General features: G+C 40.2%; 2 protein-coding genes and 2 long non-coding RNA genes across 5 annotated transcripts; 3 read left to right on the forward strand and 1 right to left on the reverse strand.

Moving 5' to 3' along the window:
• Nucleotides 1-6,257: 6,257 nt before the first annotated feature.
• LOC124338509 lies at nucleotides 6,258-6,892 on the reverse strand. The gene is made up of 2 exons (XR_006917858.1): nucleotides 6,761-6,892; nucleotides 6,258-6,688 (listed from the first exon to the last, which is right to left on the reverse strand). It is a non-coding gene; the product is annotated as an uncharacterized LOC124338509 (long non-coding RNA).
• Nucleotides 6,893-7,749: 857 nt separating this feature from the next.
• LOC124335741 (lymphoid-specific helicase-like) lies at nucleotides 7,750-12,006 on the forward strand. Of its 2 annotated transcripts, none has more exons than XM_046789173.1 (17): nucleotides 7,750-7,958; nucleotides 8,045-8,104; nucleotides 8,179-8,408; nucleotides 8,482-8,739; nucleotides 8,798-8,938; nucleotides 9,003-9,185; nucleotides 9,275-9,416; nucleotides 9,476-9,563; nucleotides 9,631-9,859; nucleotides 9,928-10,086; nucleotides 10,157-10,359; nucleotides 10,422-10,540; nucleotides 10,594-10,688; nucleotides 10,746-10,982; nucleotides 11,071-11,230; nucleotides 11,380-11,496; nucleotides 11,590-12,006. In XM_046789173.1, exons 2-17 carry the CDS (start codon nucleotides 8,071-8,073, stop codon nucleotides 11,739-11,741), a joined length of 2,547 nt encoding a protein of 848 aa, XP_046645129.1. In that variant the 5' UTR covers nucleotides 7,750-7,958; nucleotides 8,045-8,070; the 3' UTR covers nucleotides 11,742-12,006. The 2 variants fall into 2 exon arrangements, with proteins under 2 accessions (XP_046645129.1, XP_046645130.1); XM_046789174.1 differs by having other exon boundaries at nucleotides 7,750-7,954; nucleotides 8,030-8,104.
• A 7,962-nt stretch (nucleotides 12,007-19,968) lies between these two features.
• On the forward strand, nucleotides 19,969-50,782 carry LOC124335838 (thyrotropin-releasing hormone receptor-like). Its single transcript, XM_046789321.1, has 4 exons — nucleotides 19,969-22,805; nucleotides 41,931-42,111; nucleotides 47,703-48,053; nucleotides 49,286-50,782. The coding sequence occupies exons 1-4, from the start codon at nucleotides 22,256-22,258 to the stop codon at nucleotides 49,701-49,703; spliced, it is 1,500 nt and encodes a 499-aa protein (XP_046645277.1). The 5' UTR covers nucleotides 19,969-22,255; the 3' UTR covers nucleotides 49,704-50,782.
• A 1,831-nt stretch (nucleotides 50,783-52,613) lies between these two features.
• Nucleotides 52,614-54,135, forward strand: LOC124336682. The gene is made up of 3 exons (XR_006917153.1): nucleotides 52,614-53,193; nucleotides 53,448-53,517; nucleotides 53,749-54,135. It is a non-coding gene; the product is annotated as an uncharacterized LOC124336682 (long non-coding RNA).
• Nucleotides 54,136-72,089: the final 17,954 nt, after the last annotated feature.

A 72,089-nucleotide genomic window follows, 5' to 3' on the forward strand; every position in this document is an offset into this window, starting at 1 on the left:
GTTATTTTTCTTATTGTCTTTCTGTCTCCATGTTATGTCGATGTTATGTCCGATAGTATGTTATGCCTTCACGTTATGTCGTGACATAACGTTTTTTTCGTGAAATTTTTTTAGGCCTCTTAGACAGCAAGAAATATCAGCTGATTCAGCTGGTTTGTTGTTCGAGATCGAGGTTCATCTGTTTAAAACGTTTATTTCTAATTATAAATGTTGATGATGAATTGCATTTGTGTATATAATCTGAAGGAATTTGAAAAACAAAATCTTGTGGACTTTCTTTAGCTACATCTATTCTTTTAGCAGACGAGGCTGTCGCAATAAAAGCAGTTGTCGCAGGTAAAGGGGCGTTTGGAAAAGATGGAGGGAAAGGAAAAGGAGATGTTGCAATGAATTTTTAAATGTTTTTTTTTTTATGTTTGCACGTTTTTTTACATTAACAATTCAATCATTTCCGGTCCATTGTTTAATTTTAATCTTTAATGTTCTTAATATTTTTAGGAAGTACTTCCATAACTAGAGGAAATTCCTCAAAAATGGAACGGGAAGACCTACTGGCTTTGAAAGTTGGATTGCGAAGAAAGAGAAGCCAGTGATTGGAAATACTGGAGATGTGAGACCAAGGGAGAAGAGGAAGAAATAAACATGGGGGAGTCCAGCGAGGGAGAAAACGAAAGTTTGGGAGAAGACATGGAAAAAGTTCACATCAAGGAAGAAAAGGAACACAATGCAGAGGGAGGGTAATTCAATATAAAATAATCGATTATTTATTTTTTCTGTCACTCAACATCTGTATGAGAATTATTCAATCAAAATACATTAAATTTCAATACTTATAACTTTTCGTCAGCTTTTTTCCCACAATGACCAAAATAGATTTTAAGGTTGAGTAAAAAAACAAATTTGTTTAATCTAAAAAAATGAGTCATTAGACAGACAATACAAAAGAACAATAGTCACAGAAAACTTACTTTCCTTTTATAAACGAAAGCTTCAATTTTTATGCCACAGAAAAGAAGTTGCATTATTAAAATTTTAATGTTTACACACATTACTGTTTGATTAGGTCACAAAATGTCCGTCTTGGGTGGAAAGAAAGGAGCAGTTCAAAGACAAGCAATGAATCCAGTTTTCGTTACTATCATACAAAGTATTACGGATTTTCTGTTCTGTACATTACAGCTACTTTACTTTAGTTTAATTGACTTACCAGAACAGGTAACGTAATATTGATGTGGAATACCAGATAGTACTGAAGAACAATTAATGGAAATGGAAAATCAGGGATAAAAAAATTTTGCAACAATTATAGTAAAAAATGTAGAACTATAGACATCTAGCTTTAAACATTGCAATGTTGATCACATTTCAATCTTTACTTAATGAGTTTGAAACTTCTCTTTAAATGAAAATAGTTTTGTGGATATTACAATGGCGCTTTGACAAAAGATAATTGGAATTTTGATTAAATAACTTTGAAGAATGGTTGAAAACATTATGGATTTAGAGCTATAATGAATATTTCCATTTTCGTAAATTCAAAAAGAAAGTATGTGACACATGAAAACGAAGAGTCCTAAGAGCTCACTATAGTGAAAATTACGAAATCTAGGTGACATCAATTTAAAAGTGTCAAAAAATATTGCTCCCTTATATAACAGCCTCGTAGCTAGACATCCATCAAGAAAGTGGCAGCCACTAGTACTGATTAGGTGGGTCTTCTTGTTCCTGGTAATCCCTCCTGCGAACAAAAGGAAAAAAAACAGGCATGAACACTGCACAGTGACATCTATAGGTCAAGAATAAAGTACGTTGTTAAATATAGAAATTGCGGGAAGTATAAGTTTCAAAGACTAGTGATGTTGTCTGAGGTATTTTTTCAAATATTTCCTTATAAGAGAAAAGAGGGAAATCAGTACTGGAAAACTGATCTATATCATTTTTTTCCTTCTTAGTACTAGTATTGAGATTTTCAGTTGTTTAAATAATGATTTATGTAGCGGAGAGAGTTTTCATTTTAAGTTCTAAAAGTCCTGTTTCTGGATTTGAATAAAGGTTGCACAAGTAAAAAATGGTAATTTTCAGAAAAAAATGTTGAAACGTAAAAACACGCAAAAAATATAGTAAAAGGGTAATAACCCAAAATAAACTAAGTTAAAACAGCGAATTAGGACAGCGTTTTTCCTAATACGCTTTTTTATGTCGTTTACTTGTATCAGCGAAATGCGATTCATGAGACAAAATGCGAACTCATGGGACAAAAATGGTTTGGCAATAGATGGACATAGAAGGATCAACTATAAAACGGTCCGTAAACCGGATTTACATAAATAAATTATGACGTTAACTTCCTGAAACGAGAACAATGCTAAGTTCGGAAATTATCTTGAGGTTAACCGGAATTTTAGACGAATCTCTAAAACTCGATTCCTCTCTGCTGTAAAGTCGACTACACCAGAGTGCTGCTGACAGTGGCGGGATTAGCAGGCTGAAAGCTAGCGTTAGCCATACTGGTCCGTTTGCGTCCGAGAAATTATAATATTAGAGCGGATCGTTTTGAACTCCACCATTAAGACAGCAATTTCCAAGTCAGTAAAAGGTTGATAAACGGTTTAAAAATTCGTAAACTATCAGGAGTATGCGAGAGAGCTTCCCAAGTCCCGTGCAGGCGTAATACCAATCTCAATGCTCTTGACTGAGCACGGACTATATTTGAAGAAGGTACATTCCACGCAAAAACGCAAAAACCTTGCTACTGCCATATTAACGATTGAATTTTTTAATGATAATTCTTTAATGTAGGTTTAATAAGATTTTTTGTCGAAGGGTTTTGAAAAATAAGGGGAAACAGCTTTGCAAGCAGCGTTTCGGCATCACAATTTTGCGAAGGAACTGGATTCCAGATTGCGAGCGAGAAAACAGAAACCCGATGAGCCGGGCATGTCATACTGTTAGGGCATGATCTATCTTTGCTCTAGAGTCAACCCGGGGATGACCGATGAGCGAAAAATCCAATTCATTTTTCAAAATATGGAACCGGCGTTAGAGCAAAGAGTGTTTCCCCAAATGGATCAGTTTACCACCAACGAGCTATTTCGGCGTCTACAAGCTCATTGCCAGGCTTCGCTGACTAAGGAATGATTAATCCCTGTAAACAAAATCACCCCTGCGCCACCCGTAAACAAAAAGGAGAATCGAGAAACTCGTACGGGATGAGGCATAAAAGAGTCCAATCGTTCGTAAATTGGAGCAAGCAACGCGTGCGATGACAACTGCCGGGGGATCTGGATTCAATCCAAGAATGCGGACACCAGAAAAAGGACAAAATTCACAATGGACAAATCAAGATCGTCCAAGTAGAAGGACAATTGACGGGCATCCTATATGTAACAATTGTGGGAATCCAGGGAACATCGCGCGTAATTGTCGAAAAGGGAAAGGATGTTTCAATTGCGGGGATCCTGAGAATTTCTCGCGCAAATTTCCCAAACGAAAACAGGATGGTGGGTCCACAAACAAACAAGAACCGAAAGATTCGTCCCAAAAGCCGACTAATTCCCCTGCTCGTCAGTCAAACTAGAAGCAGTGGCAAGGGGGGAGCGTGCCACCGTTGTCTGAAATTTTCCCCAAACTGATTCTCCTCGTCTTATTCTTAAACAAGTTGATTGCCAGGGGCAGAGTGTTAAAGCCATTATCAATACGGGATCCGGAGCTTCGTCAATTTCTCCCAAATTTTGCCGAGCGTTGGGAATTGAACATTATAAAGAATGGCAAGGGTCTCGATGCTTATGCAGTGATGTGCACGTCAACGGGATTTGTTGACGTACCAAAAAAACGTAAAAGTCATACGTATTTTAAAAGTACTACGTAATAAGTCAAAAAAAAAACGTCAACGTAACGTAAATTTTTTCATACTTCAAACGTATGACGTTACGTCACATATACATCATTACATTATTTATTGCTATTGCCCATAATATACACAGATTTCATTTGGAAAAAATAAGAATGAAAATTAAACATGGAGGGCTATTTTTAGAAGAATTAAAATTTAATAAATTTAAAATGGCAGACGAATTTTCGCAAAGCAAATGTTGCCAAATTTTTAAAATTGTTTCTTGACTTTTACGGTAATAACTCATAACTGGACTTTTTTACACGTCAAAAGTATACGTAAAAAGTCAGTATTTTTTTTCACTTACGTAGAAGTCACCGTAAACTTCAAAAACTATAAGCAGCTTATGGATGGGAAGACGTTGAAACCGAGCGGAATGGTCAAGTTGAAGTTCCATGTGAAAAGGCGTTTGATTTGGGTCTTGGCGGCGGTTGGAGAAATGAATGGGTTTGATTTGTTGCTAGGAAATGACGCGTTATCGGATTTTAGATGCTTCTCGGTCGAATGCAACGAAGCCGGGGTTGGGAATTCACGACAACGACCACGACTATCGAAGAGAGTCCACGGGAAAAGGCGGGCTACATTGTGAATTATGAAACTCTAAGCATCCTGACGTTTTCCATGATGCAGATCGATGTAGTCGTTCCACAGATGGGCGGGCACAATCCAGGCCATAATGGTAGAACCACCACTGAAAGTTATGGCGGATAAGGTAGTCTCTATTGTGTGACTCTTGCTACCATCGCGTGTAACTGGTTAGACGCATTGTTTTCCCTTGACCAATTTCTCATACCCAATTCATTCCAGCGGGTATCATCGTCGGAAAAATCCTGTCTGTTGATCAAGTTCTGGATGAAAACCCTGATAGTGGTTCCGCTGCTGTCCCCACCGAACCGTCGTTACCATTCGCGAGTCGGATCATTAAAGATCTAGGGATACGAGGATCGGGAAAGGACGATTGCGCTGTTGAATCAATATTTGCGTTGTTTCACCGCATGAGCTGGGTCGTTCTTACGTTATTAAACACATAATTGATACTTGGAACTCTTTACCTGTCTATCATATGCTAGTGCGTAGCGAGACCGTGAGTTGATTAACGATCAGACCCAAACCATGATGCGGGATAATGTTATCGTCCCTTCCAATAGCGCGTGGGCTGCACCAGTCGTTTTTTTTTTAGAAAGATGTATGTGGAATGGCGTTTTTGCGTCGACTATCGCCGGTTGAATGCGGTAACCACAAAAGACGTGTATCCCCTCCCAAGAATCGATGATACCCTTAGCCGGATGGAAGGTTCGCCCAATTTACTCCACCTTAGACATGCAGGCGGGGTACTGGCAGGTCAAGGACCACGAGCAGGATAGGGCTAAAACCACCTTCATTACCGCGGATGGGATGTAGGAATTCAAGGTGATGCCGTTCGAGTTAACAAATGCGCCGGCCACACTCCAACGAATGGTGGATGTCGTTTTAGCTGGTCTCAAGTGTAATTCTTGTCTTGTCTATCTAGACGACATCGTCATCTTCGCGCCCACCGTATTTCAACATTTAGCGCGACGCGAAAGAGGGAGAATGGGACAAATTGGGGAGAAGAGGAAACGTGGGTCCCCTTTTTTTCGTACACCCTCCTCCCTCTCATTCGTCCCATTCTCCCTCTTCTCCCCGTTCTCGTGCTACGAAAGTGCACAGCCATGCTGCGTTGCCAGATAAAACGGCAAAATAAAAAAAGATCCCGAAGAGCCCCATAGGCCTATGCCGCAACAGCCTAGATGGCGTTGCTCCAAAGGTCCACCGTATCATGTCTATACAAATGTCGCTAGTAAAAAAGTAGCTTCCCGTCGAATCCCCTTTACTATGGGATTTTCTGATAAAAGTATTTTATTTTAAAAATACATAATGTTTTGACAAATAAAAAACACTGCACCTTACTGATAAATTATGAAACCATGTTTTGATCTTTTGACTTATTTATTTCGTCTGCTTGAAAGATAACAGCTAGCGATGAGCGATTGGTATCAGGGTGGCAGTGACCAAGCAAATTCAATGCGGCTTTTCGTCCGAAAGCACCTCTCTCCTTTTATTAATGACCGCTTTTTGTTTTGAAGTACAGACTGTACTCTATTCGGCCTCATGCGGCCAAAGTTTTGGACGTTTCAATTTTTTGTATACAATATACAATTTAGAAATACAAGAATTACACAGCTTTAGCTTGTGTTGAAATCGTGAACAAAATAACCAGCGTTTTTTTTTGTTTGATGTGTTATTTAATGCTGAAAAAAATGGAATTTTTTTCTTTTTTATGGAATTTCAAACTCGTGATTACATTTTTTAGACTATATGAAGCGTAATAAAGTATGAATAAATGTTCCAGTAAATTTGGCTAATGTATTGGTCATTGGTATTGGTTGTTGGCAGATCTGTCATGTGTGTAAATTAGTTATTGGGATTATGAGATGTTGTTGTTTCATAACTGCAGAAATTAAATTAACCTTCTGATTTAAGTTTCTACCCGTGAGTATGATAATGACCCGATGGATAATAACTAGGCGGATAGTAGTAGCTGGGAGCGTTATGGTTAGGATGACGATTGTTCGCTACGATTGCTCCAACTGCTGCTCCAGCAAGAAAGGGTGCATGCCGGGAATGACGGATTAATTGCGGTTGTACAACATCTGCGAATTTCATTTTCCCCACGTATGTCGGAGTGAACGGTTTTTCTTCAGAGAAAGATTGTACGTCGTGCGTCTGGGCCAACCCGCTGAAAGTCAAGAAGCTCAACAGAACAGATAGAATAATCTGTTTCGTAAGACAAAAATAGAAACAAACGTTTTTAAAAATTATAGCATATTCAAATAGAAATTAAGTTACCACGAAAGACTTCATAACGGTGTAGTGTAGGTTTTCAAAGAAAAGAGACGAATGAGTCTTACTGACAGGTGATTCGAGACAAGATTGCTGTCAAAAACTGAAATTACTTTGCCTTTTATATCATTCATGTACGTCGCACGAGGACGTTGTAAGTAAACAGAGAATATGTATTCATCGGCTTTCTGCTTTTAAAAATTCAAATAGCCAACTTCACATCGAAGTTATTAGCATGATAAGGTATATTTTGTCTTGGTACGTTGCATCACTGAGTACTTATTGACACAAACAAAGTAAAAGAAAAGGTCGAAAATTGTCCTCGGGTTAGATTCAGAATTTCGATGGCATGTTGGGTTTACTCTTCAAACGAAGATGACAAGCGAATCTAATAAGCGAATGGGCGGGTAAACGATCGAATTTCTTTCGAGAGAGGAAGCTTGCCGTAAGGTTATCTTTTGTATGGACGACAGGAAAACCCGTACGTCAGATGGGGAAATCCATTCTAGGTTTATTTTGTGAATATGATTGTATGAGTGACGCACGGTAGAAATGTGAAGTAGGCTAAACAAGTAAATCATTGGTAAATAAACCAAGTGATTTCCTGTCTGTGTTAAATAGCCTTCGGTAAGGACTAGTTCCGAAGAAGTTCCCTTCTAGAAAATGAGGTAATTTTATTTTTTTTTTAAACAAATATAAGTTAAGCAATCTTCGATTCCATCAGATTAATCAGAACTAAATGGCGCAATTGAACAGAAATGTGATTACAATTGAAAACACTTAGATCCCGATTTCGATTGAGGATCAAACCGATCAAACCGAGCGCGCTTCGTAAAACCCGCTTCTATTCTTCTGACTTCTGCTGACTCCTTTCTCACTAGCAGAGTAGCAGTTCCCTAGGTTGCGCCGCTAGCCGCTATTATCAGTTGTACGTAACTAGAAAACTACCCGCACTGTGGCGCTGTTTCGCGCCACTGACATAACTTGTTTTTTCTTTAATTCTTTTGCACAATTGCAGTGAATGCAGTCGTTCATCTACCCGTTCTTGCTGTGTTCCACTCTTTTCTCTTTACATTTTATTAGTCTTGAATAGAGTTAACTTAATAAACCGCGTGCTTTTTTTACTGCATTCCGCTCATACATACGTTTGTAAACCTGATTACGGCCTGAAACGCCTTTGTTCATTCATTTTTTCTGTTGAAAGGTAAGCCTTAAAATATTCATGTCTACCTTTGTTTTAGAATTTAAAAGAAACTTTCATTTTAAACGATGCAAAATTATCGTTTATAGAAAGCTGTTTCCTTCTTTCTAAAAAAATGTCTGAGACTCTCATCAATGAAGAAATTATAAGTATGCCTTTAAATCACATTTTACAAGTTATTATTTCACTTCAGTATGAAAAATTGTGGTCTTATAATCAACAGGCCTGCCAGATGATATAATTAAGGAAGAAGAAAATCTTGCAAGGGAAATTGAAAAGGAAGAAAATGATAAACAATCTGAATTGGTTGAAGCCAGGAAATCAGAAAATCAAGTTTCAAATGCTGATGAAATGAGATACAAAAGGTTGATGTGCTTGCTTGATCGTAGTAAGTTTTATGCCAATTTCCTCCTAAAAAGAATGAACTCTAAGAAGGAGGAAGACAAAATGAAAGTAAATATATCCATCAGTGTATTTTAGTGTTTTTCTATTCATATTTTATAGTGATTACATTTTTTGCATGTAGCAAGAAAAGTTAGCCAAAAGGGAAGCAGCAGAGAAGAATAAGCAAAAAGAGAATGGAACCACCAAGACTGAAGAAACACCATCAGAGATACCAAAGTCAGGAAGGAAGACAAGAGGAGCCAAGCGTCAACCTGAATTGCTTAGTCCTAGTGAGAAAACTGATACAACAACAAGGAAGAGGATGCGCAAGAATAATTTATCTGATGCAAACATATTGAATGTGATTGATGAAGAAGAACTTCAGAAACGTGCAGCAAAGGTAAAATTTATCTATACATTTAAAGTGCACATATAACTACAGTATTTTTTTTGGCCAGGTGGAGGAAGATTTTGAGGATCATGATGAAGAAGAACTTGCTAAGGCTGAGAAAACTGATAAAGTTAATGAAAAACTTCCTGATCTCTTTGAAGGAGGTACCATGAGAGGATATCAAATGGAAGGATTTCAGTGGCTTGTGGTATGAAGTATCCTTGCATGAACTGTTGGTTTCCACTAATTTCTCTGTTTTATTTATATGGTAGTCTCTTTATGAAAACGGAATGAACGGTATCCTAGCAGATGAAATGGGTCTCGGCAAAACAGTTCAATGTATCTCACTAGTTGCCCATCTCATGGGTAAGGGAGTTACAGGACCTTTCCTTGTTTGTGCTCCCCTTTCCACTCTTACTAATTGGGTAGCGGAATTTAAAAGGTTCACACCTCGTGTAAGCAAAAACAAAATAGTTCTACTGCTTTAATTGATACTTTTGTTTGGCAAAAATATTATTATGTATTTTTATATAATTATTTACAGATACCTGTAGTACTCTACCACGGAAGTCAGGAAAAACGGGATGAAATTTTTGGGGAAATCAAACAAAAATTTAAAATACCTGGAATCGACGGCGTCAAATTCTATCCTGTTGTTATTACTTCATTTGAAGTGGTCATTCGAGGTTTCTAATGAACTTTTCTCAAATACGATTGAATTAATAAATCTTGCTTCTTTTTTTAGAAACGAAATCATTGGGGCGTTTGCAGTGGCGCTACATCATCGTTGACGAAGGTCACAGACTTAAGAATCATCAATGCCGATTAGTTCAGTACGTACATCTTTTTAATTTTGTGTACGTATTATCAAATACAAATTTACCCTTACTATTTCAACAGGGAGTTGAAAAAATATCCCTCGAATAATCGTCTACTGATGACTGGAACGCCGTTGCAAAATAATCTATCAGAATTGTGGTCTTTGCTTCATTTTTTGCTGCCAGAAATTTTTGATGACTTGGACGTTTTCACATCTTGGTTCCGTGTTGAAGAATTTCAAGGATCAGATACAGACCATAAAATCGTTGAATTGGAACGCAAAGAAAATGTACTTTCTATGCTTCATCAGGTACGTTTTTATTCCTTCGTTTCGAATCTACTTTAGATAACATAAATGCTGTATCGATGCCTTTGTAGATTTTATCTCCATTTCTCCTACGTCGTCTCAAAACTGATGTCGACTTGGAAATTCCAAAGAAGAAAGAGCTTATCGTTTATTGTCCAATGAGCAAAATTCAAGATGAGTTATATCGCGCTACAATTGACAAAACTATCGCGTTTGTATTAGGAGCGGAGGTAAACTTTCAAATGCAAATTTTTTTAAATCTCTGAAAATAATGAGTTATCCAACCCATTCAAAATCAAGTTCGATAAAAAACCCGAGCCATTGGATTATCAAGCCAACGGCCGACCTAAGCGGAAAGCCAAGAGGCTAGACATAAATTACTCGACCATGGGATTTGAAGAGGAAACGCAAAACTTGGAGAAGGATTCTGCTGAAAAAGTCGATGCAGATATTGAAGAGTGGATGAAAATGTCAAATGACTTGCATTGGGAACTCCGTCAACCGTAATTATAATTTTTTTTTATACATAAATGTGTAACACATTGATTTTCCATCATTTCTGTAGGAAAAAGAAAAGTATCGAAGCGAAGTCTACCAACATCAAAATGCAAAATCCGTTTATGCAGTTAAAAAAGATTGTCAACCACCCACATCTTGTCAAATGGGAAATTGATGCGGAGACAGGTGGGTTGTAAGTTTCATAAATCCGGGATATTTTTTAATATTTTCTTGTATAGGAGAATACGTTGTTGACGAGAGCATGGTCAAGGACTCGGGGAAATTAACTGTAATGGATCAAATGTTAACTCGGCTGATCAAAGATGGTCACAAAGTAAATATCTTTTTAATTTTTCGTGAATTTTATTTAATCAACATTGTCTTTATTCAGGTGTTGATATTTAGTACACTTACGATGCTGTTAGACGTTCTGGCTGACTACCTGTCAATGCGAGATATGAAGTTCTGTCGATTGGACGGACGAATGAACCTGGAAGATAGAGCCACAGACATGGACACATTCCGAAACGATCCGGATACATCAGTGTTTCTCATCAGCACAAGAGCGGGTGGTCTTGGCATCACCCTAACTTCTGCTGATACGGTTATCATTTACGATTCGGATTGGGTAAGAGCCGGAGAGTCGTAAACTTTCGTCAAAAGACTGGCGTCTCTTCCTTCTCGTCTAACCTTTCATTCTTTTGTTTTCACAATAGAATCCTCAATGCGATCTGCAAGCCCAAGACAGATGTCACCGTATCGGTCAGACAAAACCTGTCGTTGTTTACCGCTTGGTAGCCGCAGATACCGTTGACCAGCGCATCATCGAGCGAGCTGGCGCCAAAAGAAAGTTAGAAAAATTAGTAATTCAAAAAGGTACGCTTCTTCATCCTAATATAATACATTTTGCATTGTTCTTTGCTTACGAAAGTAATAATTTAGCGAAATTTGAATTCAACTTGTAAAAGTCTTAATCAGAATTTTTTTATTTTATTTATGTATTTATTACTATTTTAAAAATCTAGGTAAATTCAAATCTGGTCTTCAAGGTAGCAACAATTTGGGTATAACAGCAAACGAAATGATGGAGTTGCTGAAAGCCCGTGATCATAACGGAGAGTACCGAAGTTTATCTGATCAAGGTGGGACTACTTTTTCTCTCTTAACATTCGAGATTGAGGAAGTCGAACCAAACACCTAATTTTTTCTATGTGCTTTCGCTACTTTCCATTTAGTGTTTACTGAAGAAGAAATGGACGCTCTAATGGACCGATCCGATCTTGTCGAGGGAGCCGAGATTAAGGTTATGGAAGAAATCAAGGGTGTTTTTAAGCGCACGGATGTACCAGAAGTGGAAACGAAGAAGGGGAAAAGTAACCTCGTATAAAACGTGTGTGGCATTCAGATATTTATGGGAAATGAATTGGAAGATGGAAGTTTTAGAACTTTAACTTACCTGATATTCTATTACAAACGAAAAGGAGGGATCAGAGTATCAGTATTTAATTAGCCTTTTTAAATACTTCTGTTTTCTTCAAACTCAGTATTTTGTTTTTACCCGGAAGTGTGTGATTTTCGAAGCACGAGTTTGGTTGCGTTATTTCTCGCTGATGATTTTTTTTTTAATACAAAGAAAGCGCATTTCCACTAAATCCGGTGTGTGTCTCTATTTTACTTTGCCTGATTTTCAAAAGACTTTCAAAGACAATCCAGGGAGCCAAGTGAGAATGTTTCGGACAGCCATGCAAACTCTCTAGTCTAGATTTCTCAGCTTTTTGCCTGGATATTGGTACTTGAGTCAGCCTCGTCGTGGTGCTCTCTTGGAAATTCCTTTTATCTATTCAATTCGTTTCTTTGTCTCGTCGCTTCACCGCCTTTTTCACTTTTGTTGACCTATTTCTTGACGAGAGTAAAAGGAATCCCGAATTCAAACTCGTGACCCAAGCAAACAGATCCCGCACTCAACGGACTGGAGAAAGTTCAGGAATCAGAATATATACTGTTAAAGGTTCTCCGCGTTAAAGTTAGGCGCCCCAATAAAAATAAACGCCATTTTGTGAAAGTAACACGAAGCTGAGAAGAATTTATCAATGAATGACGTTAGTGCCCCCCTAGCCCCTACATCTTCAAATAGAAAAGTAAATCTCAGAGGCCCAAGTTCGAGATTCTAACTTGTATGAATAAGAGAGGGTCGAAAAAACGAGAGTTAGCCTACTTCTAAACACGTTCTCTCGTCTGTCCATTTATATCTTCTTCTCTCTGGCTAAGTGGATCTAGAGTAAATAAGTTGGGATCGGAGATGGGTACTCTCGTAATTCCTTACGTCAGTCGAATTGAATAGGCAAGGAACGCATTGACCATGTAGTTTTCCGCATTGAAATTTATCCAGCCCGCCCATGACCAGCACGTTTCCCCCCTATATACCCAGCCGACTTATTTGAATGACGCAAGCGTACGCGGGCCACTCGAATCTCGAATGCCGCTGTCAAATAGACTGTCAGTGAAGCGTAAAGTGCAAACGAAATTAAACTCGCTTACCTCGTTGCCTCCATTGTCATTTCTCATAGTCAAACCAAAGGAGTGTGTGTGTGTGTCACCTATTATGTCACGTCTAAAGTAATTCGGCCCCAGCTTAATATTGCTCTCGCAATATACGGTGAGATAGCGCACGGAGGGTTCTCAATAAGTTCTGAGATCCGGCTTATCGGCATGAATTCATGGAAGCGAAGGCAGGCCTCGTCGTGCTCCAGTTCCCTCCTTGTACACAAAAAGGAGCCATGGATGGCGAGAAGGAGAGATCACCACGATCCATCATCCATTAGAAGATGTACGTTACAAAGATGGGCATAGGCATTTGGGTCATCATTATTCAATAGAGGCCGTCGGCGATCAATCGAACCGAGTGATATATATTCGCGCATTTTCCGCGCCCATCTTGTGAAACATGTAACCGATGATGTCAACCTATTTGCATCGTTCTCAATAGTATATGACTTAATCGTTTGGATATAAGTTGAAGAAGCCGTTTGCAATAAACAGTGGGGATATCGAGCGAGTTTAATGGCCAGCCCGTTATCTCTATGAAAACCGCGGGCCCTTGAATGATTTGAATCGACTATTTTCTTGTTGTGATGAGAATCAAACAGCGAGAGAGACGGGCAAACCCCCCCCCCCCCCCCCCAAAAAAAAAAAAACTTCGTGAAATATATAGATGTGTAATTAGATTCCGTCTGCTGCAGCCATGTGGAATGGCGGATAGGTCCTTATCGATGTGCGCGGCTCCGGTCAGTAAAAAAAAACAAAAAGGAGGATAAAAGATGATTTGTCTTCTTTAGACCGCAATGTGTCGTGCATTTCTCCAATAAGGGAATGATACGCATAGCGTGTCCGATGCAAAACTCGGCGGTTTTCGCCCTTTCGCTTTGATGTGCTCCGATGCTCCTGTTACACCGCACGCGCGGCGAGGAAAACGGACAAAAACAACAAGGCAAAGAAGCCCAGCAAAGTCAAACAAACAATGGAAATACGATCGACTGATCTTTTCGCTGCTGCCCACTTTTTTGTTGTTGTTTTACTTGCAGTTGCTTTTGGTGTTTTGCCAACTTGTCAGATTTTGTATTGCTTGTAGCGTTACGTTCCATTGGTCGGGATGGTCTTACATTACGACAGCACTTGATCCGAACTGTGTCGGAACAGACGAACCTTTCGTGTATTATTTCTACTTTCACACTGATCAAAACACTGTCGACACAAGTTTAGTGTTTCGTTTTCATCCGCTGGGGATCGGTTTATTTCAGTCTCACTTTTGATAGAAAACGTTTCAGAAGTTGCGCATTACCATCTTTGCGGTACCCTTCCAGTGAATCCTTATGCGACTTTACGTCTTATAACGAGCTGTGCGTGTATAGGCTATACACTATGACGTTTTATACGTATCCACTATATTCATGGGAGACAATGTTTGGATCGTAAATGATAAAAACGACATCGTAAGTTGGGGGTCCCTGTTGTTTCCTTTGAAACTTGTCATTCCCAATGGAGTCGAGAAATATATATCGTCGACGCGGCTTTGGAAGAGGAAAGTTGGCGTGGTATTACGGATGGCGCGGATGCGAAACGGTTTCGACCGCGCCGGGTCGACTCACAAGATGCGCAGAGGGTTCAGCGGCCTTTGGCAGGTCACGACCAATAGACACAACAGCTCCGCTTGTGTTCACGCGCATCCCGTTGCCCGGGCATGTTTGGTTGTCGTGGTTTTCTTCCCACATGTGCCATCCAATATATGAAATGTATAAGCATCGGCCATCGAACTGTGTTTGTATCTCTTTTGATAAGAGATCCTTGTAGAGATGCAGTGCGTCTCTTTACAAATTCTTTTGAATCTTCGTTCGCGTGCGTTTATATTTATTTATTTGGTGGCCCTACACAGGAATTCGCGACGCACTTCCGCTTTTCTGCACAGAGAATCGCGGCCCAAAAATAGCCGAATGAAACTGTTGTATTTTTTTTTAAATGTCTGTTGACCCAAGACCCATGGACCCGCGGTGGCTTGCTTGGGCATTCCCTCAGTGTACTACTTGTCACGCGCACTGTTCGTGTTATATACACACTCCCGTGCAGTGGATAAAAAATGGGCAAACTGTTGGACACACAGTCCCGCGCTGCTGTGCTGATCGCCGAGTGAGAGAAAACGGAATGCGCTCGGCAATAATGGATGAGTCGTGATTTGCGAAATGAGGAAAAGAAAAAAGAAAGAAGAAAAAAGAAGAAGACATATCCTCTAAATACAATGCCTCCGTCTCTTCTGGCTTAATAACTAATAAACTAGACATCGTAAAAAGGGATCCTCATTTTCAGATAAAAACAGTCGGAAAACGGGCGTATTATGATGATATTTACGACAAGCATATAACCATAGCCGTTATTTTTAGCAAGCCGCAGAACGGACTATGTGGCAGCAGCAGCAAGGGAAAGACGAGATGTGGAATGTTTAGGAGCTGTGCTGCCGGCCAGTCACTAGGTGCCTCGGTTGCCAAGGCATGAGAGAGCCTTCATTTTTGCGACAGTTGGCAGATGTTCTTGCGGATAAACTTCCTCCGGCTCGTCTAGAGTCAGGCATGGGGCGGTTGAACGATTGACATCACCGACTGCTTGGATTGCAGGAAAAGGGGACAAAAAAAAAGAAATTCTCAAGCACTCTATTTTATATACTGCCGGTTTAGAAAGCACAGCGACAAAAACCACCACCCAGCAATGTATAGACTCACCCAAGTATCTTTCGTATGGGCAGCAGCCCCACAGTTTTGCCATCGTTACGAGAGTCTGCACGCCCACTGTAATGCGCGGTACTAGCGCACCGAGATTGGCCAACAGCGGTAAACGCAGAGTACTAACAAGCGCAAGGGCGTTGACCACCCAAAATCCTATTCCTGGACAATTGTTAACTATTTGTGTAATGACTGAATCCAAGTTGCGGGTCCAGCATTCATTGATTTTGAGCGGTGGAATCGGAGCATATACAGACGACGAGGATACTGGATAAAGTAGCCAACGGGCAACGGTTGAACTAACAAAATACATTTGCTGCAATGCCCGGCTGCGTTTTGTGCAAGTTTATGGCGGATCAGACTCCTCATAAGAGCCTTGCGGGGCAGACCATTCTGTCCATTCGCAATTGGTTCACATAAATTCAACGAATCTATTCAAATCAAATCGTCTATATGTGTAGTTAAACACCAAACCCGGGCCAGACCGTTAAATACCGCATGTAAACGGCTATATAAAAGCATTATTTGTTCTTGTTATAAATTAACGTCTATACTGTTGCTGGTCTGAATCTTGACCCCGACTTTCTCAATCATTCTCCAGCCAATAGGAGAAGTTTCACCTATGGGTTAGTTATTACGAGTAATAGGCTTTAGCGCCGTCAGCAGTCTGCGAAGTGTGAATAAAGGATTTCGGGATTATATTATTTGTGTGTGTTTGTGGATGGGATTAGAAGAGCGTGGAGCTTGAGTGACGTAATGATAATACACCGTAGTGGCCTTTTCAGTCTCTACACACTTATACGTCTGGAATATGCGCCAGAATCTATCGATTTTTTCTCCTCCTTCTTTCTTTTTTTTATTATTATTTCCATAGCAATTTTTTCTTCCTCTTTTTTTGTCGGTAAGGCTATCGGTTCCGGAATATGATGGGCCGGGGGATAGTGAATCTGGGCGAGGCAGAAAAGGTCAGAGAAAGCAAATAAAAAATGGGTGGGTCAAATGGATTTGATTTCTTTTCTTCGTTTCCGTTGCTGATATTGGCAAAGTATATCGATCTCGACTTAAGCGTCTCGCCGCTATTTGCTATGCAATTCTAAAAAGGGAAGTGGTTTTCTTACGAATCCGCTGATGGGATGTCTGTTGAGTCGTGGACGATTTTTCCTTTTTCACGCGTGACTGACAATGGGACTGTCGGTCCCAATAGTCGTGACGTACATGTACCAGGGCGCCAGCAGACATCTATATAGAGGTATATGGACACACACTGGGGTGTCGTGTTCCAGCAGTTTAGATGGTCTAGTGTGTATAGACGACGAGTAGACTCTTCCTGTGCTGATGGCCGCGTCCAGCCAGCCAGCCAGCCAGTAGCGCGGGAATTGCGAAACGAGGTTGAGATGTTTCCCTTTCGGCTTGTCCCTTAACAAATCGCTCACTGTCTGCGAGGCCGTGACAACATAACAAATGACGCCAGACACACACCGCTCGCGCTCACGATGAGGATTGGTTTTATACGTACTTGTGAGTTCTTTTGCTTTGCTGTCGACAGCCCTCACAGTCACCAGCAGCAACTTGTATAAAAGACTAGTCGCCAATCCTTAATGAAATAGTCGCGTAGTCTGGATGAGAAATGATGATTAACGAACCCTGCCCAAGCTTTAGAGCTAGATGGCGAATAAAAACAAACGGGATCATCCCACGGACAACCCCCCCTCCCTTCCCGTATAATGTATACCCTACTGTTGATTTAATAAGTTTTAGGTAGCGAAATCGAGTGCGGCCTGTCTCGATGACATAGAACGAAGCCGTTTGAAATGGTCACGGATGCAGAGGCTTGACAAGAGTGGGCGTCAACACGCTCTTCTCTCTTTCTCTCGAGTGTTGCCAATTTCCTCTCTCGAAAATGACAAACCAGCAGAGGTCCGTCTAGCTCTCTAGCTGTTAAGTGGCAGAGGTTTAAATTTGGCTTCTCGTTTTTACTTTTTTTTTTTTTTGTCATCCAAATTAAAAAGAAATGAAATAATTTACTTTGGTTTTTGACATCCTTGCTGCTTTTCGTTTTGGAATATAACGATGCCAGCAAGACTGATTAGTGACTGAGTGTGTGTGTAGCGGTTAAGTAGAGGTTTGCCAGACCGAAGAATATGTGGCCATTTTATTTTTATTTTTGCACACAAAAAGAAATTCTAAAATTATTTATTTGCGAAGAGAAACTTTTGTCGCGTACTATCCGCCACCGGGTGTAAATTCCGATTTTTCGTAAATAGATACAACTGGCAAGCCGTTTCGATTTCGAGATGACGTCTATAGGTGGAGTGCTGTGTACTGTACACACACACACAGCGCATATAGAGTTGTCTACGGCTGACACGCACGCTGATCGTGTCTAGACGCTAGATGGAAAAGTGAGAATTTGGCCTAAACCAGTGAAAGACGAAGAAGAAGAAGAATGAGCGCGAGAGAACATAACGAATAAAAGGAGTGCGCAAAGAATAAAAGGAACAAGACAGTAAGACACAACACAAAATGAGAAACGCGAATCAATTCATCACCGTCAGCCTGGGCCGAGCTTCTCCTTTGACAGGTTCACTTTTCTCTCTCTCGTTTTATTCTTCCATGTTCCTTCAGCAGCTCAATGTGTGTGTAGTAGAGTTGCAATCGGGCGCCTTTTTTAAAAAACAGTAGGTCAGCCTATTATCAAATATTTGCATTCGAGATTTTCTCAAGGGCTGTGCTGGACGTATGCTGCACGGCCGTGCGTGAACCATTGAACCTATCGTTCTCGTGAAATCGTACGGAACGAAAAAAAATCGCATGTACTATACAGCAGCATCAGCTGTATGCAACCATGACCTCGATAGAACACGGATTCAGTTTTTTTCCCGTTTGATCGTTTGCCACTTTCCAGTGAGGCCGACAACCAAATTCCTCGATCCGTTCGTTATTTGGCTGATTGCAAAAGTGTGCATATACACAAAAATGCCAAACCGGCAGTTTTGTTTTACTATCGGCACGAATCTTTATTACCATTAAATTGTCGTGAATTCCATTATATGAACGGAGCGTGTCACGCTGGCTGCTGGGTCGCGCCGCACAGGTGCACCATTATACCAATGATTACCGAACATCACTAATGACGCTGGCGGGCGCAGCAGCCCGGCGGTTGGAATCAAATTTAATGTTATTTGTTTTGTTTCCTTGTGAGCTTCTTTTGTTGTGATAACCGAGTCAACATGTCCGTTCGTCTCTCGTCTTATTCAGCCTCATTTGTAAACGCCAATTTACTGGAATCGGGCGGTGGCCCAAAAAGAGAATTACAAAAAAAAAAGAGAAATAGAAGTTGATCGATAAAGTAATTTAGTTTTCCCTTTTTTCCCCGATTTCCCCATCGATATAGGTCTGAAACATAGACACACACATCAGCCTCGTGCCTGCTGGGCCGGTATCTGATGGCCGTAGTTGGAGCTCTCCTCTCTTGGTTGGGGGGAGAGCTGTCAAGTTAGTTGGCTGACTGGCTCTATGAAGCTATTCATTCCCAACACTTCATTTGGCATTTTCGTGGCAGGAATGGAGAAGCAAAAGGAATTTTCGGGGAGGGAAAAAAATGCGCACAAAAAAAGTAGAAATAAAAGAAAACCATCCAAAAAGATACAAAGCTGAGTGATAACAAGTTCATCTTCTTATATATATTCTGGTATAGCTGCTTCCTTTATAACGCGAAAAGTGTTCGACAACAATAAGACACAACACGCTGATGCGCAATACACAGTTGGCCACGATCTATAAAGACTCTTTTTCCCGCCTTGTGCAAATATATGTACAGATACCGGATATACACACTATAATATAATACTGTCTGGAAGCATAATATAGGCTAATGACGAAAGTTTCTATACATAAGAAAATATATCCTTTTTTTTATTATTTTTCTTTATCCTCCCTTCAAATTCTGGCTCCATTCTTTCCCCCCTTTACTGTAATCGTTATTTTTACACAAAAGATTCGCCACGCCATGTATACTGATGACAGGCCTGCATGGTGGCTTCAGGGTGTACTCTCGCAACATCTTAACGCGCTGGATGAAGATGCGGTTTTTTCTGGGCTCGGTTTGTTGTCTCTCCCCCCACAGCTGGGCTTATACTTAGGCTGTACCCAATTCCGTTTAATATTGGCGTCCACCCGTAAAGAAATAAAAGACAAATCTAGCCCTGTCTACAATAAGATGGCGAGGATATATAAGGCGTGCAACAGCAATCGAAGATAACTACTACCTTGCAGCGGTCTCTACTACACTAATCTTTTCCCGAGTTCTTTTTTATGTTTTGGCTGTCATCATCATCGTCACAACCGACGTGATGATCCCTGACATTTATAATAACACTTCGCGCTGTTCGTCACAATTCTTTTTGGGCTCTAATTCTTCGCTAAATCCCATCGCCGTTGGCTTTGTGTTGGCTGTTGGTATGTGTGGTCGGTACAGAGAGAAAAAAAAGGAACGTAGATACACGCTAGACGAAATTCCCAAATTGACTGACGTAACAGCATTAAGGGCTATTCATGGACTGTATGGGAGGGGGTGGGCGCATGTAGTTGTCTGAACTGACTCTTCCTACTCCACACGCACACACATACGTATATAGATACATTTTGTGGAGATGATGATAAGAAGAGCACAGGAAGGAGGCTAGAAATTGTGCGAGCAGTAGAGCATGTACTATAAGACATTCTATATCCCGTGCTGCTGCTGCTGCTGCTGCTCCTGCCGGCCTTGTTAGATATCGGCTCGAGCTTGACTGCTGCTGCTGCTGTAGGAGTCGTCAAGCCCGGGACGATGGGGGGATGAGTTCTTGTAACGAGCTCTTTCACCAGCAGTATTCCTTATAGTATATTCTGATAGATCTATGGGTAGGCTTAATATGACGCATCGTCGTGTTTCTCTCATTGGGTTTCCGCAATTCTCTCCGGAGAGTCCCTACAGATTGCCATAACATAGGCCGCCGCTCATCACATAGGCCGAGCGAGAGAGAGAAAAAAGAAAAAGAAAAGATAAAGAATATAAAGAGAGAAATGCAGAAGGCGCAAATAAAAGATGATGGTAAAAAAAAAAAGTCAAAAGAGAATAAAGAAAAAGGAGAAATGTGGGAGGAGCCGGCTCACGTGACCACCTTGCGTCACTACACGCCGAGTCGAGAAAGAAAAGAAAAAGAAAAAAGAGAGACAGAGTCTCCCATCGGCACTGAACACTCTGTCCAGCCTCTCTCATTCTTCGCTGCTCCGTTCACCGTGTAACGCCGGAGCAAGCGCCAAAAAAGCTTCGACAACAACCCCCTCCCCCCCCCCCCCCCCCCAAAAAAAAATAACCGCCGAGGTACACACACTACACTCAAAACGTACGTTATACTTACATGTCGACTGGGCTGTTGTGTCAGAGAAAAAGTTTGCCATTCTCTTTCCTTCTCTCTGTGCGCCACCACCACCACAATCCCGTTCTATTCTTTTCCCCTCCCCCTTCGTTCAATTCTACACACTCCCGCTGCTGCGGCTGCTGCTCTATACGGTTTAAGAAACAAGTCGCCAGACTATCCGGTACTCAGTCGTTCACAGATCCACTGTGCGACAAGACTTGGTGAGAAAACAAACCAACAAACATTTATCCCGCCCGTGTATTTATCACGAGCTATTACAAACATAATAGATCAAGGGGCTGTGCGAGTTTTTCTCTGGTCTATAGGTCCAGTGCTGCCGCTGCTGTTGTGCTGGGCTGGCAGCAGAGAGAGAGAGGCCGGCCGGCCACCAGCGTGGGCGATTATAACATCGACGTCGCCCCGTGTGTTTTTTATCAGTGCGCTGCTGTCATCACTCGAAGGCGGTGCTGCAGGTCGTCCGCTCTGTGCGTCCGCTTCTACAATAATCGGCGCCGTAATATGAGTTACATGTTATTTTATCCTCTCACACATCGTCAGACAATTAGGCACTGAGAGGCCTTGATAGGAGTGCGTCGAATCAGGTGTTTGTGGTGATATGGCATTCTTCGGCGCCTCGACATCCTCCTTCTTCTCCTACAGTCCGTTGGTGAGACTCGACTCTCGATTCTGTGTCCGGTTATTTGGGAGCCAAGATCGCCGCCCTGATCAAACGACCGTTGTTGTCTGGCACCTCGTCAGGGTTACATGAAGTTTAATCAACAACAACTACAACTACAGCAGACACACTTCGTCGACGTTCCAACTTGGCTGCGCGTTTCTACCCAGCACTTTTGATTGCGTCCCAGCAACCAATGCGCTAGCTCATTTTTGGCCACAGTCGACAGCTCGCCCATCTCGCGTGTCCCGGGTGATTAACAACTTTTCTTCTTCGTCTTCTTCTTATTCTTTTTGAAATTTCTTGTTGGACTGGACTGGCGAATCAGTTTCGAATCGCAACTGTGAAACTTGTGTGCTGGTATAATTTAAAATAGCGATCGGTGTATAATAGTGGCTCATTTGCGTATTGCCCAACGGCGATTCCATTCAAGTTGTTGCATCAAGTGAGCGAGCGAGAAGAGAAGAGCCCATATCTCCACTCCACTCCACGTCAGAAAGACACCCGCCAAAGTAGCGACGAGAGTGGCAAAAGACTCAAAGAGACGAGTTGGCTAATGGAGCAAGTGACGAACGGGAGCATCGGCCATGGATCGACTCCATCAACCCTACTGCCCTGGGGAGAAGATGCGGAAGGAATTGACGGGAGCGGCCTGGGTCTTTGGTTCGCGGCCGGCAGTGGCGGCGGATCCGGCCTCGACGTCGGATCAGGTCCCCTGTCGTCGTCGTCGGCTGGTGGAATAAGCGTTGGTGACCCGGCCGTCGTTGTCGGGTTGAGCACCGTCACCATGATCGACCCCAGCGATGGCATCGACTTGCTGTCCAGCATCGGTCCGTCGCTGAGCGGCATGGAGGGCGACCTGGCCGGTTCGACGTCGACCTACATCGCCACCGTGACCATCATGAGCATCATCCTGCTGGTGGGCATCACCGGCAACGTCCTCGTCCCCATCGTCATCGCCCACAGCAAAGATCTGCGCAATTCGACCAACATTTTCCTGGTCAATTTGGCCCTTGCCGACCTCCTAGTCATCCTCATCTGCCTGCCGACCGGTTTCGTCGAACTGCATTCCACTCCCGGCGTCTGGTACCTGGGCGAAACCATGTGTAAGTCCAGTATTAATATCGTTATGCATTAGACATATATCTATATAGTAGCTTATTATCATGATTCTCCTTCTCTCCTTATATGGCGGGAGTATTACATCCGCCATGTCAAAATGTTTATCCTGCGCATACTTGATAAACTTCATACGCCGAACTGTTTGTACAGACAGATCTCGTCGTTTCTCCGAATTGTCAAAACAGCCAACGGCCTGTTATATGCCCAGCAGCCTAGTAAATGTAGAGTATATTATATAGTATAATGTACTTGGAGCTCATTTATCCAAAGAGTTTCAATCGTCCCGATCGTCGTTATATTCATCGCGCAATAAAAGTCTCCGATAAAATAGACGTCGGAGCCAATTGAGTTCGTGTGGCACATAATATGACGGACGTGGAGAATTCTTGGTCTCTACATATACTCTTTCGTCTTGTTGAACCTTTCAACACAAATGCTGCAGTGTAATAACCAAACAAAAAATAAAAATGACGTGCTGAAGATGATGAGAGACAAAGAAAAGAATGGGTGTAAGGGACGAGGGTGTATGCGGACCTGGCTCTTAGCCAACACGCATCTATACAAGGGTGTGTAAATGATGGTTGACGGACAGGGCCAATTTTTGTTTCAGGAAAAAAAAGCAAAAGAAAAAATAGTGAATGCAGCGTGCTGGGCTATTCACAGCAGAGACGTTGTTTTCATCCTCATCGACTTCTTTTTCTATTTATTTATTGTATTAATAGTTTAGACGGCGCCGTGACGTCAAGATGGTAACGCCCCTCGTTTCCATCGCGCACACACACGCACTCAGTCAAATAAATAAAAACGCGCCTATTCTCTACTCGACAGAGAAGCGAAAATTTGTTTTCATCATTACATGTGAGATCGTTCCTCATTTGAATACTTAAGATTCCAAAGGAAAATGCCAATTTTTTCGGCTGTATGCAAAAATAAAAATTGGAAAAAATCAAAACAAATGTATAATAGTGACAAATAAATAAATAGCCGGTTCGGGAGGAGGAGAAGAAGAAAAAAAAAGGGGAGCGGGAGAGAAATGGATGGACTGGCGGGAGTGAGTCGTCGTCGCCGTATAGCAGAGTAATAAGTCATCCATCACGTTCAATTGGGGCCTCGTGTTGTGCCCGTTAGATGGAAAGCAAAAAGAGAGAGGCGTTTCTTTTAACTGCAAAAGTGCAAAACAACAGTCAACAGCTTTCAACTCGGCGGTGGTGGTGTAGACTGTCAACTCCCCTCCGTTGCCCGACACGTTGAGTTTTTCTCGGAGTCTGCTGATTGTGTCTCTATAATATCGAGTCCCGAAATTGCGTTGCAACCATTTTCCACTTGGGATTAAATATAGGTACGTGTGTCTGCTCTGAACACGCCAAAAGCTTTTGGCGTGACATTGAAAGTCCGAGGGTTTTGTCGACGGGGAGACGATGAGTGAAAAGGGCGAGTCTCTCTACTCGACGTGACGTCAACACCAATCAGAAAAAGACACACAACTTCTCCCTTTGTTGGCGTTAGGGAGTTGATTCATATAGAGATTGCAGCCCAGCCTTGTATACAGCAGCCCTGTGTGCTGATCCAACGCGCTGTGACTTGGCTCCGTAAATATAATGACAATTTGCTAAAAGCGACACATCAGTTTTAGACCGAGAAAAGCCGAGCGTTATCTCCCAGATTGCTGAGCGAATAGATTGAAGAAAGACTACAAGAGACAGACAATAACAAGAACTAAGAAGAAGAAGAAGAAGTTGCTGTCCCTTCGTTCGTCTTGGGTGCATTGAGGGAAAACAAGAGAAGCTCTATTGCGTTGTCTTTTATACGCCGTCGACTACTTTTTTTCTTTTTTCTTCTTTTACGGCAGTTGCCTCATCCGCGTGACCCCAGTCGGCCGGGCGCGATTCACGGAAATCCGTCCAGCCGCCGAGTCTCTTTGATTCGTTCGCGTCTCCCCTTCGTAACTCGCAAGGATTCTTTAGGAATAGACGAAAAAGAGAGATGTGGAAAACAAGATTCATTCCTGTTCGGTCGGAAACTAGCGACGACAATTACCGGACAAGCCCCCCACCCACCCACCCTGTATATAAGTAGACTATAGGCGCCGGGACAGGGACCTGATGACGACTGGAACCGCTCCGCTGAATCACGCGTCCATTTGCTGACCCACTATGTGTGTGTGTGTCGCCGTCCTATATAGTAATATTCTGGTGTCTCTGGGCGTTATTATTAATTAGATTTTCACTGTCAATAAAGCCAAATACTTGATGAAAATCTGGTGCGTACGTGCATCATGTTGCAAATGGCGAAAATGTCCATAAGGGTGCTGGACCAATGACGACCGCGACCGTTGCGAAAATATATAACGGTGTGGCTATTATTGAATAAACTGCACCAATCAGCTGCTGCTGGTGCAAGAAATTCAGCCAAAAGTTTGGCCAGGAATTCCAATGAATACAACACACAGAGTGTATAAATTACGTTTATCGCCTGCCCATCTTGCCGTTATTCGAATACTCTTTTTTTTTATACTAATGAAGCGATTCACAGTAAGTTTGGGCTCAGCTATATAACTTTTAATGGACGTAGAAGTTCCAGCGCGTATAGCCCATCGCAAGGCTATAAATTTAATTACTCGTGCAATGAAATAAAATTTTCGAGATTTTCTACGGGGCCGTGTCGTGGTTTTTTCTACCGCGTAAAGATCCAAGAACGGGGAACTTGAACCAACTCAATTCTTTTTTATGGACTTCATAATATATTTGAATAAGATAAATTTTTCCCATAAAAAAAAATAACATTTACCTATTTAGTGCGTGATTTATTCCCAGTAAAATCTCGCTGAATAGAAATTCAAAAAATTTCGTATTAATTTTTATTCGTGAAGATTGCGTAATTGCGGACATTCACGTTGGCCACTATGGGATAATAATAAGCGATATTATGCTGATGTTTTGCAAATACAATTGCAGCACGCTATTTTCTTGTTTTTCAAGTCTCATCGCCGTCCGAATAATGAAATTTTTCAAGCATTCATAGTGCTAAATAACAAAAGGCCAAATTTTCTTTTTAAAAAAAGCGCCACAAAAAATGCGGAGCACGAACGAAGTTACAGCGCCATCGCATGCGAATACACACGACTCGTTTTCGCTCGTTCGTCTATATCAGTTCTCGTTTTTATTCTAAACATTTCTGGGAGAAACTGATTTACTTCTGAACGAAAATAAAGCCTATTCGATATATTATTGGCAGATAGCCGAGAATTTGATCAGCTCACTTTATTGTTTGCCGTGACATTTCGTTTATCGATCGACGGCGTCAACTTTCATCATCACGACATCGGATCGGATTTTCATGGCAAAAAGGAAAAGATCACTGTTCGCTTATAGATTGACGTCCCGCATATCCTTGTAGTAGCGCGCATTTCAATTAGATTTATAAATGACAAATACAAGGACGCACGAACGACGAAATCAGTCAGACAGTCAAGAATTCTCGGTCATTATTACGGAATGAAAAGTCAGTCGAGTTCCAGGGACTCGACTATAAGCAAAAGCAACCCGTGCACACGAGCGTTGTTTTTCTTTCCAGCAATGAAATATTGTTTCGAGATTTCTTTTTTTTCCAAAGAATTTGGGCACTTTGGAGGGACAAAAGAGTGTCGGCAATTTCCTTCGTTATTTTTCTCCACTTATATAAAAAAAAGAAAAATTTCTAGGAGACGTGAACTCTACAAAAGAGAAGGAAATGGAGTCACGTCAGATAAGAAATTAAAAAGGAAACTCGCGAAGATATGTCGCGCCGGCATCGGGTTTTTTTGCGGTGAAGCGTCACAGTGAGCGCACACATCCGCTCGACGCGCGCGTGTAAAACAAAAAGGGAATTTCAAAAATAAAACCAAAAGTGTACCGAAATCGGGTTAGAGTGTAGTAGATTAAGAGATGTGACACCGAAACGGACTTTCGCGGGCTCTTTTGATTTTCGATGACGAGCCTAAAGCGCCAGAGCCGTGAACCCACGCCTGGTGTGCGCACTCTCTGATTGGTATATTTGAAACAGGAAGCGACGCAATGCTGCGCTCTCGTTTCTGGATCGCACCTTGATATACTGTGAGCCGACCTTTTAGTCAGTTCGTTGCCCCAGATCGTATCGCGCATCATGTGCATACAAAACAGAACAGAACAGGGACAGAGAGAGACAGGCGGATGCTAACAGTGAAATAAGCGGACGCTGCAAGGAGAGAGAGAGAGAGAGAAAGCATCACCGCAATAACGTAGCAGCGCGTGTATAGATAACGCACTTGCGTTATTCATGTCATGGTGTAATATACCTTTGCTGCGTGAATAAGGAAATAGCCGAAAGGCGGAAAAGGATGGACGCACGTTTGATTATTATGGGCAAGCCTGTTTCGTTTCGGGTGACTCACAATATCTTCAAGAAGAAGACGGTCTGATGCTGATGGCGTCCCGAAAATGTTTTTTTTTTATTTAAAAGGCCATCGGGTGTGTGTCGCCAGCATTTATCGATTTCCACATTTCAGAATAGAAAAGGACGACACGGCGGCGTCCTTGCAAGGACGAATAGTTTCAGTCCTTCGCCCATAATCAATTTGGCCAAAGTCTGATGCTTTGTTGAATATTCGATGAAGGCAACTATACTCTACTCATCCCTGTTTTTCGTACGCGGTGCGTCATCATCGGCCAACTTTTTGGCATCATCCGCTTAGAATTCAACAATTCAGTCAAAATTCAGTTTTTTTTTAAAAGATTGTTTGCGCTTAATCACACAGCGCATATGTGTATGTTTCTATATGAATAAAAAATAGCTAGCTAGCTTTTAGCGAGTTTCAATTAATAATTGGTTGGGATGCATGATCAAAAGTTAATTAGTGGAACAAACCAAGTTTTCCTCTTCGTCTAGATTGTTTTTAAAAAATGTGTCTGTAGACTTTGGAGTGAATTTATTATATCAGCCAGCTTTATATAATAATAAATCTCTTCGTTGATGTTCAAACTTTGGCTGAAATTCAATTTGAAAGTCCATAGTTCTTGGATGTCATGCGTTGTGGATTTTGTTTCCATCTCTCATTGTGCCCAGTTTTCCATTTTCGGTTTCCCTCGTCGGCAGACAACATCTGTCGTGTGGTCTATTATAGCTACTGTGTTCTGCCTCATGGAGTTCGTGACAGCGTACCCAATTCCCTCACTTGCGTTTGTTCCAGTTTTCCATCAAGATTATATAAGAGTTGCGGGGACAAAATTTACCAACTGTCAAGTCCAAGGCCCATCCATTTGTCGTGTAAATAAGGCGTTCATTTTTTTTTTCAAATGGCAACGTACACCAGCAGAGGTTGACTCTTGAGTGGGCGCCTGGGCAGTATAGGACACTTACTATTTGACAGTCGAGACTATACAGTCAAGGAACATTTATAAGAGTAGTAAAAGATAAGGCGAGGACATACAAGAACCAAAATGAAGAAACTCTTGCACCACACTCGCACACCTTTGCGACGCAATAACCCGGCACCAGCGTTTGCTGGAATATATATATCAGCAGCAGTGACGCAGTACTATTATTCTCCCGCCTTTTTGTTTTAAACTTTTTCTCTCTATACCATATGGTTTGAGATTGATTGAACCTCTCCCGTATGTATACGCAACAACCTTCATTGTTGATGCTGGCAAAAAGAAAAGCTGCAATGTCAGCGTTTTGGTTGTATAGTCATCAGGAGATAAAAAAGTGTTGGATAGCGCATTGGACGGACCCGTTAGTTGGCTGGGTCCGCGCACGCTCACGACGTGAAATGATTTCAGTCTATATAACTTAAAAAGAAAACAAAAACGTATATGGTCCCAAAGAGGCCAAGATAAAAGGAAAGCCATAAATAACGAAGAAGAAAATGTTGTGGAAACCCAAACAAATTCGGGCCATATTTTCCTTTTGAATGGCGTGAAATCTACTCATTATAGAGCGCGTTTACTATATTATTATTGCGAGTCGACTCGGCTCGATTGGCGGATTCAAAAACCTTATTGTCTTGTGATTGTTGATTGTTTACGCAAGTTCGGATGACTCACACCGATTACAGACGGACGCGCACAGCTCCATCTACGACGTGTTGTGTTGTCTATGCATAAAGGTGAGGTTCGATACTTGCACGCCGAAGGCCATTCCTATCTATTGTTGAAAGGTATAGATACGACGGCGCTCGAATTGCGTGAAGCAGTTGTGTATATACTCTATACAATATTTGCTTGGTCATATTATTCCAAAAGATCTTGTATGCAGCATCGCACAAACGCTATAAATATTATTTGTTGTTCGTCGAATTTCAAATAGCTATACTATTCAGCCGAAACATTCCGTGAGTTTGTTGTTTGTATATTTTCATTTTATCAGTCAAAAATTAATAATAATATGAACGACGACGGCATGAAAGACGAGAAGAGTGGGTTCGCATTTGGAATGTCATCTCGTTGGGGCAACAGAAATAAAAAAATAAATAAAAAAGAATTTCTGTGTCTGTCGCACAATTGTTGCGTTGTACTACATGACCCGCGGCGACGTCGATCTTTCTTCAACGAGGAATGAAAAATAAGAAAAAATGACAGTGAGATGTCAAATCAAATGCATCAAGACGTGCACCACAGTCGGTGAACTTGAAGTATGCAGCGGAGAATTTTTCCCAAAGTGTTTCGTGAATGAATTTCATGCTGCAGTTATATGCTGGGCAGCTTTCACAATATTTATGAGCGCAAAAAAATAAACCAGCTCAATAGAAAAAAGTTGAATGTAAGCATCTCAAAAGGACTGAAGATATATAATATTAGAAGCCGTTTTTTTAGTAGTATAGTTATATAGCCGAATAATCTAGCCTTATATATAAATATATTCGTGGGTGGAATGGGTAAGCGCGGGGGGATAAAGACACAGGCACAGGCTGATGCTGCTGGCAGGCTAGCAATGCGGCGATGGAACCGCGTCGTGATCTGCATACAGAAGACTGCGGCACTTGGAAATGAATAAATAAAACAAATCTAATGCGTCTATATATACAGCATCATCGCGTGTTATTTGAGTTGACGACTCTCTCTGTCTGTCGGCTGTTATACGCGTAAAGCGGTTGCCTTCGTTGTGGTTATTTTGACCCGTGAGATGCGCCCACTCACGAAAGACTTTATTTATTTCTTTTCTTTTTCTTTTTCTTATTTCCATCGCAATAATTCCGCACGGCAATCATAAAAACATGTCGGAATGCGCTGACTCTCTGCCCAGCATACTGATAAGAAATGATTCTTTGCAATGATTTCGCAGTCGCCATTGCACCGCTAACTTTTGTCTGAGCGGTGCGGTTGTAATACCAGCCAGATATAGAATATAAGGCGGCCCTCTGTTTTGCGGTTGCTGTTGTGTTGCGATGATGCTCTTCTTTTCAGCCCTCCCATATTCTTTTGTTGGTTGTTAAATTGTGTCCAGAGTTTGTCTGCTTTGCTCTGGCGATATATACGGAACGCCCCAAAACGGGCGATAAGCATCAAACATCGCAACGACATTTTGTTGTGTGTGTAATACGCGTTGGCCATTTGAGCGGCCATGAATAAAAGAAACGGTGTCACTGCCGAATTTCGACACGCGAAGACTCTCTCGCAGAAGCTGCTCGCTCTTTTTATGGAAGCAATCATGGAATAAGCAAAAGAAAAAATAAAACGTCTCGAACAAAAGATAGAATGTACAGCAGGGCGCGGTGTGCTGGGCTGATGCTAGCTGTGCCAGCCAATCGCGCCTAGCCTCGTTCTGCTGCTCTTTTTATTTCCAAGCGCTTATTCCCTTCGCCAGCGTGATGAGGACACTTAATCCCGAACGAAACAAGGGTATTACAATCAAACAAAAGAGGATAAAGAACGCCATTCTATATCCCATAGGTTCTATACCTCTATGGTAAAACGTTTTTAGACATTTTGTCTCTCGCTTAATTCTCTCACGAGTCCCTTAATAGGTATAGCACTATAGCTGCTTTGCATGAATTCTTTGATAAACTCTATGACGGAGCGCACCCTCCCCGACGATGACGTAGTTTCATTCTATTTCTCGGTTGATGAACCGCTTTGCATAATTCTAGGCCCATAAACAGTTGATTGGATCAACAAGAAGGGAAACAAAATGTTTGATGATTCAATTTCGGGGCGGAATATATATCTGCTGGAAGGCTTGTTAGAAATAGAGTATAAAAATGGATTGCATTTGCATTATTTACACAACACAGAGTGTATATAGAGAGAGAGAATAAGAGCCATCCCGGCGAAAACTCTGGAGCTTATTATGATCAAAAGAAGGTTATTCTTGATCTATGTATATACTTAGTTTGAAGCTCCTGGCATCTCTGCCGCTCTTATCCTCACCACAAGTCCGTCGATTTGAATAAAATACTCGGCAATATAGACGACGACTCGACTATCTCGTACATTGGCATTTTTTTGAAAGAAGAAGAAAAAAAGAAATGCCAGAGAATCGCGAAACATTCAACTTTAACAGCTTTTATTTTCTTTTTCTTTCTTGCTTCTTTTTCCTCCTTTTTTTTACGATCCACTATATGAATATCAATGGATTTTGCAACCTTCAACAGCGCATTCATTCCGCATGGAAAATGGCTTTGGGGGGAATTGTCGGAGTTGGCACAGAGATATAGAATTTTCTCGTCATATTATTACAAAAGGGAGAAAATCAATAAAATTTCAAGGAGTCGAGAGTTGATTCAAGTTCCGTTTCTGCATAGACGAGAGTTTGTTATTTTTTTATCACCTGAAAATGAGTGGGCTATGATTAGCTACTCTTTCACTTCAGCCCAAAAGGTAACGCCCTCTTAATCTTCCACGCGTCAATGGGTTTTTTCTTTCCTCTCTCTCTCTCCCCGCAACCATCCCGAAGAAGAAAACTTTGGCCAAACATGGTGAAGTATATCGAAAACACACTCTGCTGTGTGGGTTGTACAGGACAAAATTGCCTAGCCGTTCTGTGTTTACAGCTGCAAATTGGCGGGGGGATCAACCGCGAGGAGTCCACCTTTTGAGGGGTTTTTTTCTTCTTCTCTTTTTCTTTCGCTTCTTTTGTTGTCGAAATGGCGAAACACTCTGTCGACCCATTTTTCATCTATAGAAATTCCTGCGTGAAAAGTCGATTCTCGGCGTCTATGACATCATGCGCAGCAATTCCAGACGTGGAATGAAAAAAAGAATAAGATTTTCCAAGCTGAAAGCTGCTGAATGGAAAATCAAAAAAAGAATAAGAGACACAAAAAGTAGAAGAAAAAAATATATTTTGGGGTTTACGTATATCAAAAGTGCTCGGGTTTGATTCATCCCGACGTTGAGACTGATGGGTCGGCCGGACGTCTCAGCAAACCGTAGAGAGAGCGTGCCGATTGTCGAATAGCCACATAGCGCGCACCATTTTGGGGATTTGCACTCGGCCAGATTTATGTCGGCTGTACATACGAATAGAATGCGAGAGATACAGAATAGTTCCTCTATAGTCGCTGTGTCGTGTTGTGGCCGTACAGACTGAGCGACACACAGCTTGCTCCAACCAACTAGATGCCTGTCGATTCTCTCCTATATAATAGCGCTGACTTTGCCGGCCAGTTTCTCTCTCTGCCCACATACACAGAAGATCCTTTATCTTGATTTTCTAAAGAAAAACCAGCCATTCTCCTTGTCCGGTCTTGGGCAAGGAGTCGTATAAAGCAATGGAGACGAATGTACCATCAGCTCTATGTATAAATTCTTTTCTTCTCGGCTCATATAGTGTATAGACTGGCTGGACATGCAGTCCGTCCAATTCACGAGAGAGAGAGAAATGGGCGAAATAATCAAATCCAACGTCTCCATCTCCACAATAATAGAAAACGAATAAAATCAAGTTCTTCTTTTTCTTTTTCTACATTTTATCCTATCCATTTAGAGAGGCTCTCCCCCCTATTTGAGAAAACACTTTGAATCCAATACAAATAAATGTTCTCCGTGTTATGTCTAGCCTAGAAGAAGAAAACAAAAAAAAGAAACGTGGGAAAAAGAGTCAGAAGAATTGTCTGGATGGAAATAGACGAACCATAATGTATTATTATGATCCGACGGAGCAGCCCCTCTTGCTCCGCTTTTATTTTTTCTTTCTTTCTCCCCTCCCCCAATGCAAAAGAATGGAGAGGAGACAAAGAGATAACAAGTTCCTGTTCACCCAAAGTATTTACTTGATGAGCCCTGTGGGGGTATATTCTAAAGCTGTCATTCATTCTTTTCTTCCAAAAAACAAAAAAACAAAATTCTTTTCTTATGTCAGCCATTTGGTGGATATGTTTGTGGATGTTTTGTTTTTCTTCTTTTTGAGGCAACGTCGATGCACAGCACACGGCCTTTGGGCTTTAGATTTATTCCGGCGGGTCCAAAAAAAGAAGAAGAAGAAGAAGGGTGCGTTATATTATGCTCATAGTATGCGTGCGTGTGTTGATAGAGTGTGAGAAACGGCGCGTGCCGTGCCGTGCCTTGCTGCCGCCTCTTTATTTTGCGTGCGCTGCCCGGATAAGAAAAAGTCTCGGCGACAACTGACCTATACCGCCGTGACACTTATTTTTCCCGCCCGTCTCTCTCTCTCTCTTTCTACGGCCATCTGACGCAGCTGCCCTGTCCACACTATAAATCTATAAATACAACAACATCTCTACACTCTTATTTATAGAGATAGCAGCGGCTCTAAGGCAGAATCATATTCGCTCCTCGTCCAAACAAACGGCCCTGTGCTGCACTCCTCCTCCTCCCATTCAATGAATCAGGACCGTGTTATATCATAGACCAACACCCCACCCATTCTTATATACCCAACCGACAGATATTGCACGAAATGTATAGCAGCAGCCCACACGGGCCAATAGTATTACTCCCCACTCCTTTGTGCATATTTTATCCTTTGATATATTCACTCTAAAATGCAAAACAAAATGTTCAAGAGTCATTTGATATGAATAACAAACGATGACAGTTTTTGCGGCTATTTTGGCCCCTTTTTCTTTTCGCCGGCGGGAGATGAGACACACACACACATAAGAAAAACGATCTGATCAAAACCTATTAAACGTACATCATTCAGCGAGGGCGTCGCCAGCTGCTGGCAAAGTCAAAAGACACACGGACACATTATTCTTATAAGCAGCGGGCGTGCGTGTGTGTGCCGCCGACTACTGATGCCTCACTTGACGCGCCCTATTTGCTATAGAGACCCACGTCGCCCGTGTGTGCAGACTCTTGAGGCGACGACGATGTGGGCCATTCGCTCCGTTTGAGACGGGCGCGATAAATGAAGAGGTGAAGACGACACCGTCAACCAAAGAAGAAAAAAGGCCGAAAAACGGTTGGGCTGCTGCTGCTGGATTATATAAAGGAAAGAATAGAACAATACCCTGGGGTTGATGGAAGAGATGAGTGGCGCGCAGTAGCAGCAGCAGCAACTAGGGCCCGGCAACTGACAAAGACACGGTCCCAGTCGGCCGGAATCTACGTCAGCGCATCAATAAATGGATTCACGCGTACAGAGCTAGCAAGCTTCCCCCAACGTCTATGCTAATGCAATGTACGTATAGGCTGACTGGATATAAAAGGAGAAAAAAACACCTTTGAAAAAGTTGAAAATGGAATGAAATTATCCGCTGAATTGATTTCATTGGATTTCATGTATTTCACGTTGAAACGCGACGCGGCAGCAGCAGCATTCACGCCTGAATCGCTTCACCTCTAAAACGTTTGATTCACCGTAATCTCTCCGCGCATTAGCATATCAAGTGACTCGAACGGGACCAGAGATCCCATCAGACTCCAGACAGACCATCAAACTCAATTTAATCGACACCGTCTGCTGCTGCCCTCCTGAAATGGCAAAGCATTGAAAGAGCTGCTATATATGTAAAATGTATCTAGATTGTATACATATACGTCTACGTATTATAGGCACATGTTTTAGTCGTCGTCGGATTGACTATACAGTCTCAGAATATATGTAGGGCACGCGCGGTCTATAATTATATAAGATTGACTCTGGATGCTGGGTGGTGGAGGAAGACTCCTGCTGCTGCTGCAATCTAGTACGGTCCATGTTCATGTTAGGAGCGCTCCCATGAACTATGCCCAACTCTTGTTCTCGATAACTAGGACACTCCTAACAACGATAACTAGGGCACTCCCTTTTGATTAAACAGTTGAAAGGGGAAGGAAAAACAAAAGATAACCTATCAGAGGATGTATAGAAGACTCTATAGCTGACATGTGGGCCTACCTATATATATATAGTAGACCAGGCCAGTCTGAGGCCTAGGCCCTGAGAACCATCTCTTTAATAAGGGAAAACAGAATTGGAATAGCTGGCCGGCATACGTGCAGCGGAGGGATCTGGTTCCAATCTCCTAGGCCTCTCTCTTTCTCTCTCGTCTATATACGCTGTGCTATGTGTCAATATGTCTGCAACCGGACGGATTGTAAGCCGTCGAGTAAAGTAAACCATCGGGACTTTAAGTAAGCACGCACATCACGGACGCGGGTGAAGGCGTATAGCTATATAGTAGAACAAAAGCGCCTTTTCGCTCCTCCTGCTGGCTTTATTTCTATACCGCTGTCAATAGACTATACAGACTAGTATATGTCCGGATGGATATGGCACGGTCGACAATGATCGATCCGCCGGGAGATGAAATCAGATCTAGTCCCACAATACCGAACTACTATATATACAAGATCCGACATGGCATCAAAATAAGTGTAAAGGATTATATAGTGCGCAGCAATCTGCCAGCAAAGAAAGAAAACGAAATCAAGGCTCAACAATGAACTGCTGTATCTACACGCCGGTTTTTTTTTTTTTTTTTTTTTTTATTTGGTCGAGGATTCAACGATTTCTTTTGTTGATGAAGAATTTGACTCCATGTTTGACTTTGGCGTCACGGCCTCCACAGCACGTCGTGGGAGCCTGGCACGATCAAAGTCAATATGTGTTATAGGCTCAGAAAGCACCAACTGATGTGCAGCAGTCAGAACCGAAAAAGGGGAGGTCCTTTTCGTTCGCTAAGTGGGTGAACCGGTGAAAGATATTTGTTGTTATTACGGAACTAGATATAGTGCTATACGAGATATATGTACAGAAACCTTTTTTCTTTTTCGGTCGAGTGGTGGTGTCTCTCCACTTTCAGTACATTTGCTCATGCGGAGCTAACGTGTTATCCGCGTGACTGTATAGACGTCAACCAACAGCCATTATATAGACAATATAATACAGACGATTGCTGCTGCTGCTGCTATCAATGCAGAATACATAAGGAACAGCATGTACTGTATATGAAACGTTATATAAGGATCATACACTGCCAGATCCATCCAGAACGAAAATCTTGCTCAATTGTTTGACGATGGAAAGCCTTGTTGGTCTAGTTGACGGATGAGATGAAACATTTGAATTTTGCAGTGCAAAGTTCGTGTTGACCTTTTTATTTTGTTTCTCTCTCCTCCTTGTTTGAACTGCGCAGCATATGCATTACTCATCTGGCAATCTCCTTCCGTCATATTTTCGACGACTACTCACTTGACGACATCCAACTCTCAATGTCACGATCGCAATAACCCAGCTGACGCGTTTGTTCAAAAATCATCTCAAAGCTAATCTCAGCAGACAAGGAAACAAGTCCGAAAAGCAATTTAGGCAAGTCTGATGCAGTTTGACATCACCATGTCGGCGAAACGCTGCATTCAATTGCAGATATTAATATATTATATACTTTGGTGTACTCAAAACTATAGAAAAACTTGTCGTTGCATTTCCCGTCTCGTTTTGGACATTTGTTGGAGTCACGCGGGGTCTCCCGGGACTGCTAGCCTGGTAGCTGCTAAGCTACCTGTTGTTTTCAGCAGCTGTATTGTTCCCGCTGGTTGCTCGCGTCTATTGCGATTCATTCAACGTAGTACTAAAGATATGCTGAAAAGCCAGCAGGTAGTAATTAGAGTTGTCTTGATCATGTTAATGAGGTCCTCTCGGCCGTTGTATACAATTCACCCGCGAATATGTATGCGCCCAGCAAGTTTAGACCTTGCCAGTTGCCACCATCATTATAGAACTCAACCGTATTATAGAGCAACTTTTAACAAGTAGAGCCGGGGATAACTTTTGCTGAACAAGCGAAACATATATGCACTCAAGCTGTACGACATGAACTTCTTTTGGCGGTCTTGATCTGCCAGAGTTAATCTATAAACTGTTTTCTAAAATGTTATCGTTGCGCCATAGTAAAGTGTGCGAAATTATAACCCCATTTACAACGGTTTCAAGTTTCCCGCCCATTTCAAGGAAGACAAATTGTTATTTCTAATTATACATTCATCACATTTCCTGCGATTGTTTGCCATTAGTGAGATTTCTATGGGGTTGCGGGGTGCTTCTAACCCCCTATAGCTCTCTCTATAATAGTATAGCTTGACATGAAACAGGAGATCGAGATCGTGCAGCCATTGCAGTGCATCAAATTAGAGCATAGCAATGTTTTAATTGAATGTTTTCCCCAGGTGACGATGTCAGGTTCTAGCTGCTATATCTATCTGCTCTCATCCAATTTCAAATGCTTCAAAACGTTTTAATTGAGGAATGTTATATCACGTTTTCAGCATCCCATTTCTTTATCTTGCTTATTATAAAGCTTCATTCAGACACCCGAAATAGAAATGAAAGTCAAGTTATTATAGGTTTTCTTTCATTTTTTATTTAGACCTTTTGTACCGTACACCCTAGAGGCTATTTACGTATGATTCGATTAATTATATGTCTAGACTGTGTGTAGTAGTATAGACGCATTTTCTTCATTTTAAATCTTGACTTGGACGTCCGAGTGCGCTCATTCAGGCTTGGCCTGCTGCCGGAGTCGAGGGGAGCTTTCAGCCTCTCAACTGCTAGTCAGATTTATTCTCAGTCAGCATCTTATAAAAGAAAAGAAAAAAAGTCGGAAGTCGGAAGCTAATTAGGTGCTGTTATTCTTCTTTCTTCCTTTATTCTTCCTTATATGTACTTAATTCACCCAACGTATACGTATGTTCATGTGAAACATGCGCAGTTGCGCACGAAAGGGGTCCGCTAAAGCGTAATTTATTTTTGCCTTGCCCTTGCCCTTCTCCTATATACCCATCACTCCCGGGAGACTTTCCTTTATTTGTTTTCTCTTGGAGATTGCCATGACGTCTAATGCCAACAAACCGACTGGTCCAAACTGCACACGGCAGCAGCGAAAAAACCTTGGAAAAAACGGCAGAAATGTTCAAATACGATACCGTAGAACAAGGAGCTCTTTAGACTTGGCTACTATAATATACTTTCATATGAGACGCTTCACCGAGCTTGTTATTTGTTTAAATGCTCTGCTATAGATATCGAGAAGAAGATACCTTACATGCGCGTATTATACAAATAAAATTTCGACGGCGGCGGCGGTGGCTAGCTGCCTGTGTCGTCGAGTTTCACTAGAATAGTTTCGCTTCTGGCACAAAGTGATATTGTCGTTGGTTGACCTTCGTCTAGAGTTGATTGTCAAGTTCTCTTTGTTATTATATTATTCCAGCCAATGCCATGGAGATAATAGAGAAATCATATCTTTTATTTAAAAAAGAAAATTCGCGTAAGAGAGAAGTAAGCGGAGAAGAAAAAAACAAAAGAGCCGACGGCGGCCGAAATATGTTGCCCGTTGCCATTTAGACGATATGACGTTTTTGTTTTGTTGTTTCATAGTTTTGGGCAACAGCTTCTTTCCAACCCGGCGTGGCTACCGATATGTAAACGTCTATAGCAGTCTATAGCTCACAGCTGTACAGGCCGTTTGTCTTTGAGCGGACAGTATTTTTTATCTTTTAATGCTGCATGGGCCAGCATTCTGCCATTTTTGTTTTTTATTAATCTCCATCCTTTATACCTTATAAAGAGCCTCGGAGGCTATAAGAGGCTTCTTTCTTCTTGGATATAAAGGCATTTTTTTGTTTTTAATCCAGGGCCCCCATCCAGCCCCCCCTATCAAGCTGTCGACCTTCAGATGGGCTCCCTTTTTGTGTTCTATAGTCCCGCACGGTCCCGCCGATGGAAAAAGCCAAAGGCACGGGCCATTAGCGTTTACGGGGAGAAACGCGAATGACCGCATTAATCCATCAACAGCAGGGGCTTTTTTGTTTCTGTTTCGTTGGCGAAAAATATAAGAAATTTCCTTTTTTTAAAAAAGAAAAAGAAGAAGAAAGAAAAAAGATCTTGTGAGTCGTTGGCACGGGGTCGCATCGTTGGCATCGTTGACATCGTTTGCGAATCCTTCGTTCCCGCCAACCCCCACCGTCTATACACCTATACCTAGACTACTCTATCTACCACCCACTTCTGCTACGTGTATATGCGCACCTCCCGCACCCTATACACACGCACGCTCTCTCTCCGTCACAAGAGAAAAAACGTCGGAGTCAAAAAGAGTTTGGAAATAAGTGGACAGAGTCATTAGTCGCCGTCAACGACCTCCACTCACACAGTCACACAACTGCAAGTCTCGAAATGGACCGCACAGTGTGTCGTCTGTCTCCCGCGTGTAGAGAGATCCTAGCGCGGGATTACAGCACCTACAGTAGATGCCAAACGCAAAGGCCGTCATCTGTGGGTCCTTGGAACATAGGAAATGGGCGGCAGGCTCAAATATATCTGCACTTTTTCTTTGGCTTTTCAGTATGTACAGTAATAGATAGAAATATTTATACAGAGGCGGGTATAGGACATGGGTGGGAGGAGAATAGGAGTATAGCGGGGGGGGGGGGGCGGAGACCCACAATCTAGAGAGAGACAGGAGAAAAGATGAGCTGGTGGTTTATTTTCGTATATGTAGAGTAGAGCATCAGACTTGTACACAACACAGCACACACTGTCAAGAGACTATAAGCAACTTTTTCACTCTCTCGTCAGTCCCTCTGCTCGTTCCTTTAGGAATATTTGTCGTCGGCTTGGGTTAATATCGGCACACAAGCTCATCAATTACCATATAAATAGACTGGCTGCGCTGCTGCTGGCTGGCTGTGCCGTCCCCTCATCTGTCTGTCTCCCTCCCTACATAGACGATGTTTATTTGCCGTATATGATTATATATATACGAATATGCAGGCAGATCTATGCAATAACTCGGCGGACGAAATGGATTGTCTCGATGAATGACTCCCGGCATATCGGGCGGTCGTTAAACAACTTGTTGGCAGACTGTAAACACATAGACACATCCAAGAAAAAACGACGGCCACCACCACCAGCACCACCACTGGCATGCCAGTCGAAATAATACGCAAGAATGTCGGAGGACATCAGCGCGGGCAAACAAATAAAAGACTGGCCAACAGATATAGACGGAGATACACATATGGCTGAGGAAAAATTAAATAATAAAAAAAAGGAGAATTGAAAAGAAACAAACAAAGAAAAAGAAAGAATAAGAATGTGTACGCGGCTCGATTTTATGTTTTTTGGTTTCGTCTTTTTTTTTGCCCAGTTTCTTGGCGGCATCACTGCTGCTATAACATATCGGCTTATCTAGATCTACGCTCGTCAAATTGATTTCTTTTTCTCATATAGTCTCGCGGCCGTTTTCGATTTCATTCTTCTGAAAAGAGAGTCTCAGATTTTATAGAGCCCCATGAATCCAAGATGATGACCCAATATAATCTTTCGAAACTCTCTCTTTTGCCCCCCGCCGCCGAATAACACTTCATTCATTTTTGCGGGCCACAAAATTCGTCTGCTCCAGTTTGTCCCTCAAAAGACGATTGGCTTATTTTTTCATATTTTCTTTTCTTTTTCTTTTCAATTGAATCGAAATTTTCATGTCGGGAATTTCTTTTAACAATCGCCTCCTACTCCCCAGTAGAGTATATCTCGGAGCCGAGTCCACGAAGGCCAATGAAAACGGATGGCGCCAAGTTTGAAGTGAGAGAGTATAGTATATACATCTGGGCGGGGGACATTAAATAATATACGTTGGCGTTGATAGCCTGTGAGTGTCAATTGCTGCCGCTCGTAACACTGGATCCGAGTATAATAACGACCGAAACAGCCAAGGCTGTTGTGAACGAACTAAAAAGAAAAAAAGAAAAAGAAAAATAAAAGAAGAAGGAAAAAGACGGAAATGGCGATCGCTCGGTCCACTCGAAAATGACGGCCGGTCGTGACCGCAAATGGTGATGTGGTTATCTCACCGCACTCGCAACCCGCAGTTTTAGCTGGACCCTTATATTTTATTTATATATAGATATATATACTATAAATATACAATAGTTATTCTCTCTGAACCGCATTCAATATAATAATCAGGATGGATGTAATTGAATGTGGCGGATGCATTGAATAAGGGCTCGTGTCGCTGACCGAACCGTCATCATCTTCAAACACGAATGAATATAAAAGAGAGAGACGACGGCCAGCGCCAGCACGTACGCACGGGCGACTTTGGCTTTCCTTAGACATATTATTATTACTGCCCGGCCGTATATAGGACTGCTGCTGTGTTTGGTATTCACGCAACACTGCAGGCACTGCTGCGCTAAACGGTTCAACACTCTTGGCGTGTATACGTGATTATTACGGAGCCAGCGCACATTGCAGATGAGACTATGAGAGTTGTTGTTATACCTTTTATCTCACTGATGCCGGGCACTTGGCGGCTCACTGGCAAACAAACGGACGACGTGTTTGACCCACATATAAAGCCAGTCATTGTGATTTAAAAAATCCTTTTGTCCTTCTAAAAATTCCATTTTTAGACAGCAACAATATGCTATATTTAAACAAATGTATCAAACCAGAATGGCACTAGAATTTTCTTTGAATTGATTATTTGTTATATAAATTGTGTGGGGAAACATGTCAAGAAACCCATGCGACGCTCACATGAATCGATGGAACGTTACATATAATATATATCCAATACATGGAAAATCAATTTCGTCAAGTTATTGCCTCCAGGCTATATAGACATAATCATTAAAAAGGAGAGTTGTAACCTGATATGTCTGTACACATAATATAACTTGCTTTATTCTGTTGACATGCAGGTTTGGTGGTGACTTTCGTGGAGCTGATTGCTCCGCACACCTCAGTGCTGACCATTCTGGCCATCAGCTTTGAACGTTATTACGCCATCTGTCAGCCGCTGAGGGCCGGTTACGTCTGCACCAAAAGCCGGGCCATGGCCATCTCCCTCTTCACTTGGCTCTGCGCCGGCATTCTCACCAGGTACACATACTGTACATACTTGCTACCCATCGCTCTTTTCTTATATACAACGTCAATAATAATATTCACCCATAATGATTTAAAGAACTGACATTATTATAGTACGTAGAATACAAGACGGCCAATGTTCTCCGCCGACCGAATTCAACAATAAGTTGAAAGCCAGACGCTTTGTCCAGCAACAGCCATTATTTAAATATTTGCAATTACACCGCCCATTATTGCCCATTCGTCATGATATAAGCAGCGCGTGTTTCCAATGATTTAATCACATGTTTCCTTCGTATAGCTAATTCACTATACATAGTTAGAACTGCTCCGAGATGATAGATAATCAAATAATAATAGATTGATAGATGATCAAGGCAAGAATAAGTCCTGGGTCCGTCCTTTGTCTGCACTGTGCAGTGTCAGTGCGCGCACCGTGAATATGGCCGCCCATGTATGGCCGTCGCCGCGTCGCTCTCGGCCGCATCTCCAACATTCATCAAAGGGCGTACAGATATTTTTCCCGTTTCGCCTTTTCTCTGTCCGTAAATATAGCCGCATGACGGGTCCAGGGGATGTTGTGTTGTCGGTCCAAGGCGGACGGCGGCCGACGGATCGCACAGTGGGCCGACAACTCGAGATGACGGGCAAATGGGTGTGCTGGCGGTCCGCTCGTCTCTGCTGTGCTGTGTGTTTCGAGTTTCTACGTGTGCGGTATCGATGAGTAACGGCCATGTCTGGAAAGTGCCAGGTGCTGCTGGAGGGACCGCGACGGGCGCACTCTCGGCCAGCCGACGTAATGCCACGTACAAACCCAAAGCAAACTATCTACACACACGTATAGATAGTATTTACAGTCGTGTCTTGAAAGGTTCTCTCCGGCATCGCATTCACGCGTGTCAATTTGAATTGCAAAAAACCGGGAGAGGGGGTGGGTGGGGGTTGGTGGGAGGAGAAAAGGCCCACACTGCCAAAAGAAAAAAGTCAAAGTCAAAGGAGAGAATGTAACGGAAAATCTAAAGTCAAAGAAAATTCAAAGGAAATGGCGGTCTGAAATTTTTTGGCACCGGCCTTTTTTGTTCAAATTTTTATTATTTGACATCCGACTGCTATTTTCAGTCGTTTCCGCGATTCACTCTACATATTACTGATGTGTGCTCACATAGTGAATCACGGAATTACCATTGTCCGACATGCATAATATAATAATATAAATATAGAGAGGGAGTTTGTGCTGGCAGCAGCAGGGGGTGTGTTCTTCGATGCTTGGCGTTTCTACATATGTATATATCCGATGACGTCACACCCCATGGAAGGGCATCGACCCCCCCTATATACATACAGCAGCCGCAGCGCGCCTTATAGATTTCCGCCGTATACGCGTTCCCGTTGAGTTGGGATTTTTGTATTTATTAGATTTTTTTCTCTTTTCTTTTCTATTCCGGCTATGCCTGTTTTGTATATTACATCAAGTGAATACCTCCTATGTAGACGTGTGTATAGACCCCACGTATACCATATGTATAGATGCTTGCATACAATAGATGTTTATATGTGCAGGCCGTTTTTACTGCCGTCAATATATGACAGGCTCTTCAAGGGATGTCGTATAGTTATTATTATTTCTTGCCAGCCTTTTTTTCTTTCTTTCTCCAGACTGCATACGCCTATATAACATCAACACAAAAAGATTTCGATACGTAAAAGGGAAGTTAACCTAACAAAAAAAAAAAAAGAAACGACAGCGAAATGATTCGGACTTTGACCGATTGTATAGAATTGACTCTATAGGCAGGCCCGTATGCATGTGTGTGCCTATATATATACTCTAACTGTTGGCAGCATTGCTATATTGAGTTACGCAATAATCTATAACTGCTGCTGCTGCTGGGCCGGCGTGAAGGCCAGCATATATCCGTATACAGAACAGAACAGAATAGCAAAAGAGAGTCCTTGAAAGTTTCAGTTGTTCTCATATATTTAGGGAACAAGTCAAGCGTTTGACATTTTTATAGGCGGTGGTTCAAAATCAATCAGGATTACAAAACAGCTGGCGTCAAGGCCCCGCGGAGCTCTAATAGTATATCACGCCAGAACGTTATAACGACACGACAATGCGGTGCCCAGCAAGCGCCTAGGCCATAAAAACCGGCGACGTCATCCGGCGGCAGCAGCAGTCGGCCGTCGGCTCTTGGGTGTGAAACAATATTTTCCGGGCAAAAATGCTTTCTACTATATAGCTACACAGTACACACCTACGTATCGAATATATCTAAGCCAATATCCTGATATATGAGGGTGCATAGGGCACATATAGCCGCTTATAGGAAGGACACCGAGGGGAATGGCCAAGAAAAGGCGATGATAAGCAGCTAAAAGGTCATCGTCGATCGGCAACGTCTTCGCTATAGTTCACGCGCATATGTGTAGGCCGTTGCGGCGGCGGCGGCCATCACGCCTGAGGCGGTTTAAGCGCAAAATGCCAGCCCACCATTTCCCGTAAATAGTGCTCTATATATCTGTGCGTTATATTCTATAGGTTAAGCGGAGATGGCAGGCAGGGTGGGGGGACGGAAGAAAAGAGGTGGCCACACAGCACGGCATACAGCACACGTCGTGAAATCGATATGATAGCTTATATAGCCGGCTAATGTGTCATTGCCACCGCTGCACAATTCAATATCCGCTCAGAAGGAGAGAGAGAGAGAGAACAGGAAGGAAGCTGGAGCGCCAGGGAGGAAAAAGAAACAAAAGAAAATAAGAGATGATGATATAGCTCGTTTGTATAAATAAAACCACCGGAGAGCTGCTCCTGCTGCTCCTGCTGCTCTCCTGTGCCGTTCCCCGTCAAAACATAGAAGCAAAAAGAAAATAATAGAAAATCTCACCCACATCCGCGAGTTGATCACGAGAACTTGTATAACGGACGCGCTCTGTTGTTCCTGTCGTATTTCTTCTATTTCTCCCGTTATTCTGCGACGACGTGATTTGTATTTTTTTATTTGTATTTTTTTTTGGGGGGGGGGGACTGCGTGTTGTCGTCGTTCGTCTCAGCCGAGCCAATAACATTTGACGAGCCACCTCACCCGTGTCCGTATATCAAAGGCCAGCAAATCTGTCCTATCGTATCTTTCGCGCTTGACATATTATTATCGTCGGTCGGGCTGCTGCTGGGCCAAGCCATTTCCAAACCCCACGCTACGTACTTACGTCTATCGCGACGTCTCATTCGTTCTCGTTCAATCTATGGATATACTATATGAAAGCATGTTGCAGCAGCGCAAAGTTCGATGTGCTCCGGACGAGCTGCAAGTGGTTGATGTCAGCTGCGACTGTGCTGGATGGTCGACCGGGCGCGTGCGATTCGTCTCTCTCTATAGCGGACACACGAGCGAGGGCCCGCGATCCAATCCAGCCAATGATATATATTACATCTTCTTGTTTTTTGTTTTGTTTTTCTCTTGTAGGCTATATTTATTTGATCGTCGAAATGAAGTGAATAACTGTGGAAAGACGAAAATCGAGCTGCGGCGCCATCCAATAACTTTGGAGGGGTCCGTTTCAAAAACCACGATTTAGACAGTAAAGAGATATAAATAGGATCTAGATTTTCAATAGGACAATGTGCCGGTCTCAGTAGTGTTTCACATTACACAAAAACCTATATCGAGTCATTGAGAGCATAGAGATGTTATCTGCTCTGCCTGCATATCAACGTCTCATAGATTTTATATACATCCGTCGTCTTTGCTGGGCCGGTTGGGTTCCTTATATTGTATCAATAGGCAACCAATACGTTTCAAAGTGGAACAAAACACTGAACCAATCTGTTTTTTTTTTTTTTTTGGGGGTTCTTTTTCCTTGCCGCCCATATTACTTTCCATTCGAGTGTATGATATTGGAATGGCCACCAAGTGCTGCTGCTGGATGATGGCCGACTACATACAATAAACTTTCGTTAGGATGTAATATGGACTTTCTTCTATTACAGGTCTCAATTATTTCTTCGATATCTTATATGTAGGTTATATATAGCCCACTCTAGGTTCTACTCAGCGTTTCTATGAGCAACGATTAACAACATACATTCCTATGCTCAGCCTATATAGGCCTATCGTTTTCCTCCTTCAATCTCTAATATAAAAAGCTGCTGCATAGGCCTTATACATAATATAGGATACGCGATGTAGGGCCCACGCTGTCTGTCCTATAAATTGTGTCTACCAGCACAACTTCTAGTTAGACAGATTCCAATCGAAAAAGAAAAAAAGGGACGGAATACCTTGGCTTGTTCAATAAAGAGCGTTAGGTAACAATTCAATATCTATCGATTCCTGGAATACAGTACAGGCTACACATACAGTTTGTCGGAAGTGCTGCAGCCAATAATAAGCTCCCAGGAGCCAGGAGTGTAGAAATATAGGCCGGTGTATGTACTGTGCCATATATTGCGCCAGGAAGCACATTGTTCTCTCTCTCTCACTCTCTCCTTATTTAGTTTTATAAATATATAGATGTATTTCATCACTAATAGGCTTGTTATTTTTTATGTATTCTTGTGATCGCCCTCATTTGCTTTGAACCTGGAAAACCGCAACGTGATTATTTCAACCGTCGAAATAGGTTTTGTTTCGTGCAAGAGTCAAGAGTGTGCAGCATCGAATGCTCGTTATTATTTTATTATGATAAACGTTTGTCTTGTGGAGTTTCATTTTTGTTTCTAGTTTCCTAGGGTTGATGCATTTATCCATTTTATATAGCGTTGTTAATAAGTTGGCGGTGTCGTCACACCATACAGAACGTCGAATTTGTTGTTGCTCCGTTCTATTACCTTAAAACCTGTTCTACATCTTTATGAGGTGTAGACATCTGTCGCTGCGAACCTACATTTCTTCCATCTCCTCTTGTCTATTATTTTTTTTTACTTATGTCATCAAATGGTGTGTTGGGACATATGAGTTGCGACACTATATCCTCTATGGGAGGACAGCCCAACGCCAACACCCAACAGATCACAATCCGTCAGGATTATGTAAGTGTCTGTGAAAAGCCTGTATATCTTATTTTGATTCAAGCTTGTATACACACACACCATGTATACACACACGGCAGTTGTTGTAGCCTATATACTATAGAGCACTTGCCACAATGTGTGGAGATCCTCCTATATAGCGGGGCAGTTCCCCCGGCCGTCTAAATATAGGTCTTTATGGTGGCGACACTCTTTTCCCAGTCTGTAGCATTCCAGGCTGTCTCGATGACGGACAACAAAAGCTATACAGCGCCGACATATAAAGGATATACAATACAAATAATGCGCTAACAGACGACAAGCTATATACAGGCCTTGTTATAATATGCAGCTTATAACGAGAAAAAGAGCACAGTCTCTATACTTTTGCTAGAGCCAATATTGCACGAACCAATGGCCATTTCTATATATAGAGGCCGATATACGGAACGATTTATATCGCGTCTAGATGAGAATTTTTATTCCACAAATGTACTGATGGCTTAAAGGCTCGCCACATCACATATTAATAACTCAAGAATTCTTTTTTGTTTTTTTTCCTTGTTTTTCTTTTGTCCTGTGGCACCGACAGTCCAATCATCGGCCTGACAGAGTACGATATCATGCCTGGCGACACGGAGCCGTCGTGCGGACCCTCGGCCGCCGAGTATTGGACCAAGTTTTACTATATGGCCTCGTTCACGCTGTTTTTCCTCATTCCTTGCGTCATTCTCCTGGTCCTCTATGCGCTCATTGCCCAACATCTGATCCGAGAACCGGCGCGGATCAGCAATCCGTCCTCGGTCGGAGTATCTTCGGCGGCGTCGGCGGCGGCGGCCATCGTGGCCGGAGAGAATCACTCCTTGGGCGGCGGCAGCGTCAACCGGCAGCCGAGGAGGAGGAACCGCATCCAGCGCCACCAAAACTCCAATAGAGCACGCAGGTAACAATCACACTATACCATTTTCTATTTCTATATCTATACTTGTGATTTTAAAAAAGACAAAAAATTTGGACTCGTTTCATTTGTGGTAATTTGCGTGTTTTCAAACCACGCAGCGCCATCTAACGCTAGAAATGAACAGCGTATTAAAAAAAACTACATTTTTCGGAGAAGAAATGAATGAATCCGTTTGCGTGGTCGAATTAATTTGTCATTAACCTTTCGATGAAGACTACTAGATAGTTATCGTGGGCGTGAAGAGGGCGAGTTTCGCCATTCAGTGGAAAGAAGTTATAGGGCTACTGCACTTTTTAAAATACAACAGCAGAAAGCAGATTGCCAAGTTCGGTCACGACCGTCACGACTGGGACTCATAAGGCGATTAAAATAAAAGTCCTGCACTGCGATAAAAAAAAAGATGAGGCTTATTTCTTAAATAAATAAGTGTCCCACTCATCCCGTAGATGTACGCGCTACGCAACTCGTAACAATGTTCTTTTAGCAGTCAGTTGACGCCATGAAACTTACCCGTACGTAAGTTATAGATCTATCGATGAACTGCTTCTCGGAAGCGCGAATCCATTCCAGCAGCAGGATATAATGGCAGCGATCCAGCTGTGCGAACTAAAACTATATTCTTTTCTTTTTCTTTTTGCCATTTGCCACGGGCGATGGTGGAGGTAAATCGATTTTGACCAATTCCAAGTATTAGCTTGTTTATGGGTTACATTTCACACGAAAAGCGCAAAAATGTTATCGTGTCTAAAAGTGTCACATTTAATGACCCGACCCGTAATAACATTTTCTACCGGTCCGTCCGACAGCAGAGCAGAAGGCAGAGCTCGAGGCGACTATATAGTATAATGAGTTATTATTAGTATATGGACATCCAGCAAAAGGTTGGACGTTATAGCGAGCCCAGCAGTTTGGGATCATCGCCGACTATGTCTATTTCAAAAGAAATTAGACATAAAAGAAATTTCAAGCCAGTTATTAAGCTTAGGATTGAGGTGGCACTTCTATCAATCAACAATTGGAAAGTTCACAATAAAAAATTTAACTTTTGCCCATAACGCATGCACTAATATTAATAGCTATACATAAAAATGTTTGATTGAATTTGGACGAAATTATTCCTTTTAGGAAATGAGTTTCCAAAAATATTATATATGGCCAAAGTATCAAATAAAACAGAAAATGACCCCATGAATCATACATGTTTGTGTATGTAGGCAAGTAGTGGCGATGCTGGGGGCCGTGGTGGTCAGCTTTTTCGTCTGTTTACTACCGTACCGGCTCCTGAGTCTGTTCCAGGAGTCGGAGAGTGTTAGTCCCGAAATTTTCTACATGATGGTCAATTTTTGTCGCGTCATGGTCTACCTCAACTCGGCAATCAATCCGATCTTGTACAATCTGATGTCGTCCAAGTTCCGAAACGGCTTCTTGCGCCTCTTCGGCTTCAAGGGATTCGCCCGCCAGGGCACCGTCACCAGCTCCTCGATGGCCAACACCAACACGACCAGCACGACGAACACGACGTCGTCGTCGGCTGCCGTGGCCCAGGCCAACGCTTCGCTGGCCCATCACGGCAACCTTTCTTTACACCGACCGCTTCACTATCGTCTGTCCAGCCAAATGCAACCCATCTAAATTTATATATTTTGCAATGAAATCAGACTTGCAATTTCGCGAGAGAAACATCTCATATCAACCAACTATTAGACGGAATTTTTCTATACGAACTCGACACTGCACTTCCAACTCATTTTTCTTTTGATTTCTACACATCACAAACAGACGCTAGATACTTTTCTCTCTCAAACTTGTTTAATCAATTTTTCTATCCTTCCTCGCTTGACGATCAATTCTAATTTGATTTTTCGTTGATTCAATATATGTGTATTGTATATTTATATCTGTGTATATTTGTAAAGTTGCCATGCTGTGCTGGTGGATGTACAACCGATACTTTTGCTCATCATACATGATTGCCGTTTGTCGATGATAGAGAACGTTTGAATGATTTGATCGCGCCGCAATTGCAATTATTATAAAAGGACCCGATGCGTTTTGTCTCGTCTTGTCATTGATATATACCTCTAAAACACGGTGTTACGTCTGGCTTATTATAGGATATACCTTCGTACTGGAAATACTTAAATTAAAAAAAAAAAAGATTTCACCCGTTAATCATTACCGTGTTTTGAGGGAGGGGGGCACATATATTTCCCCGAGTGCTGTTTTGATTATAATTATCCATTTCGTTCTCTGTGACGACCTTAAAAAAAAATCACGTCGCTTTGAAGCATCGTCACACCCCTTTCTGATGGTGTGGGGAGCAAGAACGTATTTCCCATCTACAATTCATCTTCTATAATTTCATACCATGAGTGTACACTCCCCAACGTCAGAAAATGTCCTTTTTTTGTATCAATCAATATATACACGAAACGGCGAAACGCATCGGCGTATACACAACTTCTCCTCATGATAACGTTCCTTCTCCGGGGGCTTTCAGAAGAATCAGCTCACCAGTCACAAGCATGTTTACAAAAAAGAAAAAGAAAAAAAAAGAAAGAAAAGAAAGAAGAGATTGAAGAAGAAAGAAAAAAGAATTATTGTCCAATAACATCTTCCTTCATGAAGACCAAAAGTCCCCTAATATAAATTGTATTTGTACAGTAAATGTCAATAAACTCCGGCATATTCCGCCATGGGTTGCTATACTATGATGCACGCTTGGATACGACTATTTTCTTGATTTAGGATGATGCACGAACTGGGCGGCTACAAATTCAATTAGAATTCATTTTCGTCAAATTTTGCTCGACGACTTAAACGGTATATTCAAATTAGATCCTTAGACGCGCCACAGCATTCAAGGGGAAATGTTGCTGTATATTCCATATTATATCAAGAGGCAAACTATATCTATTCTGTGTCGGATGCATGTTCAGTCACAGACCTTATGCGTGGTTAATTCTAGGAAACAGGATTCAATCAAATCTAAACTCACCTTGAGACCCAAAACAAGTTTGACGGCAAAGGATAAGTTTGATTGAAAAAGCTACAAGTAATAGAATTCGAAAGAAGTATAACTTGGACGACCTAGTATGGAATATAGGAAGAGTCTTTGACCACTTACAAAAAAATTGATTCGTATGTATTTAAGGTCACGCATAGGTCGCTAAACGAAAAAAAAGAAGTCTTAAGACTTTTGATTTCTCCAGCTGCGGATCTCTGATATAGATTATAAGGTAAATACTTATTATACGCTTTTGATTTTCACAGCTGTTTTGGGCAGTCTTAGTTGGAAATTTCCAGCTTCATTATCATTTGAGTTCTCACACACTTAGTTCTTCTCAGAAAATAATGGAAATCAACAGAGAAAAGTCCTTAACATTGAATAATAAGCACTGAGCTAGAAAAGCTACTTCTAAAAATTCAGCAAACAAATCTTTTTACAATTGTGCGCAATTGTGTCTGTTTACTTAAGCAGCATATTGAATGATACATGCAGGATTTGATCCTCTTTGTTCACAAGATACAACGTGACGGCAATGATTAATTTAATTATAACACTGCTGGTTTGATAATTCATCGACATCCTCTCGCGGGAATTATTATCACCCACTTTTGAGTGGGAAAAAAACAGAAATCTCTGGACGTTGCCAGATGAGGGAAAGAAAACCCTAAAAATCCCTTGATTTAGGATGTATATGAACTGGGCGTCTGGGCGGCGATAACTTCAATAAGAATTAATGTTCGGGAAATTTTTATTGACGACTTAAACGGTAGCCTATATTCAAATTAGAGTTCTTTTTATAGACGGGACAACAAGCAACGGGAAAGGTTGCTGTCGGTTGCTGTATATTCTATATTATATCAAGAGACAAAAGTTCTGCGGCTATTTTGTGTGGGATGTTCAGTTACATGCAATCTTTATGCGTGGTTTCTAGGAACCAGGATTCAATCAAATCTAATCTCACCTTGAGACCCAAAACAAGTTTGAAGGCAAAGGACACAAGTTTGATCAAAAGCCGGTTAGGAAAGAAAAAAAAAATCTAACTTTATGCAGAAGAGAAAGCTACAGGTATTAGAATTCGAAAGGAGTAACTTGGACAAACTAATATGGAATATATAGGAAGAGTTCTTTGACTACGTCCGTAGAAATGGTTCGTATACATTCAAGGACACGCATAGGTCGCTAACCGAAGAAAGAACTCAAGAAGTCTTTGACTTTTGAGTCCTCCAGCTGCGTAGCTCTGACAGAGTATAAACTATGTATTAGGCACCATGGACAATATAAATTGTCAAAAGTCAAGAGGTTATAAAATCTCGATATAACTTTGTAGTTCGTTTTGTGTGTTTCTTATTTGGGACCACCCTGACGCCAAATTCTAACAGTGTCATTTCGGGATCCTAGGGTTATTTTTTAAAAAGCGCATAGTATATTTAATAGTTAAGTTTAAAGTTTAAGTCAAAAGTTAGTTTCTAATTTTTCTATTAATAAAAATTAAGTCATTGACAAAATATGCTTCTGTTGAAACTTGAGATATAACTTATAAGACAATCTTAAGTAAATATTACTATGACTTTAGTACAGTCGTTAAAAAAAAGATGACCTTCTATAACCGAACAGAGAAAGTTTCCGACCGCACGCTTTGCCCTTACTCCAGGGCAAATAAAATTTAAATATCCTAACGTAGCGTTCTCAGTCGATTTGTTAATAATCGATTCCAATCGATTATAATCGACTCCAATCGATTATAATCGACTAATTAATCATTCGATTATAGCAATTATCCGATTATATTATAGCAAAATTATTCAATCGACGCATAATCGATTATCTTTTTTTCTAAATATTAATCCTTCGATTGGAAGAAAACAATCGATTAATCGACCGATTTTCTAAAATGTTATTTTTCTTGTAAAATACGTTTTTTTCTCTAAGAGCCACTATATTCTATAAAAAAAGTAGAAAAAACTACTTTCAAGGTATCAGCATAATAGAGGCTATTCATCTCGCGGTTTCGCGAGTCAATTGTTTCGATGTCCATCAATGTTGTTGGTTGTTTTGGTTGTCTGTATCGGCTGAAACTGTGTTTTCCCAATACAAAGTGGATTTTGCGAATCAGTGTGTTACTTTTTTAAATTTTGGTTTGTATCAGTTAATTGCTACATATTTTGTTTAGTATGTGTAGCAATTTGTGTCTCCAGATAACATTCCGTGTATTAAAAAAAAATGTTTTCCAAAAATCAATATTTTTGTAAAACTCAGATAGCTATTTGATAGCTATTTTATTCTAGTTTAAAGTGGTATATTTTTTTTGTAATGGGTTCCTACGTATTTAATAATTTAGTTTTTTTAATGTTGTTTGGGTTAAACAGGACATGGCAAACGGAGTAAAACAGGTATTGCCAGATCAACGTTATTTCCAGAAAAACGCCTTAAATTTTGGTTTGTATCAATTAATTGTTACATATTTTGTTTAGTATGTGTAGCAATTTGTGTCTCCAGATAACATTCCTTGTATTAAAAAAAAATGTTTTCCAAAAATCAATATTTTTGTAAAACTCAGATAGCTATTTGATAGCTATTTTATTCTAGTTTAAAGTGGTATATTTTTTTTGTAATGGGTGCCTACGTATTTAATAATTTAGTTTTTTTAATGTTGTTTGGGTTAAACAGGACATGGCAAACGGAGTAAAACAGGTATTGCCAGATCAACGTTATTTCCAGAAAAACGCCCCCTGGCAACAAAAACAAAGGAAAAATGATCAAAAAACTATTTTGATAGTATCTCCACTTCTACTTTATAAAATAAATAAAAATACAGCACTTCTGAAAGGGAAATTAATTTACTTTTCACCAGTGCATTATTTAATAAATAAAATTAAGCCGTTGCAGAGAAAAACGTTGTTCCATTATACCCCTGGCTCTGTTACGTTTAACCAAATTTTTTTTGTTTTTCGGCATTTTTTCATGTTGGCATTTCATCACATAACTATTAAATGAATCAACGGAAAAAATCAAAAAAATTACCAAATGTAAATAAATGCCAAGGAATCACCCCTATACTTTTATTTTTTCATAATTCTTATTTTTATTGAAATGGCAGCGTGAAGAAAAAAATGTCCCACATAACTCCGGTCTCCTCTAGGCTATAAAAATATACAAAATTTTTGTTTGTAAACAAACAAAAAATCTTTTGTAAACAAACACCATCTTTACTTTTATATGTGATTCAATACTTGAAACTTTGTTTTCCCCCCTCTTTTTATATTTTCAGCGCTGCGTTGTCCATTCCACCCCCCTATTATTAAATACCAAATTTTGATAACATTTTATCATTATTATTTTTTTTTCACATATGATATAACTTTAATGACCAAAGTAACTATTAAAAATTTAATTTGTAATATTTTTGCAATAGAATTAGAGTTATAACCATGTCTTTTATCCCCCCCCTCTCTGTCCAGTTTTCCCCCCTGAATTTTTTTTCCAAGCTTGATTACAGCTAAAAAAATGATCTGATCTTTATGAAAAAAATAGGGGACATAGATTTTGGGGCGTTGAACAACGCTGTTTATTTGTTTTCAAAAATTAGTTATAGTTTAAGAGATATTGGAAAAATAATTTTTTTGTCCGGAGTGACCCCGCTCTCCCCTACTTCTTGGTTTGTTTGTATAGCGGCTCTCACTAGAAAATCTCATAGAAAATGAAGGCTGTGGTAAGTAGTAAGTAATCAAAGACTTTTTACTGTTTTATTGTTTTAGTATAATGTTTTACTTTTTTAACCATCAATCCATCGCGTACGAAAATTTAGACAGCTAAAGAGGGGTACTTGCTAGCTCTTACTAGCAATTCCCATACTAGTTAAAAAAAACTGTGCCATATATCCGTAGATAGTTAGTTTTGCAGAGGGGGCAGCTCTGGGGGATTAACTCGTAACGTGCTGGGAACTGACTAGCGCTTTACTTTCTTAAATATAACGGGTTCACTGCTAGCTAGGGCTAGCAGCTTACTACTACGCTAGCTGGTTACTAGCTCGCACTGGCATATATGTATCTGGCAAACGTGCGGCTTTCTGTTGTGTATATGGTTAATACGTTTTATAACTTAGGCTAATTTTCGAATACGTAAAAGCCGGTAAAAGCAGACAAATAACTGCTGACTGGCATTCACATCTTAGTATCCCTATATATTTTTCGTTATTTATTCAATCTATAACTACGACTGTATGACGATAAATCCCCTTATTATATCTAATAACTGATAAGTTGTTAAGAAATAAATAGAATATGATAAGATAATGCGCATCAGCTCATATGTATAAAATAAATAAAAAAATTTCTAAGAGAAAAATTATGTCGGCTACATAATGGGTACTTTGGTACACTTATTAATTCGTGAAAAATAATTTATTTGGCAAAAAACTGCCGATTTAAAAAAAATAATGGGAATTTAAAATATTGCTTCGTTTAAGTACATAATGCATCTTTTATTTAAAGATGATTTATTTAATATAATAGTGCATCATTTCGTGATGGTGTATAGGCCTATCATAATATAAACGGATAAATAGGACCGACAGGCTGATTCTGTTCCGGCCTCAAAACTTTTTGATTTTATCAATCACACCGGCACCAGAAGGATCCAGCGAAATCATCAACTGTAGAAACTGAGATGACCAACAGTGACAAGATGGGTGAACCAGTTATAATAAAGGAAGTAAGTAAATAGCAAGTAAAATAACAAATGTGAGAATAAAAGAAACTTCGCGCGCCAAAAATCCCTAGCAAGTAACTAGCCTGTAGATCGTGGTGTGTACGGGCGGTTGTCTTTTTTCATAATGAATTATGGTACTAATGAATTTGTACGATACTCATAAGATATTTAAAACATCATGTTAGTTTAAAACTAATATGCTCATGGTACTAGCATGTTTCAGAGAAAAAAATGCTAGAGGAAAACAGATAAGCAACAGCATGCATGACAGCAGAAAGCTAGAAAGTTACTGCTATATAACTAGCTATCATTTTCCTACGGGATGACTCAAGTAGACCAAAATCGTGGCACGGCATTTAATATCTAAATCCGGAAAAGGCCTTAAAATTCTGAAAAAATATATTCTTGTTCTTCTCTGCACACCGGATTTGCCTGCGTTTGCAGAAAGACAAAATTCCTACTCGTTAGAAACATATATTGAAGCATCTATTGGCCTTAATCTCGCGCCTTTTTCTCTGTTAAACAGAGAAAACGCGCGCGTATGACGGGGCGACCACTTGGCGTGGGTGGGAATGGGAGGGGGGGGGGAAAGAAAGGTGAAAAAGTGAATAACAAAGCAATTACAAAATATTGTAATTTCTTAACTTACAGAATGGGAAATTTGTTCTTCAGCATCTTCAAGAACGTTGCCTGGAGAGAGACGAATCCACCGATGGAAAAGAACTGCTAAAAACTCTCTTCATCCGTTCATGCTCGTGCTAAACAGCAATGGATACGTGCAAAGGGTGGAAAATCCATGCAATCTGCATAGGTCTACTGATTCTTGCAAATCACGTACTGTATGTATAACGTGACTTGTAAAATTGGGAAGGAGGGCGGAGAAAAGAGGTAAGATAGAATACCAAAAATAGAATTTTGACATGCCGCTGCAATGATATTCAGCGATAAGAATAAGTGTAGTGAATACCACTGCAATTAAATTAATTAGGAATACATTAAATTATTTGAATTATTTTTAGGGAAATTAGGTTGTATACAAAATTTCCCGCCATTCGGGTAGGTTAAATATTTATGGATACGGCTGTACCTGTAACATCAATCGTATTATATATTTCGCTTTTGGTGATTACATAGCGAAATTTAAACAACAGATACCATTAAATTGCTGTGGATGGAAGAAAACCGAAACAATTATATCAGATAACACCACATCAAAATTTGAGTAGAGAAACATAATCGCTGCAGGTAATAAAACTGAAACTATAGAAATTGTTTTATTTTAAAAACCTATGTTGCTTTTAGTTGCAAAACTGAAGCTATAAAGAAACGTAAGACACATGTAAATATCTAAAGAGTTCCTTGACCTCCAAAACATCTTGCCTTTTGCAACAAGTAACAACAATGTCATTTTGACCACCAATTCTTCAGCTTAATACGTCAGCTCTTTGGATGTAGAGTTTTTAACAACATTTCTTCGTATTCCGCAATCCTAATTTCCCGTCTAGAATTGGATTCCGTGTATCCCATACGAGACACAACGGTTTTGCATTTTCCAATCGATGACGAAGAAAAAAGTAATCTACCATGTTGTTTACATTTAATAATTTTAGATTGGTTAATTTCGGTTGTTCTCTGCAGCGTTTTGCACGCGGAAAATCTCAAACACATTATTCTCGGATCAATTTGTGGAAATGAGATACACTTGGAGTAACCGCTGCTTCTACAAGGTTTTTTGCAGCAATTCAATTTTCAAATTTATCCTGTCTTCCAATTTACTGTAAGTAGATAACAAAAGGACGTGTACAAAAACGAAGAAAATAAAAAAAATCAAGATCCTTCTACTTCTTTCTCTCCTTTTCAACTTTTCAATTTTTCCTTGCACTTTGGCATCACATAACTCAAAGTCCTCCATTGCTTTGGTTTTTTCTAGATTCAACTCATTACACGATATTTGACATGTATCACTTTAACATGTAATAGGTTGAATGACATGACATGTTACACATAAAATTACATATTAATATATAATTTTCCTTGTAAAAATAAATTTAACTACATCAACTTTTTTTAACCTGGGATAATCAAATCTCAAATGACATTAAAAAGATGTTTCTACACTTCGCAAACACATTTCAAAAATAGTGCAAGATTTACGTAAGTCTTAAAAGACGCTTTCACAATTTATTAATTCGAATAGTATTTAATTTTTAAAATATTTGTTTCTGTATTTTCAAAAACTAAACTGACACACTACTTTCTTTCGTAACCTCTAGATGTCGTTGTATCGTTCTGTATGCCAACCACTAGAGGGTTGAGGCAAAGGCAGAGAGAGCAAATCGGAATCTCTCACTTCTTTCTTAAACGCTGAGCCGAGAGGGCAGTTTTTAGGGAGATGGTGGTAATACTGGCATACTAAAATACCATATTAAACAATTAGTAATAAGAAAAAGTCAATTATGGGATTGTAACATCATCTTTGACAAAGGAAAATTCTTAATCTATTGTTTGCAATTTAAAGATATATATATTATAGACTTTTTGTAGGCATTGAATTGAACCATGATTCGACGGTGGTTGCACTTGACGCCGGCCAAAGAACTCCTCTCTACTACCGGCTGTGGTAATATGGGGGACCCTTTGCAAAAGAATGACATCATAGACTCCAAATCTAAATAATAAACAACATATGATTTCTCGTCACAAACAACGACTTCAACGTCATACATAACATTTACTTTTAGTAATTGTTTGAATCGAACATTGTGCTGGTGGCAAGATGTCCTTTCTTACCTAATTTCGTAGATATAAGAACAAGGACCAGCCTCGGACATGTCGATCTATCTTCTGAAAGAAGTGCAAAAACTCAAAAGAATTTGATAAAGAACTTTAATTTCAGCGAGATAAATACGATTCAATTAAAAAAAAATTCTATGCAATGGGCGGTCATTGCCCTCGTATTCTTGACTGACGCGGGAAAATTTTCTCTGTTTAAATCGAGTTTCTATTTTTGATGCTTCCTTAAAAATAAAACGTAATAACAAAATATACAACAAATGTAATTTCTGTTAATAATAAAGGGATAAGCAAAGTTTCCCCCTTTTAGAGGAAAATAATGAGGCTGAACACTTTCACCCTCGAAATTTCAAAATAATCAATCACCAGTCACCAATGTCCAAATTTACAATGTTGGCAATGCCAGTCGAATCGGAATACGTACAAAACCAATAATAATAAAAAAAATCAGGATAACCACAAACACAAGAAGAAGAAAAACGTTAATAGCAAAAAAAAAAAATGTGTATGGTGCTAAATATCCGTACTGCTTCCGCTTCATCCTTATTAAACATTTGTGAGCGGAATGAGGCAAGTTCCTTTTTGGCCAATGCCTCATTCCGAACAAATTTCACCAAACTTGCTTGAGCACTGAAAAAAAAACAAATATAGAAAAACACAAACCAGAAATAACCTATTAGAACTTACTGTTGTGTGTTGCTCTTCATTTTCTCATATTTAAGTTTAAGCTGCATTCTACGTATAATTATTTTATGGATAATAAATAAACAGTGATAACAGGAAAAACCAACAAAATTCACAAAAAAACATCAATAGAAAAAATTACACAAAGGAAAAAAATTGAAAAAACAAATCAAACAAATCAAACAACTAAACAACATCGCCATACATCCTTTTAGCCTTAGCCTCATCTTTGCAAATTTTGGCGCGGAATAAGGCCAGCTTCTTTTTGGCCAATGGCCCAATGCCTCATTCCGCTTAAATCTCTCCAAGTAGCTTCAGCACTGAAAAGAAAAAAAAATATACATAAAAACACAAACATGAAATAACTTGGTAACACTTACTACTGACTGTTTTTCTTCAATTTTTCATGTCGAGTTTTGAGCTGCACCCCACGTATGAGATTTGATCTCCTCCTTTCCTCAATCCTTTGACGTTCTGAAATGGTCCAGGAATGAAGAAAGGAGAAAGTTGGGGAAGACGGCGGAGTAATGAATTGCATTAAACGAAAAGATTGATGTTTCAAGCCTGGACTACTTCCTTTATTTATGATCAAATATTTCATGGTTTAGTATTTGAAATGCTTAGAAAAAATTCAAAAAAATCGACAGTTTCACTCCGAATTTTAAATGTTTGGTTTAAATCCAACATCTGAAGAAGTAAAATCGACTTGAAATTTGTACTCGAAATTCCAGATTTGTTAAATCAGATCATTCATACAGACAGTAGCGTAAGATATAGTGGATAGCAGATTCGCTTTGAAACACTAATGATTCGAATTCAAATCTTGAAATCAATGGAAATAGAAATCACTTTAAATGTTAATCAGAATAAAATTTCTCATCCAGCAAGTGTCAGATTTCATTCTTTCAAACATTTATTATCAAGTGGGAATAAAGAAAAAAAGCAAACTAAATGCAATTTCAATTATTCTGTTTATTAATGATAGCCAAGAACCCGGAAATAATAGGGAAACAAGAATTGAATATCAAATAAAGGATAAATAATATTTGGATAAAATAATAATCCCAAATAAAAAGTTAAAACAGAAAAAACCATAAAAATGTAAAAAAAACAAAGGAAAAAATTTAACAAACAAATTAAACAAAAAAAACTAAACACCATCGCTAAACATCTTTCGTTCTTCAGCATTATCTTTACACATTTTTGAGCGGAATGAGGCCAGCTCCTTTTTGGCCAATGCCTCATTCCGCAAAAATCTCTCCAAACTAGCTTCAGCACTGAAAAGATAAATATATAAAAACACAAACATGGATAAGTGGAAGGACTGTGAAGATGAAGTTCACTTACAATTTTGGTAAGTTGGACTGCGTACAGAAAATGAAGCAGCTCAGTAAAGGTCATGTAAAGACACTTTGTTTAACCGTTCTCTATTATAACAAACATATACATGGGGTGACATAAAAATTTACTTACTTCTCCAAATACTTAACACTTTTATAGAAGCTTCCGAAGCAGCAGCTCTAACGTCACTTGCTTCAATAAGGAGACGTTCAGATTCTTCATGCAGCAGGCGTTTAACTTCTTGATAAGCTATGCGAGCCTTTTTCGGGTTTAAATTTCTGCTGTCTTTCCTCTTCTTCTTTCTTCATTTTAAGTTGTACTTCTCTTGTGGCCTCTCTTCCCTTTTCTTGAACTCTGAATAACTCTTTTGCAATGTTAATTTCTTCTTCCCCATCTTCCTTTCTCTTTCTTTTACATTTTTGCAACTTTTCAATCAACTCTTTTTCTTCTTTAGTTTTCTTCTCCCCTTCTTCGTACTTCATAATTTTCCTGTCATTTGTATATTTTACTGTCTTTTCCCATACGTCTTCAGCTTTTTCAACACTTCCCTTAGCTTCTTCTGTTTCCTTTCTTACTTCAAAACTTTCTTCCTTATTCTTGGTTGACTCTTGATTTCTCTTTTCTTCATTTGCTTTTTTAACATCATAACTTTTTTTTTCATCTCCGCTTCATAACCCTTCTTTCCTTTCAATTAATTCTTCAATCGAATCGTCTCCGCCTAATTCATCCATCTCTTCAAGATTTTCATAATCAATGAATCCATGTCGATTCGGCAAAACCAATTCGGCAAATCGGTTTTTGTCGATTCGGCAAAAGTTGCCGAACCGACTTGATAATTCGGCGAATCGACCAGCACCCATAATCAATTTGTGACAGTATGCTTTCGTCGAGTTCCGGATCTGATTCCATTTTAAAATTTCTTTTTAAGAGAAGAGAAATTTGCAACTGCGCGAGGGGACTGGCAAAGAAGACAATAAGGTCGAGAATGGCGTTAATCCAGATGGCTCTGGTGCAACACCTCAACATATCACGAAGCTTAGATTTAACAGTTATTCTTACGGGAAGAAGATAAGACATAACGGGGCAAACTCTTACGTCGTGCGATCAAAAACTCTATTTAAGGCAAAAATAACTATGCACCATCGATGTTGGCTAGCGTGGTTCATGACTTATTCCCCTGATTAAATATAAACGTAATTTAATAGCTTAGTGGTTAAAGCATTGGATCCAAAACACTACGGCCCGTTGTTCAAGCTTATACCAATATAAGTACGCACAAAATGAAAAACTGATGTGGAGGAATCCGTAAACCCGTCCAAAAATTTTATTGTTTCAAACACATCATTAATATACTTAAACATACACCGGAATTGAACCCGACGACTTGAGCATGGTCGTCGGTCTACATTTCGAATGTAATGTCACATACTTTATAGGTGGTTCTTCAACATCTCTACATATCACGACGCTTAGTTTTGATAGTTTTACTAACAGACAGGAGTTAAGACAAGAACTTAACGAACAAAAGCCTAAGGAGGAAAAACAAACTATGACTCATCAAAATTGGCTCACGTGGTTGATGACTTATTCCCCTGATTGACATATAAAGGGGAGGGGAGGTTACAAGAGGTGTATGGATATAAGGGATAGTAGAAAAACGGGAAGTATGCGAGCGATGGGCAGATAGTGTTCGAGGTAATACAAAAATCAAAGGATACTTTCACCAGGACTTGATCCTGTGGGGTTGGTGCTACCGAAGGAGCACCCCCGTGGCCCAAATTCAATTATAAATGATTCAAACGAAAAACACACACACACACGACGACTTGCTTACGGTGGAGGATGATGGAAGTTCAAACACATAACACGAAATGCAATCTAAAGCTCGGTGGGTGGAGCAATGGATGGAACAAGTCACAACACTGGCCCTAGATTACCCCCATTTTGACTTGGCTGCACTGGCAATAAAAGCCCGGCCTTGGACGGCATTTGCAAAGCGGGAATCGAATATCATAAGAATAAATTGTTTTAATCTACTTAAAAAATCGATACCATTTTAGTACTAGTTAAATTGTTTAGATGTGGAATGGTAAACTGTAAGTGTAGAAAAAGCAAATGTAATGCAACAAGTGCTGTCTTTGTAATTGCACGTATATATTAAAAAGATCTCTGAATAAGAAAAGAATCGGTAGATTTGATGATTCCTATCATCCCGGAACGATTGTAAAACTGAGTGAACTCCCGAATGAACCAGAAGGCAAAGAGTCGGAATTTACTTATCACGTTGTGCATTCCTCTGATGCAATCAAAAGTCTTTTCCGTGCTTTGCAGACAGACGAGTACTATTCTCTTATAAGACATCATATCATCATTTCAAATAAGGCCAGCTATACTTCTATGGAACGAAGATTCCCAAGAAGCAAAACTGTAAGAAAAAGAGTGATTAATATATATCAAGCAATTTTACGACTAGAATCAGTAGCGTTGTGTGGGCCAATGCAGCTGAATTCAATTCAAGTGATCAATCTGAAACTCAATAAAACTTCATGCAACTTCTATTCGGAAAATTCGTTGAATAAGGTTATATCTGGTGGTTTAAGTAAAAACTATACTGAATACCGCACTGCTCAAGCCATTTTCTAGTTTATTGGGAAATTGCAACTTGCAATTGAATCAGACGTGGGGTACCTACTAGCACAGAGATATCCTTAGGATATACCATGTATGTCAGAGCCGATCCAGTTGTATATCCCAGTTGGACGTCCTATGGATGTTTACAGGATATACTAATGTCCTCTCCTATGGACGTCAAACTTGTATATCCATGGACGTACAAAAAAACGGACGTCTATGGGATCAGTTTGGATCAGTTGGGAAAAATTAAAAACTAAACTTCACCGGGATCGACTACACTTATTCTTATTAAAATGAAACAAAGGGGATATTGGAGCTCCCCTACTGGCACACAATGTCCACAGTACGTTCTATGGATATCCTGTGAACGAAAACCCGTCCGTCCGTTTAGCGTCAGCTACGGATATCCTATTGATGGAATGTTTGGATCAAGAAAACGGGTCCATACTGGGATGTCCTATGGATGTCCATCGGTACCAATCTGGGATGTGAAATTAATCGTTCGTTTCAGATCCTTATTCTGATATCCATACGATGTCCAATACTCATCACGAATGTACGGCTGACTTCCCATCCGAGATTGGTACCAGATGGACATCCATAGGACATCCCAGTATGACCATCCGCGACCATCCGTTATCTGGATCAAAATATACCATCTATAGAATATCCCTAGCTGACGATAAACGGACGGACGGGTTTCCGACGACTGGATGTGCATAGGACGTCCTGTGGATATTGTGTGCTAGTAGGGGTAAAGGATATGAAACAACTTCTCAGGGGCAATTCACTCGTTCCTGAGGCGTGAGGCGTTAAGAAATTCAATCCAAAAAAAGGTGGATTACGCTTTGTCTTTTAATCTATCATCGGAAAACGTAAGCTATACACATGGGAAACTACCCGGTTGCAGTCAAATGGTAAAGAACACGTTTTTCCTACAGTCACAAGGAAAAAACTAGGTCTTTCATGTACAGGAATTACTGCAAACTGACAGATTCCGGCAATACATAAACTCAAACGAGCATTTTTTTATATGTTAACATAAAAACTCACCCACTCTGACCCCGGGCTGCTTCAAGTTTGCATGATTTTTTCTCACATTAACGATCAAATAAAAGGTACTGAACAACCACGTACTGTTTATCAATGACATTGGTAAATTGCAAAGAGTTCCCACAGTATCTTTACAAAACAAACAGCGGTCATACTATGCATTACAGAATCGCTCTGTATTTCAGCAACAGTGGTTATTATTAAGTATATTATTGAACAATTATTCCATCAACTGTTACTTCAAATAATTGAGACTAAGAAATCACTAATGTAAAGCAGAGAAACAGCAACATTCTTTATTTGACTCTTGTGTCCACCATTAGACTCAATCCCTACTTTACAGGGGGATCTCATCAAGAACATACTTCGAGAAATTTTCGATTCAAATTTTGTCCCAACTGTTTGTAAGTTTTGCCATTCTTGTTGCAACTTTACTTTTTTAACGTTATAGTTCGTAGAACAAAATTAATTTCAAGAATAAAAGTCTACACACCAGTTTTTTTATTTTATAGTTAAATATACCCTACACAGTTTAGATCCATGTTTGAGTCATTTTCTTGGAAGAGAAATCCTGTTCCAAAGAGCCTCTTCCCTCAGGAGTAAGCAGCGCACGATGAATTGAAATTTCTTGGCCATTCCTTCAAGAAACTAGATATACAGTCCAATCTCTTCGGGGGCATGGGTTCGAATCCCATCGCTGCCAACGTCAATTTTTCCCAACCTACTGCAGCGTTGCTAGGAATTGGTGATTGTGCACTCATGGATATTGTTAATGGTCGTGTGGCCTAATGAATAAAGCATCGGACTATAGATTCGAAGACTGCAGGCTCGAGTCCTGCTACATTCACTCGCAAACGCTTATTTTGGGTATTTTGAAATGTGGGCGCGCGAATAGTTATAAACAAAAGATTAGCAAACCATTTGCAATGGCTACTGGTTGTAAGCCAAAGTACACATCAGAGTGAACACCCGAAGTGTGTATTCCCGCCTAACAGATTGGTCTTATAAGCGGAATTTATGAATCCCCATCGTACGGTCTGTATTCCCAATACAGCACTAAGATGTGGGTATTCCTTAGGAATATTTTGGCCTCCTCACTGTATGGCGTACATAGTGGTAGGAATCCGTGCCAAATGTAAAGCAAATGGGGCCCATCCGGGAATTGAAACCGGGATCACTTACACCCAGCGCCGGATTAGAGTTTGGCGGGCCCTGGGCAAAATTGATATAGCGGGCCCTTTTTCCACTTTTTTCAAGAGAATTTCTAGATCAACGAGCAAGACATTCAAAAGATGCTGAAAAGATTCTATTTTAGAACATACATTCAGATTCAATACACTTATCAAATAAGTAATTTACGAACATTACCGCAATCACTAATTAAATTGGAACGGATCGAGATTTTCTACTAGCAAAATCACTGATAATATCATTGAAATCAATATCGTTAAGTAGGTCGGACTCGATGCTCATCAAAGTTAGATTATTCAGGCGGTCTTCGGTAGTGCTTGCCCGGCTTTCATTTTTGATCCACTTGAGTTTCGAAAAGGACCGCTCTCCTTTACAGTTGGTTACAATCATGGACAAAAATATGCGAAGAGCAATCTCGATGTTCGGAAAAGATGATTCTAGACGATTTGATTTGATTCTTGAATACAGAGTCTGAAACAATGTTTTCTTGCGGCCTTCAATATAAGGAGATGATTCTTTCTTCTGGCTTTCTTTCACTTCGTCTTCAACGTAATAGACAAATTGCAGACATTCTCCGTAAAGATCCGTTGTATCTACGTCACCATAATAAAATCCTGCGAGCTGTTCACATTTGCTTTTGATATCAGCGTTACTCATGTTGTTTAATTGTGTCAAAAAAAGAAACGGTCGTTCATTCGCTCGTAAGCGACGCTTCGCGTAGATAAACCCTCGTGAAGTGAATCAAGGATTGGATAGAAGACTTCGACTCGGAATTTTGTATCGCCAGTTAAATTAGCGTCAACAGAGGGTCCTTCATTACGTGTTGCACGAAATCTTCGCTTCTTTGCTCGTTGAGTGGTAAAACTGTATTCAGCCAGGGGCCTCTTTTCTTTAGCCTTCTCAACACAATCATCGAAGTCGTCTCTCACCGATTGAACAAACGTTTTCAAGGAATTCATAAGCGACACTATATCGGATAAATTTACGTCCTCGGATTGTAAAGTCTTGCTTACCATGTTGAATCTTGAGAGAATGCGGTTCCAAATTGAAGTCAAAATAACATTTTCGAGTTTTTCCATTTTAGAAGAAAGTGACTTGTCTTCGATGATCGTTTTTGGTTCCTCTTCTTCGTCATTTGCTATTAGGTTTAAAGCAGATTGGATTTCATTGTAGCCACTATCAAGAGCGCGACTGCATCGGCATGAGCTGACCATCGTACATCAATTAGTCTCTTAAGAACCACTTTACCTCCAAGGACTTTACACAAAATATTCCATTGATGCGGAGAAGCTGAAAAAATACGTATAGGTTTTGTACAAACAAAAAATACGCCACGACGACGAAGCAACACTCTGCCGCTTTTAATCCAATCAAATTGAGAGAATGTCCACCACACGGCACATATTCCACTTTTTCATTAACCGCTTTGATGCGAGCCTGCAGCCCGTTGTACTGGCCCGACATATTGGATGCATTGTCATACGACTGTCCTCGACAGTCCATCACATTAATTTTGTAGGTCTCTCAAAACTTAAAGACACAATCGGCCAGATATTCGCCAGTGTGACGAGCAATCGGAATAAACTTTATAATTCAGCAACTAGTGTATGTATTAAAACTAGTTTTTACCGATATATTTTTTTAATTTTCTTTTTTTGTGCTTTTTCATTAAAAATCTACGCAGGTTAACGATATTGCCATAATTACGTTAGATTCTCCATTTGAAAATATAAAACCCATACCCTTACCTCGTATCAGATCTACTTTGAGGTATTTAATTCTTGATTTCACTTTCATTAAAGCAGGGTGTAAAACAGAAATTTTTTTAATATTTTTTAATTATTTTAAATGTTACATTCTCTGATATTTTAATGATTTGTGCTTACTATGTCACAAAGCTAATTATGCTCTTCAACTTAGTTATTCCGGTATGTGGGCCACTGTAATAGGATTTGGACGTACATTGAAAACCCTGGCGGAAGATGAGTCGAGCGGGAACGGATCTAATACGCTTTGATCTTCATTGCAAGTCATTAGTAATTCCCATTGCTCTACAATGTATTCCGAAAGTAAAGAAACGAAAATAAGCGCCTCAATGTTATGCGCTTACGCTGCCGGAACGGATACTTGTCAAGTAATATTAGAATTTCGCGTAATTAGTTTTACTACTTTGCACGTCTGAAATTAATCGCCATCTTTTCATTTAAAAAAAGGGTGACTCGGGTGGTCCCCTGATTTTTGAAGGGACTCAAATTGGCATTTTCAGCTGGGGTATGTAGTTTCTTACGGGGTTATCAAATGTGTAACTAATAGGATATGGTTGTGCTGATCCCAAGTATGCCGGAGTCTACACTAGGCTGACCTTTTTCTACACCTGGATTAGATCTAACCTAGTTTAAGGGCATTTTGTTTTTATTGTGGCTAAAAGGACATGATTTTCTCTTCAATCTATTATTTGGGCCGTAAATATTATAAATACACGATCCTATGCACACAAAAACGGGCAATCCTCAAAATAGTCTAAAAGTCTAAAGGGAAAATAGGTTTGCAGATCCTGAGGGCGTAAGAGAGCTGTAAGCAGTACAAAACTAGTGACTAGAATAAAGATCGTAGAAAGTTCATCAGAATTTAAGGAACGCCCCACAAACATGGCGTGGTGTCTATTTTAAGTGGGGTTAGGGCTTTTTTAGCCTTAATTGAAAGCGGAATTCTCCTGCTTAGGTTATTTTACAAATGAATAAAAATACTAACGTTACCAGCGTTATAAACGGTGTCGACCCATCATTGTAAGAACAAAATCTCCTATTCATAAAACAAACCTCCTATTACATTCACAAGGATGTTTCTTCCGATTATTTAACTGGGTTTTACTTGTTGAAGATCAGTAAGACTAAAAAATCATTGTAGTAGGTACACATATACAAAAACAAAAAAGGGAAAAACAAATCGATTTTATGTCGTAGGATTGAGTGAATAAGACATATGGGGAACGATATTATTATTTTTTAGCGAATTTTCGCTAGAGAATTAGATTGATAAATCTACAGTACCTACCGAAAGTCTTTGGAAGCCCGAGAGGACCTTATGCAAAAACGCTGTTTTTGCAGTTTTCTCAGTACAATAGTTTTTAACCAAATTCTTTCAAATTTCGTATGTACATTGGTAGAGGTAGTGAGAACACTACTGAATTTTTTTCAGATTTTTTTATTTCGTTTTCCGAAGTACTTTTGACTCTTTCTAAAAGTCTTTGGAATGCCGAGAGGACCTTATGCAAATTAAGCAACTTTGGCCTTTTTTTGCAGATGAACGGCTAGGGCTAGGGAGACGCGACTTAAAAAAAAATAGACCTGCGTTAGCTATATATCAGGTCTGATTTTCAATTTTTTCATTTATATTATCTAGGTTGAATTTTAAGTAGAAAAACGAAAAAGTAGAATTCCCCTTTTTTCCGCACCCATCCCTTTGTTTTTTCTTTGGCGCGAGAGAAACAAAGCGTGACTATATATAGCTATACAGTTCCTAACTAAAGTTTGGGAACGCGCGAGAGGACCTTTATTGAAAAAGACGTTTTTCTCGGCGTTCCAATTCTCCAAAAATCCAATTTTCGTCGGATTGCGACGATTTTTTTTGGCCGTAGTCATTATGGGTAGGATTAAGCTGATTTATTTTTAGATTTTTCCTATCAAGGGAAGGATGGGTTTTAATCGAGCCCTAAGTTTGGGAACGCTCCATAGAGCTATTTTCAAATAAGGGTACTTTAAAAGGGATAACAACAGAACGGGGCAAGGCAAGAAGACGTGGAAAACTCTGAAATGAAGAGCTTTACAAGCTCAACAACAGTCTTTATTTTCAGATTTTTTGCGTCATATTAATTGTAGTCAATTGTAGATTTAACACTGAATCCACCACTCAATGAGGCCAAAATTGGGGGTTTTTGGGGTTTACAATTTTCGGAAAAGGGTGACGAAGGCATCGCAGCCAGTCCCCGTATAAACCATTTTGTGCAGACTTTTAAGGAAAACCCAATTTTGAAATCCATAATGTTCTAGCTAGCATACTTTTTAAGTTATTTAATAAAAACTTAGGGACCCCCCAGAAATTGTAGTGTTTTTTCTGATTTTTGACATCAGTTTTCGGGCTTTATCGCAACCAGACCTTTAAAAAAAATCTAATTTTACAGAATGAAAGATTTTGACCCCCTCTAGAGACATCTCGCACCGTTTTTATTTTAAACTTTTATTAGCAGAGATATTTACAATTGAAAATCTTGAAAATTTTTCGTCATTTTCTGAAGATTTTCGCCATTGACAGTATGGTCCAAAAAAATCCGAACAGCGATTTATTTTGAAAGCCACATTGCGGGAAACTATGTTTAACTTTCAGTCCTAATTTTGGAGGGCTAGGAACAAAGCGAAAGGTGGGAAGAAAGAAAAAGGGGTAATAGGCTTATTTAGCCACTGGTTATGTCTCCCTCCCCCCCCAAAAAGAATCCAGTCGCCGTATAAACCATTTTGTGCAGACTTTTAAGGAAAACCCAATTTTGAAATCCATAATGTTCTAGCTAGCATAGTTTTTAAGTTATTTAATAAAAACTTAGGGACCCCCCAGAAATTGTAGTGTTTTTTCTGATTTTTGACATCAGTTTTCGGGCTTTATCGCAACCAGACCTTTAAAAAAAATTTTATTTTACAGAATGAAAGATTTTGACCCCCTCTAGAGACATCTCGCACCGTTTTTATTTTAAACTTTTATTAGCAGAGATATTTACAATTGAAAATCTTGAAAATTTTTCGTCATTTTCTGAAGATTTTCGCCATTGACAGTATGGTCCAAAAAAATCCGAACAGCGATTTATTTTGAAAGCCACATTGCGGGAAACTATGTTTAACTTTCGGTCCTAATTTTGGAGGGATAGGAACAAAGCGAAAGGTGGGAATAAAGAAAAGGGGTAATAGGCTTATTTAGCCACTGGTTATGTCTCCCTCCCCCCCCTCCCCCCAAAAAAGAATTATGAATGAAACCAGACAGGCTGTCTGGAATTTCCTTTGCGGGTAAAAACGAATAACCTCATTGCAATAGCCTTAGGCTCACCGTCAATTTTTCGACAAGTGACGAAAAGGAAAAAGCTGTCCAAATCCGGCACAATAAAGCGGGAAAAATTCAAAGTTATCGTAATGTCGCTTTGGATCACTTTTCATGCAAGTCAATTTTGACCGAATGTCGTGAGCTCGTGACGTCAATGAAATCATTTCATTGGTGATTATTAATCATTTCATATCATTTTCCTATCATTTAATTAAAGAAGTAACGAAAAACGACAATGTCGATTAAACAATTTTCTATTTTTGGGGAATGCCGAGATTTGTACTAGGGACTTAAGGGGCAGTAGAAAACCACCGTTACCACTAGACCAAGCTGCTACCACCAGCCCATACTGCTAGTGTATACACAAATGTAAACAACCAGCAAAACTGACGGACACCCAAAACCTTTCACACGCGAAACCGCGATGTGAATTGTCTCTATGATATGTTCTAAATGAAATTTTAAAAAAATACAAACAAACTTGAGTGGACCTCAACATTAGGAAACCGTACCGTAAGAAATTAAAAAATTATACTTTGTTTTTGCTATAACTGTCATAGTTTTATTATTTCACGTCTAGCTGAAAAAGAAAATGAAGGGATGGCGAAAAAAATTTAAGAAGAAAATGAATATTTGGAGGTTGAATTGATATTCGCTCGGTAAGAACTTTCCATGTAATAACGTGAAAAAACAACTAAAGATCTAATTATAATTTTTATTGCAATGCTTTCAAGGAAAGGAAGGGACTGGCAGTAAAGGTGAATTTCAGTTATGTAAGAACGGATGTAAGAACGGAACGAGAATGTGATGACGGAGGATATGCTAAAGGAGGAGTTAAGTAAATACGGATTAATTTTCCACCTAACAAGATTTAAAACAACGGCCGTTCTGAAATTTGAGGATGCCGCTTGTGCTGCTATTGCAGACCATGACATGAGTCCTGGTAAAATTAACTCTGGCAGATAGGATAGTAAAATTGTGTATAAAAACCGATACTAGGGGAGAACGGGGAAGTTGAGGTAGTGGGTAACTTGGCACCCAACGTTGTTCGTCCTATTTCAACAGAGGGATTGCATTTTAAAAATTACCAGTTATAGTATTTAATAATGCGCATCGTAAAAAAAAAACTGAAATAGTTCAATTTGTATGGGTGCAAGAAATAAAATAGTTTTTCTACCCTTAATTCGTGTCGTTCATTTCGTTTTCTTTTTTCTTTTGTGGAATTCCCTAATTAACTTAAAATTTATGAAAAATAAGTTTCTGAGAGGAAACTGTTTCCTCTTTCAGAAACCAATTTTTATTTATTTTTATTAACAAAATATTAGAAAGGAGTCCCGTTGAGCAGACGATACGACTATCTGCCGTCATGGAAGCAGACATTTCCCAACACACTAACGCAAAGCACGGTTTTTAAAACTTGCACTCCTGGTCATCGAGTAAAATTTCCTCAATCTGGCATTTTTCAGTAGGGTGTCCAATTCCTTCTGCAGGCCCGTACGAAACTTTTAGCTTTATTTTTA

The sequence above is a fragment of the Daphnia pulicaria genome, chromosome 4, assembly GCF_021234035.1.
Source record: "Daphnia pulicaria isolate SC F1-1A chromosome 4, SC_F0-13Bv2, whole genome shotgun sequence".
NCBI classification, from domain to species: Eukaryota; Metazoa; Arthropoda; class Branchiopoda; order Diplostraca; family Daphniidae; genus Daphnia; species Daphnia pulicaria.

Coding starts and splice junctions, on each gene's coding strand:
- LOC124335838 (XM_046789321.1), top strand. CDS start 22,256: ATGGAGCAAGTGACGAACGGGAGCATCGGCCATGGATCGACTCCATCA. Junction 22,806..41,930: donor GTACCTGGGCGAAACCATGT/GTAAGTCCAGTA, acceptor GTTGACATGCAG/GTTTGGTGGTGACTTTCGTG. Junction 42,112..47,702: donor TGCGCCGGCATTCTCACCAG/GTACACATACTG, acceptor TGGCACCGACAG/TCCAATCATCGGCCTGACAG.
- LOC124335741 (XM_046789173.1), top strand. CDS start 8,071: ATGTCTGAGACTCTCATCAATGAAGAAATTATAA. Junction 8,740..8,797: donor TTCAGAAACGTGCAGCAAAG/GTAAAATTTATC, acceptor TTTTTTGGCCAG/GTGGAGGAAGATTTTGAGGA. Junction 9,860..9,927: donor TACTTTCTATGCTTCATCAG/GTACGTTTTTAT, acceptor ATGCCTTTGTAG/ATTTTATCTCCATTTCTCCT.